Genomic DNA, 71,409 nt, shown 5'->3' with positions numbered 1-71,409 from the left:
CTAGGTCTAGGAGTATCAAAGTCATCCAATGGCCATAGAGGTTTGGGATACAAACCTAAGGCTAAGAAGGATGAAATTTCGTACCATAGGGTTCCATATAGCTATGGAACCAACCCTAGGTCTAGTGGTCAAGTCAAAAATACTAGGAAGGTCATTCCTAAGAGTATTTTTGCAACAAATGTGACTAAGACTTCTAAGAAGTCAAAGAAAGTCACAAAGAAGGTCACAAGGGAAGCAATCCCTAAGGTTGACCTAGAAAAAGTGACCAAGGCTTCTAAGAAGCCAAACAAGGTCACTAGGAAGGTATCTAGGGAAGTTATCCCTAGTGAGTACCTAGAGCATCCAAGGAGCACCAATAGGTTTTGGATTCCTAGGAGCATTTTCTCTACCCCATAGATGGGTTAGAGAGTGTCAACTCTAAGAAGAGGGGTAGTTAACCCAACTTTGAAGAAATTGACACTCAAGGAGCATTTTCAAGGTTATTATTAACCTTTAAAAATGAAATGGATTAATGAGGTACTCTCTGAAAGAGTAAAATGTGCCAAAATTTGAGAAGTATTGATTCCATTTTAAAATGGCACATATTGAGAAAATCATAAGAACTACTAAGTTGGGATTTTGGTATGTTCTTAGGAAATTAAAGGCAATTTAAGCCTTAATTTAAAAGTGCTACTCTTGTGGAAAAATGCAATATGCCAATCCTTGAGGAATAAGCTTAATTTCAATTGGCATAAATTAAACAAGAGAATTAGAAATGCCAATTTAGGTTTTGACATTTTCTTGAAGCATTTAGGGCAATCTAGGTTTCATTTTTAAGTTTAGCTAAGTTTTTAGGATACCTAGATAGGTAGTCTAGGTATAATTTATTTATGCTAACACTTGCCATGTTTTGTTTGTCCAATATATGCCATGACATCATATTTAGTTTTATATTTTACATTCATAACTTATTATGAAAAATACAAAAATATCATGTCATGTCATACATACATCATGTAGTTGTAGGAATCTTTCTTTTGAAAGCTATTTCATTTTGATGTATGTCATAACATTATCATGCATTATGTTTATTTCCTTAAAATTAAGGACAAATGACATTAGTTCAACAAGTGGCATTTGTTTAACAAGGGGAATAAACAAGTGGTATTTGTTCAACAATTGGTAATCAACAAGTGACATCCTAAGTGGATGTTCAATATCTAATTCAAAATGCCTAGATAGATATGCATGATCCCTAGATTAGGGCAAAACCAAACTTTACATCTCACAAAGACCTATAAGGTGACTTGTATGTGTTTTAGTACACATTAGATACAAGTGAGATGTTAGGATGATGAACAAAACTCAAGATGTTGATTAAGTGCATTCTTTTGAGTTTTAAGTTCATCAAAACACATAGTTATGTGTTTTCCCATCATTGGGAAAGCTAATGTACAAGTCATGTGCATTAAGCCCAAGGAATATGGTGGGATATTGGTTTTGAAAATGTTTTTAAAATAATTTTGGAAAACCCTGGTGAATGTTATCTTTTGAGAGTAATCACCATTGAATAGTTAGACACAAACTTGGAGAAAACACTAAAGTTTTTGCAAGGTTTCAAGTTTGTGTCAATCTTTGAAAATATGAACTATTTTCTTAGAAAACTATTTTTCCTTGATAGTATATACCCTAAATAATGTTTACACAAATTTTTACGATTTTTGGAATTTTGTAGATTTTTCTAGGGGCTTCTGAAATTCACAGAAAGTGAATTTCAGCAACTATCAGACCTCAATCGATCACCCGATCGATTGAAGGGTCTCAATCGATTGGGCGATCGATTGAGAGCAAGCTTCTCGCGAACAGAAGCTTCCTGGATCGATCCACCGATCGATCCAACCCTCCTGAATCGATCAGTGGATCGATTCAGCAAGGTTCAATCGATTGGAACCCAACTCCAATCGATCCAAGTTGCTGATTTTGGCTGGGAATGCCTGATTTCAGCATCTTTGAATCTATTTTAGTCTAGGTAACCATTCCAAACCCCTGAAAATACATTTGTATACATAAAAAGGGTATTTTCATGTGGAAAACAAGGATGGATTGGTTAAGGAAGGCTAAGTTGAAGTTTAGGTTGAGGTTTGTTTCAAATTTTGAATATTTGAACCTCAAAACTTCTAAAATTGAGTTTCCTAAAGTTTTAGGGATTCCAATTCATTGTTGGTGCAATGACAGAAGTTACCACCATGTCTTTAGGGGGAGGGACTCTTTAAAGACATGAAAACTATTTTTTTATGAACCTTGGAAGGTGGTTAACCTTCTTTTCAGAACATGCTCAAGGTTGAGCGTTTGAACTTTAATGGGGAGTGGATATCCTCATTGTTCAAGTGGTTTAAGTTAAAAAAGCTCACGGATGGGCATTTGACTACATTAATGGGAGAATGTAGGGTTAAGGATAATGAAGGGTATGGGACTTTCATTATCGTGTTGATCACAACGAGTGAAGTTGTGAACAACGATGAGCAACTCTTCAGGGGGAGAGTCTCAAAGGGGAGAGTCTCAAAAGGGAGAGTTTTCAACAAGTGAATTTGTTGATGTGTGCCCAAGGATGGAGCAGGTTGTTGATGTGTGCCAATAGGGGGAGAATGAAATGACTTATGAAAGGGGGTAAGTTAGGCTTTCATTATCTAAGAGGGTTGCCCTCTTAGGGGGAAAATGAAGAGCTTAACTTAAGTGTTCATTACGTAGTGGCATGAAGAAGGCTTAGGCTATGAGATTAGTCTAACTTACATGTGGTATTGTAAGTGGAAGTGTTGGTATTGTCAAACATCAAAAAGGGGGAGATTGTTGGTGCAACATCCCTCAGGTCAAGGTTGACCTGGTTGACCAAGCTTGAGTCTTGGTTTGGGTTTCGATGTTTAACAATACAAGGTTGATTGAAGAAGAGTCAAATAGGTCAAGGATGACCAGATACTTGACTGGGAAGTCCTAACTGGGATGTTAGGCAGAAGGAAAGACCTAGTGAGTGAAGCTAGGCAGTGAAAAAAATCCTAGTAAGTGAAGCTAGGTGAAAGTCCTGGTGAGTGAAGCCAGGCAGAAGAAAATCTTGGTGAGTGAAGCCAGGTGAAAATCCTAGTGAGTGAAGTTAGGTGAAAGTCCTGGTGAGTGAAGCCAGGTGAAAATCCTAGTGAGTGAAGCTAGGTGAAAGACCTGGTGAGTGAAGCTATGCAGAAGAGAACTCCTAGTGAGTGAAGCTAGGCAGATTGGAAGTTCTGGTGAGTGAAGCCAGGCACGGGGAAATCCAGATGGGTCAAGGTTGACCAGACATCTGGTGAAAGTCCAAGTAGGTCAAAGGATTGACTGGATACTTGGCACGGAGAGATCCAGATGGGTCAAGGTTAACCAGACATCTGGTGAAAGTCCAAGTAGGTCAAAGTAGTGACCGGATACTTGGCAAGATGAAAAAAAGTCTAAGTGGGTCTAAGAGGTTGACCGGACACTTGGTGAGGGAGTCCTAGCAGGTTAAGGGTGACCGGATGCTAGGCATGATGAACCAACAGGTCAAGTTTGACCAGATGTTGGTTTGGGAGGTTTGGGAGGTTTGGGACTTGGTTTTGGGCAAAAACCAGTAGCCGGATCGATCAACCGATCGATTGGCTGGAGCCAAATCGATCGGCCGATCGATTGGTGTGTCCCTGCGACAAGCCTTCGTCCCAATCGATCAGTGGATCGATTAGGAGGCAATCGCGAGCACACAGTAGCCTTCTGGATCAATCAGTGGATCGATCTAGAGGTCCCAATAGATTAGTGGATCGATTGGGAAGGTGTTGTATGTCGCGATAAGCCTTGGATCGATCCACCAATCGATCCAGGCGAATTTCCGAGAGCACAGAGGCGCTCTAGATCGATCAGTGGATCGATCCAAAGCCTCCCCGATCGATTGGGAGAAATCCAATCGATCGGGATCCGACCGTTGGCGTCGTATTTAGCTGCAGGCGCTCGATTCCTTCGGCAGAGACAATGAGAACTTCAACGATTCACTTCCGATCTTCACCAGCGAGTCCACAGCATCTCTTGAGGTTCAGATCGCCAGTTCTTGAAGGATCTTGGAGAGACATCCAAGTCAAGAGGCGAGAACACAAGAAGAAGTAAAAGCTAGGGTTAGGGGTTTCAGCTGTAAAACCTGTAAGATTTGTTGTATTTATTGTTCCCTTTGCTTTCTTCTTGTATTGAGAGATTGTATGGATTCTCCATCTTTGGTAGTTACCATAAAGGAGTGTTTATTAGTGGAGGGTGCGTGAGTAGGTGTGTATCATTGGACTAGTCACCTCTTGTGAGGTGGATACCAAGTAAACCATCCTTGTTAGCGTTGTGTATTTTTGTTTCTTGTATTTCCTCTGCATATCTTTGAAGAAACAAGCAACGACGAGCACCTAGCACGTGACGAGCTATTCACCCCCCCTCTAGCTACTTTTCGGTCCCAACAACATTATGACCTATCAAGTAAATGCTCTACATTGTACCAGTATACCTTTCAATTAGCTGCTACACGTTGTAGCAGCAAAATATCCACGCATAACTCGCCTCTACTCCACGTTGTAGAATGTTTGGGTCCTAGTTGCTTAAATAGCGTAACGTGTGAAGCGTTATTGTGTATTTTTTAATTATTTTTTTTTGCCATCTGCAGCATTAACGCGTTCATAAGTTTGAATGCGTTAATGCTACAGTAAATAAAAACACGCCACGTATCTTTGCAGAAGTAAAAAAAAGGTGCCACATCGGCGTTAATACTTAGGCATTAACGCCCGTTGCAACTGATCTAAAAATTTGTAATCGTAGCATAAATCTTTGAGGGTCTATTGAATGACCACTCATAGCAGGCATCGACCCTAGAATGACCACTCAGAGCAGACCCATCACCCATATGACTATACATAGCTGGCATAATTAATGACCCTTGCCTCGTTTTCTTCTAAGTAGCTTTGTCAGTCAGGTTTGTTTGGGCTCATGCCTGCACCTGATTTCTCTTTATAATTGAGGGTCGCAACGTTCATGAATGTGGCAAAGGGTAATGAGTAGCAGTTTCATCGGTTGCCCATATTTTCTCGGCACCACCTCCGTCAATCCATCCATGCCTTCCTATATAAAGCTGGAGGTGCATGAAGCTCCTAAATCAGAAAAGACAAAGCGGTCAACTAGCCTTCTACACTCTAGAGTACAGTTCCATATGTTAAATCCTATTTCCTTAATACAATCATCATCGTCTAGCTCTCATCAACATACGTGGATGATAGGCGAATGGTCATGCAAATTTCTCACTTCTGTCTTAAATCATGTGTGCGCAACAAAGTGCTTCTTCATCGCCCTGAGGAATCGTCATGGAGTACATTATTTGTAATTCTCTCCTCCTCGAACTTGGACCATCCGCGACCAAGTGACGTGAGGTGTATCAAGCTCCCATTTGGGCCAAGACAAAGCGGTCATGTATCATTCCACAGTCTAGATTATGGTTTCATACTCGTAAAATTAGTTCCTCATTCCAAACACCATCGTCAAGCCCTGATGCGTGTATATTGATGAGGTTTGGCTGCTGGAGTACATTAGGGAGAGGATGATGGTCTCGAATAAGTTTTCCCAGCCAGTCACAAAGGATGCGAGGCATGTGGAAAATAATACAATCACTTTACTAGTCACAACACTCTGTACGGTTGATGAAGGGTGTTTCCGAATGGAGATGAATCTGGATGATATTTGGCCTATGTGAATATGACGTTGCTGGTATGAGAGCAGTAGGTGTTGTTGGAGGTTTTAAACACTGGTCAATATATGACCACTGATGCAATGGAAATGTAAATGTATTAACATTATTAGCTCTTGTCTTTGTAATAATTCAATGTATGAGTGCTATACATTGTTATCCAAGTACTAAGTATCTACTACATTATGTAGTAGTTACTACAATATATTGTTAACCACATGAATTTTTTTTTAATTTTATTATTCTCATTTTGTGTCGTAAGTGTATCGTAGAAGCATGAACTGATATATTCAAGTGGACTAATGCATACTTGAACAAGCACGCGACCTCAGGAACTGACATCCACGCTGGAGAAGCTACGTTGTGGAAGACAGAAACACCATTGTAGGAACTTAATTACCCTTCCAATATTAACACCTCCGGGAGGAGTCGGTGATAATAATTTTAACTTACGTTAAGGTGTAGCAGTTACTGGTCTGTAACTAAATCAACACAGACCACGCCCGTCTGTATATTTATTGGAGGTGTCAAGGTTTGTAAAAATTTATTTCCAAACTAGATTTCTAAGATGTTAATTGTACGAAATAGTTTGTTCGACCGTTGGCTACTTCAAAGTGTAGCAGCTATTCTGCCGGAACTGCGACATAGTGTCACATCACCTCTTAACAAGCTACCAGAAGGTAGAAAGTGTAGCCGCTATCAGGTCCACGTTGTAGCAGCTATAACATTATAGCTGCTACACCAATATAGCAATGGATGGGGCCGGAGAAATGTAAATATACTTAAGGTGATGATATAGCAGTTACGGCTGACAAATAACTTATAACTTATTGTTGTAGCAGTTACGGTTGTAACAAGTTACAAGTACTGCAAACTAGCTGATGTCATTACTCTGATTTCTGTAAGGTATCTGGGAAAGGAGAAAAACATACTAATTGTTTCCTTGTATATATTATGTATTTATGTAGTAGATGCTACAAAGAGAATCTGAATCGATAGTAACCAATACACGAGTTGCATCTCCATATAGGTGGTAGCTGCTATAATGTCTAGAAACTAATTTGAATTAAATGCTAAAGAAATCAGTAGCTCACGGTCGGTGCCTTCTCCGAAAATGTGTAGCAGCTAATCTATAGAAACTGCTACTGAGTGTATCAGCTAATCTATAGAAACTGCTTCTCCCATCTTAAGTTCGACCGTCGGGACCGTCGCAGCTCCCCCCAACCTCACTGCGACATCTTGTTTCCGCCTTCGAATATTCGACTTTTGTAAGTTATTTTGACTCTTCACTTTGGGAATAGGGTTACGACGGTAAGGGTTCAGATGAAATATTTTCGCCTTTTAGATTATCGTACTTATATCTTCGATCATATAACCATTTCCGCAATATAATATTTTAACATAATTAGTCATCATCATTGATTGTAATTCATACCTACAATCGGTCCTAAATATGTCATCCTCTAGCAATGGCAGACACCTCTGAGGGTCCTCACCTATACAATCCCCAAGTGGGGGAAGATCGAAAACCACAGATTGGGATGGAATTTCCATCGTTGGAGGAGGCCTTCGCGTTCTATAATCAATATGCACGTGAATCCGGCTTTAGTGCAAGATTAGGCAACAGTAAGAAGAATAAGCGGACAAATGAAGTTGGATGGAAACAATTTGTATGCTTTAAAGAAGGGCATATAGATGAAAAACGAAAAAAAGTTGCTCAAGTTGACAATGTAAAGGAAAGAGCACGTGGGGAAGTAAGGACTGGATGTTGGGCAAAACTATCACTTGTTAAAGAACAGACCGGGGCAAATTGGATTGTCACTAAATTCTTGGAAAGTCATAATCATCCACTCTCAACACCTTCGAAGGTGCATTTGCTCCACTGAGATCGTCATGTTTCTGAAGCCAAGAAAGTTTTGACGCAGCAGTTTGCAGAAGCTAATATCCCAACTTGTCAACAAGTCCGTTTATTGGAGATAGATTCCAGAGGCCCTGAGTTTCTAGGTTGCACGGAACGGGATATTAGAAACTTTGAGAGAAAGTTAAGGGATGAACAAAAGGGAATTGACGCTGAAACACTGATTGAGTTTTTTGCGACTGAGAAATAGAAGAATTCCGCCTTTTTCTATGCTTATGAGATTGATTCAACAGGAAGATTCACTAGGTGTTTCTGGGTGGATCGTGTATCAAGGAGGGCATACAGTGTCTTTGGTGATGCTGTTCTATTTGATACAACCTATAACACCAACAAATATGGGTTGATTTTCGCACCCTTCATAGGAGTTAATCATCATCATCAGAGCATCGTATTCGGTTGTGCCTTTTTAAGTGATGAGAAAACTGAGTCGTTTGTTTGGTTGCTTACAAAGTTCATTGAAGCAATGCCTAAAGGTCCACCAACTGTGATTATCACCGATCAAGATCCAGCGTTGACGAAGGCCATTGGCCAGGTTTTACCTCAAACAGTGCATCGATATTGTTTGTGACATATACTCAATAAATTTCAAGATAAATTACCCCCCTTGACTTTTCGCAACTGCAATCAAACGATAAAGGATGTAATTGTTAACTCCTCATCCCCAGCCGAATTTGATAAGACATGGGAAGAAGTTATCAGGTGTTTGGGATTGGAGAACAATGATTGGTTAACATTGATGTATGAAATAAGATAAAGGTGGGTCCCATTATTTTTTAACCATGTTTTTTCTGCTGGAATGTCAAGCAGTCAGCGATCTAAAAGCTCACATTCATTTTTCAAGAAGTATGTATCACACAAGAACTCATTGATGGATTTTATCACACGTTTTAATAGAGCATTGCGACACCAACGACACAATGAGTTAGTTGCCGACCATATTGATATGGTCGAGCAACCTAAGATTAAGACAAACTGGCCTATGGAATATCAAATGGTCAGGGTGTACACTAAAAAAAAATGGTTGGACTTTCAAGGTGAAATGAGTGTGAGTCATGGTTATTATGTGCAACAAGCATCTATGGTTGGTGATTTAGTGGGTTACCATGTCATGAATTTTCAAAGTGGTTCATCTGCAAAGCCAAGGATCCTCACACATGACAAACTTGTATACTACATATCGTGTAGTTGTTGTAAATTTGAATTTGAGGGTATTCCATGTAGGCATATGTTAGCATTTTTTCGTATCAACCAAGTGTTTCTACTTCCTGATAAGTACATACTCATCCGATTGACAAGAAATGCCAAGGTGGGGGCAATCTATGACTTTAGTGCGCAAACTTCCATCGACACTCCAGATGCGAAATTGATAGCAAGACACTCTAGGTTATCCTATAAAGTTTCAGTAGTTATTGATTTTGCATCTTTAATTGATGAGGGGACAAACATGTTGGATGATCAATTCGATTGTATATACAGTAAACTTCAAGAGCTTAACATTAGCAGTAAAAATGACAACCAAAGTCAAAGAAACCAATGCATCGATGGGGGGCCCTCTATTGTTGACCCTTCTTTGGTCAGGGCAAAGGGGTGTGGAAAACGATTGAAATCGTCAAAAGAGACAACAACCTCAAAAGCGAGGCTATGTCGTGGATTCGGTCACCGAGGTGTCTCACACGACAAGCGCAATTGTCCTTTACTGCAGCAGAGGTATGCGTCCATTAGTTATCGCCTTAGATCATACATATTTAGCTGCGCATATCAATTTATATCATCCAAAAACAATATAGTAAATAACTATACGATTTCCAGATCAAATGCTACAGAGAAGGATAATACCAACGACGATGAATCATATGAAGAAGATTTGACATCTATAGCTGGTACAATCATGTTTTTGTGTACCTATATGACTCAATCTGGACGCATATTTATCTTATAATTTTTGCACTAATCTTGTAGGGTCTAACACCTTGCCCTTTCCGTTCTGAGGATAGGTACTACCACTCTCTAGTCTCTAAGTTGAAGAGAGTAATACAGGCGATCCTAGAGGTATTGAACATTGTGCAAAATATATCTGAACATGCCCTCGAAATGTAAATGTTTTGACATTACTTTCTCAGGTAATTATATTAGTGAAATGTATGGGTGCTATAACGTGTTATCCTCGTACTAAGTAGCTACTACATTTTGTAGCGGCAACTACCATATATTACTCTATTTGTAAACACCGGATTAAGTTATTGTTGCACATATCACTGATCCATCATTTCCACATAACGCATATTAGTTGCTACACTATATGGAAATTAGTGAGGATTAGCTGATATACGATGTAGAATCTAATTCGGTGACGTGACGTGATCTGCTAAGGCCACACCGGTCACACGTATTAATACCAAATATATTTATACTCATTAAGAGTTGCTACACGAGGTAGCATGCTGCTACAACGTCTGACAGTTTTACTAGCGGTAAGCACTACACACATACATCCAATAGATTATAATTTACTGAAACATGGAAGTTACTTACAAACTTTTTAAAGGTAAATAAAACAATAACAAAGAAATACAAATTTGGGTAAATGCAACAAGTTGTGGAAGCTACATGTATATGTAAATGCTACAATGTGTGGCAGTTATTAGTCATAGTAGCTGCTACAACGCTTTGCAAACCAAAGCAAAGCCGATGCAGCATCACATATCACTTTTTTCAGCGCCTTTAAGCAATATGATATACAACTACAAACAGGTGTAGCAAGTTATTAGTCTAGGAAGCTGCTACACCGTGTAGCAGCAAACCTAAACACATGGCCCTGCAGAAGCATACAAAATTTTAAAAAAAATTAAATCAAATGTATATACATGTTCCAATCATCCTGTAGCAGGAAAGGCGCTGAAAGAGCTAAAAGTCATGAATCAAAAATAATTTTTCAATCAAGTTGATATACACAATATGAAAACTATGGCTAAAGAGTAGTGTTAATCTATGCTAGAAAATAGAGGGGGTAGAAATCTGACTAACCAAGTTAGCTGCTACAAGGTGTAGCAGATTCACACAGATTTAACTGCTACACGTTGTAGCAGCTTCGTGTCCATGAGCTGCAACACCTTGTAGCTGCAAATCAAAGTCCACCGGATAGCAGGCGTTGGTGTAGCCGACCTTTCACTTTCCCGGCAGGGGCCCAAGTGGTCAGCTGGACGACCTTCGACGAAGACGAGGGAGACGGAGGGAGCGAAGGAGAGAGAATTCCAATTAATCTGTAGCAGGAAAGGCGCTGAAGCAGTGAAATTTTTTTTAAAAAATAATTTTTGAATCGGGTTGATATAGATAATATGAAAACTATGGGTACCGAGTACGTTAATCTCTGCTAGAAAATGACAAGGTAGCTGCTACAAGGTGTGGCAGCTTCATGCACAGTTAACTGCTACACGTTGTAGCAGCTTCGTCCCCATGAAGCTGCTACACCTTGTAGCAGCAAATGAAAGTCCACAGGAGAGCAGACGGTTGTTGGAGCCGTCGACCATCCAGGTCGTAGCATAAGTCCTTCCGACCTTCTACCACGACCAATCCAAGTCATATCCTACAAGCACGGTTTCATCAGTCGTAGTAGTTGATGCAACGGTTAGAAATGGGAGCAAAGTCGCGGTGCATCTTTATCGATTTCACAAGGTAATAACGGTGTGGATTAAGAAATTAAATTGGAGTGAGGTGGTAGGATCTCACAGTAGACCTGCGATTGAAGACCCCGAAGCAACTTTCCGGCCGGGAGCGCGAGGGACGAGTTTGGACGGAGGGATCGAGGGAAGGGGGGGGGGAGCGGCGAGCCAGACCAAAAATATTGAACTTTCCGGGGAAGCGTCAGGTCGCCCGGAGGACGGACGCCGGAGGGGACCGGGAGCGAGGGAGAGAGAGCAGCGAGGGAGAGCAGCGAGGGAGATTTTATTTTTGATAATAAGCGCCGCCGAAATTTTGAACAAAGGCGAGAAAGGGAGAGAGTAACTTCCATGGATTATTTTATTTGTAGTGAAACCGAACTGGCAGTGCCAAGTCTGCACATCGCTCATGGTCACGCACAAAGCGTCGCCCAGCATAATATTTCTCTCTCTCTCTCTCTCTATATATATATATATATATTTGGTGAACGACCATCTTAGGCGCAAAAAAAAAAAACCGATTTATTTATAAAAAAATTTCGGTTATATATATATATATATATATATATATATATATATATATATAACAAAGCGCACGGACACCAACATGCATTAATTCTATTTATGATAAATTCGTCAAAAACCAAAATCATTTTGTACCTCAATATTTAGGATGATAAATGAATATGAACCGATAAAAATTTATTTATATTCATTTCATATATATATATATATATATATATATATATATATATATATATATATATATATATATATAAATATATATATATATATATATATATATATATATATATATTGACTGATCTGTTAAAATGTTAATGCTTAGGTGACAGGTATACCTATCAATTTCATATGAACTCTGTCTAATCTGATGAGAAAAACCCTGATCGGTCTCTGGACCGATCAGGGAATATCCTGATCGGTCTGTAGACCGATCAGGAGATTCCCTGATCGGTCACCAGACCGATCAGGACGTATGTCCGCAGCGCTCCGCACGGACTTTGTCCGCAGCATATCATTTCTCTATATATATATATATATATATATATATATATATATACTCGCGAAAAACAAACATTGATTTATTTATTTTAAAAAAATTGTTGGATTAATAAAATAAATCAAAATAATATATTAGATGTACATAGGGTATACGGGATAATAAAACATTATATATACTAGTAGTCATGGTTACCCATCGCGTGTAAGGAGAGATTTGAGAAAAGAAGAATTGACTCTCTACTTTTGTTTAGTGGAGTATGATTTTAATATTTTAATAATTTTATACATCTCTAGTGGTACTTGCAAAATATTGAAGTGGAGCAACTTCTCCACTAAAGCTATGCTTGTAACGGACTCTCTTTTATAAAAAAATTAATTTAATTTATTATATCAACAAACACTATATTTAATCTTAGTCGAAAGATCGCCTATACATTGGGTAAGTTAGGATGCGTCATACTCATGCAATAGTACAATGCGTGAGCTCAAGAATCCCAACAGCAAGCTATTATAACGAACCCACCCTTATAAAAAAATTAATTTAATATCATACTTAATTTTAGCCAAAAAATCGAGAAAAGTATACTTTCTAATATCGTCGGCTCAAGGTATTTATAGAAACTTCTCTGCTCACAGAGTTGTCAATTTTAAGATGTGAAATTAAAGAGAATTCTAGATTTCTAATTGATCTCTAATCTCAATAATAGAACTATAGATCCCTGATTGATTAATAAGAAAAATTCTCAATAATACGTCACAATTAAGTCTTGAACTCTTACTGATTAATTAATGAGAAAATTTTTCAATAATATATCACAGCTGAGTCTTGAATTCTAGAATCCTAATTGATGACGGTATAAAAATTACTAATAAACCTTAAAATTACTTTCGATGTGAAAACAAAGGATTTAACATAAATTTCATTTCAGATTTTATCAAAATTAGTTAATAAAGTATGTAAACTCTTAATAAAATAGTAAAATATATATACACACACAAGTGCTTTTAACCTGGGCGACAGCGATGAGCGCCTCTCATAGCCGCCGAAACGGCAATTTTTTTATTATTTATTTTTAAGCTTCTGATTATGCTAATAAATTTTTATCTTTAGGGTTTAAGAGTTATATTATAGTATTAAATATAAAAAATTTTAGGTGTGCATGAGATGTGCAGGCTATCCAAATTATGTATATATATATATAGCAAATTGATATCCTAGGCGTCTAATTCGAACAATCGTCAGAGCTTGGGCCGCTCGGACATGGTCCAAAAGCCCTGTGTACTATGAGAGTCGTCTAGAGCTGAGTATTCAGTCAAAATCGAACCGAATATACTGAAAATCGAATAAATCAATTTTTTTTTATATTAACTGAACTGATCGAATTTCCCTAAAAAAGTGAACCAATCGAATTGATAAAATATCGGGTTTTGACCTAATTAATCAAAATTTTAAAACTTTGTTCGGTTTTAATAAAAGAAATGAGATTTTATTTAATTATATATATATATATATATATATATATATATATATATATAACTTAAAATTTTGATATATCATATTTATGTACCTAAATATATCTATTTTATCAGAATATTAAAAAAAATTTGTACAGTGGAAAAAATATTAAATTTTCAATATACCATACTTACCATAAGTAAATATAAAAATTTTATTGGTATATTTAAAATATAAGATTTATATTTGGGTACGATATATCGGTATATCGTTTAGAACCATCCCTACATTGCATGCGGATGTGACGTAGCGAATAATTATCTCGTTAATTCGTATATGAATATCAAAAACGATTGTTAAATACGTTGATTTGTACATAATATTAAAAATGATTTTTGATTTAAAAAATAATACCACAAAATAAAAAATAATGTCCCGATTGGAAATAACATTAATAAAAAAAATTACTCCAATACTCGAAAAAAGTTGAAGAAAACATAGTCTACGTTTTTTTTTTTTTCAAAATGTTTGACTTTGAAAGGTGAAAAAAAAATCTCAACAAGTAAAAAAAACCAAAAAACAAACAAAAACCAAAAAAAACAAAGAGACATCATTGCAATAATCTGTGTCGGAGAAAATTATGCATTTCGGAATGCATTCATAAAAGTACAATTCACTGACTAACGGTTGTTATCATGATATTTGAAGTTCGAATTTCGATAAAATCGAAATAAATATCTTCTTCATGTATTAGTCATTATTCCAAAGATTAGTAGTCGTCCATGATTTACCTCTTCCATATTGATCCTGAGATGAATTGACGGAGATATTGAGGACGAACATATTCAATTTTTTATCATCGTAAAAGCACAACACGCGTGGTGGACATCGAACGCAGTCCACGCTCGCGCGTGAATATGCGCAAGCTGGCACGTCCGTGAATGTCAAGGTGAAATTGCGACGTGCGAAGGAGACACACGCTTGTCGGCAGACAGAATTGTTAGTTGGAGTCGTACAATATGTTTGTTCTTATTTAAAAGACAATAAATGATTAATGATTAATATGCATCACAAATTTGGCTGCGTTTGGTAGGGGGTAATTACATTACAAGGCTGATTAATTTGTTTGATTTCATTTTTAACTTGTAATGTAATGTAATCTGGATTACAAAATGTAATGAAGTTTTGTAATCTGGATTACAAAATAAACACATTGTAATCCGATTATATTACAAGGTTATCGTTTAACAAAAATTTAAATGTCAAATATACCCCTAATCTGTCGCCCGCTGCCGCCCACCGCCGTCGCCACCATCCTACCGCCGCCGCCACCCGCCCACCGCCGGCGGCGGTCGACGACCGGCCTGCGGTGGCCGGTGACCAGCGACCGGCCGGCGGCAGGCGGCGGCCGTGCGACCGGTCGGCGATCGGCCGGCGACTGGCGGCGGCGGCGGCGGCCGGCGAACGGCGACCGGCGGCTGCGGCGGCCGACGACCGACGGCGGCGGCATCGGCCGACGACCGACGGCGGCGGCGGCGACCGCAAACTCCGACAGAGAAGTAGCGTCCACCGGTAAAGGTCGTAGGATATTTTTGTCATTTTATAATAATACGAATTACATTCCTTATAAAAAATAATGGACACCAAGCAAAAGAATGTAATCACCCTTGTAATCAAAGATTACATACATTACATTACCAAACGTAGTAATGTAATCAGGATTACATTACATTACAAATTTGATTACATTACAAGCTCAATTACAATACACCCAACTAAACGTAGCCAAAATGTTGCGAGGAACGAGGACGTATCATGCTTACGAGTTACGAAAGCTGTCACGTCTATATATATATATATATATATATTTGTTATACTACGGACTTTATCCTGCGGATTGTTACGGACCAACTGCCATGTCATATTATTTTATTTTTTTTAATTAAATATTTTCTCTTTCTTAATTTTTTTCTTCTTCTTCCCGCTGTAACGAAGCCCGTACCTCGTCGCCGCTGGCCACCCGCCTGTTCACCGGCCGCTCGACCACTGCCTCCTGACGCACCGGAATCCGGCTGCGATCCCAACGGATTCCGGTCGCGATCGCGTCTGGAATCCGGCGCAATCGCGTCCGGAATCCGGCGCAATCGCGTCCGGAATCCGGCGCAATCGTGGTCGGACTCTGGACGCAATCGCAATTGGATGCTCGTGAGTGGACGCGATCGTTCCATATTCCGGCGAGATCGCGGCCGGATTCCAGTCGCGATCGCGTCCTGAATCTGGCGCGATCGCGGCCGAATTCTGGACGCGATCGCGACTGGACGCGATGGCGCTAGATTCCGCCCATGATCGCGCCGGAATCCGGCCGCGATCTCGCCGGAATCTGGCACGATCGTGTCCAATCGCGAGCGTCCAGTCGCGATATTGTCCGGAGTCCAGTCGCGATATCCCCGACGGGTTCACCCTTGGGCTATAGTGTGGGTGGGTCCAGGCGGCCGGAGGCCACCGGCGGTGGGCAGATGGCCGGCGGCAGGGCGGGTGGCGGGCACGCGACGAGGTATGGTGAACTGCTTCTCGGCGAAATGAGAACGAACGAAGCAGAAGAAAAAAAAACAAAGAAGAAAGAGAAAAATTTTTATAAAAAAATAATAAAACAATGACATGACATTTAGTCCGTAGCAATCCGTAAATAATGATCCGTAGCATAATATATATATATATATATATATATATATATATATATATATATATATATATATATATAGGATTGATATGCTGCGCGCCTGCACAATGCGCGACTGTGCGCGCGCAGCATATCAATCGGCGTTTTTTTATTAGTTTTTAAATTAAAAAATAATTAAAAAATTTCACATTTCCTTATATAAATTTCTAATACCTTAATATATTCCCTTAACATATTACAATACTCAATAAATGCTTAAATTAATTTTATTTTAATTTTTTTTTTAAACCAAACACTATAACCTAATTGGGAAGCCTAAACCCCAGAGGTAAAATCTAAAAAAAAAATAGCTTTAACACTATAACCAAAGCCTGAACCCTAGAAATAAACTCTTAAAAAAATATTTTATTTTTTAATTTTTTTTTAATTCATAAATTAAAAAAAATGAAAACAGTTGTTATCCTGCGCGGCGCGCACAGTCGCGCACTGTGGCGTCGCGCAGGATAACAAATCCTTTTATATATATATATATATATATAACCGGACATTTAGATATAATCCGGATATATATTTATTCGGATTGCTTTTTACAGGGAAAAACGAAAAATTTTTAAAATACGATATTCGCTTTCTTTCTATGGTATTCTTCGATTCTTCAATTAGTATCAGAACGAGGTCATTCTTCATCAGACTAATTGTTAAAAAAAACATGAGCCAGAGTCATAATCCAAGATCGAATCATGTAGGTGAAACCTTAAATAAAGTAGAGGAGACTTTGAGCATGTGAAGAGTAACTCGACACTTGAGGGATCATGTGATCCTTTGTTTAAGGAGAAATTGTTGGAATTGTAAGGTTATAAATATAGTTCCATATTTAAAATATATGGGAAAGATCACATGTTTATAAGAAAAAGATATATCCATTACCATGAAACCTGATCCGGCGGTAAGAATGGAGGGCTGGCCCAACGGATAATGGTCCGAGCGGAGCTATAGATAACCCATCCATGGGCTTGGGTTTCTGACGCCAAGGCAGGAGGATCTAAGGGCCGAGCAGGAGTCCGCTCGGCCAAGATAAGGGCGAGGGTATAAAGGTAGTCGAGCGGCCTATGCGCTTGTCTCGAGATATGTGATGTCAGAGAAGGCACGTCTGATGATAAGGCCATACACGAGATTGCACGATGGAAGATCCCGCCGTCACATTAGGGAGAGGTGGATACAGTAGCAGTATGGTCTCATATATGCTCTTCTGACAGGCCCATACTTGGGTATGGTCTAAAGCAGATGACTACTTCGATTGACGTGCCTGGGCTCTTTCGATAGTTCTATATAAGGCCTCCATTTCTTCACCGGAGGTACGCGCGTCTGGATCTCTGAAGCCACTTCTTTGCTATTTCCTCGCCTGACTTGAGCGTCGGAGGGCCGTCGCCGGGACACCCCCTCGGCTCGGTTCTGTTGCAGGTTCGCCGGAGCACTCAAGGATCCAGCAGGGAGCGCCACGTCCCCAGCGTCCGTTGACTCCTAGTTCAGACAGGATCAATTTGGCGCCGTCTGTGGGAACGCTCCTACATCTGAGCAGAGACAATGGACGAGGCTGGAAGGATACACAATGTGGCACTCTCACAAGAAGAGTTGGACGCTCTGGTCGAGATGAGGGCCGCCAAACTTGTGGAGCAGAAACAGAAAGAGGCAGCCGAACGACGCTGAAGGAAGGGACGGGCGCCACACCGTTCCATTTGGTGTATGGCGGTGAGGCAGTCATTCCGGTGGAAGTCGGAGTCGAGTCTACCCGGGTCCAATTGTACGATGAAGGCAACGCCGATCGGAGAAACATGGAGTTGGATCTGGTAGACGAGGAGCGAGCTAAGGCATCCGTTCGACTGATGGCATACCGTCAGCGGATGAAGCAAAACTACAACTGGCGCGTAATTCCCAGATCGTTCCAAGTCGGCGATCTTGTCTGGAAGAAAGTCAAGCCGGTCGGAGATGTCGGCAAGCTTGAAGCTCCATGGGCAGGCCCTTTCAAAATCATCGAAAAGCTCCGCTCGGGCGCGTATTATTTGGAAGACGAGGACGGACGGCAGCTAGATAGGCCTTGGAGCGCGAACCACCTCCAGCCTTATCGGGCGGGGTGAAAGGTGTATCACTGTAAATCACCGTGTATTTTATTTTTCGACTAAATACTTGAAATGCAGAGATGAAGAGTCGAAAGAGCGAATATAAGGCATTATCATCGAGGCCCGAAGACCCCAGGCCGTTCGGCCGGGCTGCGTATAACAAGCAGCGTTCGTTATTGCCTGGAGCAAAGGCCTGAGCCGCTCGGCTGGAGGTAAATGGGTCGAGCCAAGCGCTCAAGGATCGAAAACCCGGTACCTTCTGGACGGAGGTAAATTATCCGAGCCAAAATGCTCGACGCAGCAGACCCTGAGCCGTTCGGCCAGGAGTACGTTCTCCGAGCTGGGTGAAAGGGGCATATGGGTTATCCAAGCCGAGCGCCCGAATAGCGAAGGCCCCCCAGCCGATTATATTCGCAAGCAAATGACCCGTGTTGTTCGGACGGGCACAAAGACTGTCCAAGCGCGAGATAAGTTATGAAGGCCAAGGTCGCTTGACCTGGTAAGGAGTTAGCCTCGAAAGCCGACGAGCACCGTCGTTAAAAATCGAGAGCCGCGCCGACCGGCTATAAATAACCGCGCCGACGAGCACCGTCGTTAAAGATCGAGAGCCGCGCCGACCGGCTATAAATAACCGCGCCGACGAGCACCGTCGTTAAAGATCGAGTGCCGCGCCGACCGGCTATAAATAACCGCGCCGACGAGCACCGTCGTTAAAGATCGAGAGCCGCGCCGACCGGCTATAAATAACCGCGCCGACGAGCACCGTCGTTAAAAATCGAGAGACGAGCCGGCGTCTATAAATAATCCGAGCGGAAAGCCGACGAGCACCGTCGTTAAAAATCGAGAGACGAGCTTGCCTATAAATAATCCGAGCGGAAAGCCGCCGAGCACCGACGTTAAAAATCGAGACGAGCCGTCTATAAATAATCCGAGCGGAAAGCCGACTAGCACCGCCGTTAAAAATCGAGAGACGAGCCGCCTATAAATAATCGAGCGGAAAGCCGACGAGCACCGCCGTTAAAAATCGAGAGACGAGCCGGCCTATAAATAATCCGAAGCGGAAAGCCGACGAGCACCGCCGTTAAAAATCGAGACGAGCCGGCGTCTATATAAATCTCCGCGCCGACGAGCACCGCGTTAAAGATCGAGAGCCGCGCCGATAAATCTCCAAGCATACCGACGAGCACCGCCGTTAAAAATCGAGACGAGCCGCGCTATAAATAATCCGAAGGAAAGCCGACGAGCACCGCTGCTAAAATCGAGACGAGCCGCGCCTATAAATAATCCGAAGCGGAAAGCCGACGAGCACCGCCGTTAAAAATCGAGACGAGCCGGCCTATAAATAATCCGAAGGAAAGCCGACGAGCACCGCTGCGTTAAAATCGAGAGACGAAAGCGCCTATAAATAATCCGAAGGAAAGCCGCCGAGCACCGACGTTAAAATCGAGACGAGCCGGCGCCTATAAATAATCTGAAGCGGAAAGCCGACGAGCACCGTCGTTAAAAATCGAGAGACGAGCCGGCGTCTATAAATAATCCGAGCGGAAAGCCGACGAGCACCGTCGTTAAAAATCGAGAGACGAGCCGGCGTCTATAAATAATCCGAGCGGAAAGCCGACGAGCACCGTCGTTAAAGATCGAGAGCCGCGCCGACCGGCTATAATAATACCGAGCGGAAGCACGAAGATCGAGTAAGAAACCGCGGAACTACAAATATTAAAACACGAGCCCGGAGGGTCCTCGATACTCGGCGTAAATTCACGCAAGCAGCACCGTCGTTAAAAATCGAGAGCCGCGCCGATCGGCTATAAATATACCAACCGGAAGAACGGATATTGGAGTAAGAAACTGCGGAAACTATAAATATTAAAGCATTCAGGCCCGAAGGGGGGTTGGTCCTTCGACACTCGACGTCTGTTGACTCCACGCAAGCAGGATACGTGCAGAGCGAGTAGGTCTGCTCACCCGCACTTTATGCAATGAGCCAAGCCGATCGGACGCGTGAGGGAGAAAGCTTAAGAGCACGACTGGCGAAAATTTTACAAGCATTAATGTTAAGCAAACAGAAGAATATTATGGACAATGAGTAAGAAGACAGGAAAAAGGACATCGTTTCATTTGAAGAAAAATTATGCCGAACGGCACGTACAAAAATTTCACATCCGCCGAGCGGAGGAAGTACAAAAAGTGCTTGAATAACCCACATCACTCCGGATCCTCAAAATTAAAAAAGATGTCCGGGATGTCGTCGATCATGGCCGCCAGTTCGGGAGGGGGAATGCTCAGGTCAGCAGGAAGATGCCCCCCCTTCTTGAAGTACGCCGTGGTGACCTTGACCGCCTCGAGGAAGGTTGAGGAGACATTGCCACCAAACTTTTCGCCAAATCGCTCTGAGCGGATGTATTCTTGGCGCGCTGCGGCTAGGCGACTCGGCTCTTGGAGGGCCTTCAAGTTAAGGAATCTTGGAGGGCCTTCAAGTTTGCTTCAGCCTTTGTGCATTCAGCTGAACGGACCTCCCGTTCGGCGTTCAGCTGGGCCTCCAGATCCTTAGATCGCTGATTTAGCGCGTGGACATCTACTTTCATTCTGTCCAGGTCAGCGATCGCCTGCCTCTTCCGGCTACCGGCGCGCTTCACCTCTTTGTCACGCTTCTTCACCAAGTCCTCTAGCCGAGCTACCTCAACAGCCAGGTCGGCAGCCTTCTTCTGTTCGGCCTCAAGAGCTTGTTTCTCCCGCTCGGCCGAGGGACCTTCCGACACTTGGAGTTTTTCCAGAAGGCCCTCCAACTCGGCTAGCCGACGGCTAGTGGCAATTTGTTCAGCCCAGCGTAAGGGAAATAATAATGTCGGGAATCAAACAATAGCATGACACGGGAATGAAGATGGGTTTACCTGAGTGGCCTGTTGCATATTGTTATCGCCGAGCTGCTTGGGCGTCATAAGGGCCACCTGAATCCGGGCGTCCTCGAAGAGCTTGGCGAGCGGACCAGTCAGGGTTATTTCGTGAACGGGGCTCGATGGCCGATCGGCAGACAGCAAATATTCCTCCGATGGGAATCGGAGAGTAGTCTTGATAGTAGGGTGGCCGGACGGCGCTTCTTCAGTCGCGGTCGCCTGATGCGAGGACTCCCCTATGGTGGAAGTTTCGCCCAACCGACGTAAGCGGCGGCGAGGTCTAGGAGGAGAGCCAGAAGACTGTGCGGCAGGCGAAGCCATAGGGGTCCCGATCCGTGACGGCGTGCGGTCGGGCGAAGTTACGCCGATCGGCGCCTGTGGTTCCCCCTCTTGGGCTGAGTGAAGGCGGGGGTCTCTTCGACGTTTCCGCCGAACCTCCAAAGGCGGATCTCCAACCTGGGGAACGCCCAGCTCGGCGGGAGCCGAGGAAACAGGATCGATTTCCGCCTCAACCGCCGCCACCTGCCGGGCGGCTAGGGATTAAACCCCGCTCGGCGAGCTCCTTTTTGGTGGCCGCTTCAATTTCTACAGACTTCAATTTCAAGTGAGCGGTAGCCTTGGATCGCCACATGACGTCAGCTGCAGTGAAAGAAATTAAAATCAGTTAGACAAAAAAGACTAAGAGAGTAAAGAGTCCTTACTCATGCGGAAGGGGAGATTCGCCCGAACGGGAGATAATCCGAAAATATATAGCACCCCCTTCAAGAGCAACTGGTCGATCTTGTACCGCTGGCCGGACAACCAGTTCGCCGCATGAAGATAGGCTGGATTACTTCTGAACTTGCCAAGCTCCGGCTGGGTCGGCACGGCGGTCTGCCATTGGGTGCGGAAGGCTGGCCGATCGGGAAGTCGGATGAAGAAGAAAAACTCCTTCCAGTGTTTGTTGGAGGTCGGCATGTTATCAAAAAATTTAAAGCCTATTCTACTTCTCGGATTGTTTGGGGTAGAAGAAGAAATGGAATATCTTAGGGTCAAGAGGAATACTGTGCAACCTAAAGAGGACGACCATCCCGCTCAGCAACCTAAAGGAATTCGGCACAAGCTGGCCGAGCGGGATGCGGAAGTAATTACAAACCTCCAGAATAAATGGATGGGTAGGAAATCTAAGGCCACCCTGGAATTGGTCTAAAAAGAAACAAATGGAGCCGATCGGCGGGTCATGTGGACGGTCGGACGGGCCGGCTATAATTATTTCGTGGTCATCAGGAAGCCCGTATGTCCGAACAAGGCGCTGGGCATGCTCCTCATCGAATCGGCTCTCCATGGTCAGGTACCAGGGGCCCGAAATGTTAACAGCGGGTTCGGAGGAACTCGCCATCTCAGAAAAAAATCAAAGGAAGGGAAACGAAAGGAGCGAAATGCGCAGGGAAAACCTATTAAGTGAAGGCAGAGGACTCACTGGGAAGGAAACGGGTGGAAAGAATCACCGATGAGGTGATCTCCGCCTAAAAACCAGACACTAGATCGCCGGAGACCGCAGCAACAGAACGAAGCAGAAGGCAACGCGCGAGCGAATATACGGCCAAAAAAGGGGACGGAGGCTTTATACGGCCGAGGCCGGTCAGCCTCCGCCGTCCGATCCAGGTCACGAGAAACAAGGACGCCATCGGGTCGTCCATTTCAAACGAGTGCGTCCCATCGTAAGTGACGCCGCCGCCACACAAGGGTCGACACGTGGCGCCCTGTCACCGAGTGCAATTAATGCGCCCATACCGCGCATGCTCCGACTTAATGAAAAGGATTTGCGTGATTTTCGAGAAGATCTAGACAAGCAAACACCCATGTTGAGCGACAAGACAACCGGAATGAAGAGCCGAACGACTGAATTTGGATGAAGGGCTGAACGGCCCCACGGATACTATAAGCAACGGAAAGGCGACGACCACCCGCTCGGACACATAGTCCAGTCAGTCGGACTCACTGCCTCCTTCGACTAGACTTGAAGGGAAGGCAAGTGATCCGGCGGTAAGAATGGAGGGCTGGCCCAACGGATAATGGTCCGAGCGGAGCTATAGATAACCCATCCATGGGCTTGGGTTTCTGACGCCAAGGCAGGAGGATCTAAGGGCCGAGCAGGAGTCCGCTCGGCTGGGACCTAAGGGCCGAGCGGGTGGTCCGCTCGGCCAAGATAAGGGCGAGGGTATAAAGGTAGTCGAGCGGCCTATGCGCTTGTCTCGAGATATGTGATGTCAGAGAAGGCACGTCTGATGATAAGGCCATACACGAGATTGCACGATGGAAGATCCCGCCGTCACATCAGGGAGAGGTGGATACAGTAGCAGTATGGTCTCATATATGCTCTTCTGACAGGCCCATACTTGGGTATGGTCTAAAGCAGATGACTGCTTCGATTGACGTGCCTGGGCTCTTTCGATAGTTCTATATAAGGCCTCCATTTCTTCACCGGAGGTACGCGCGTCTGGATCTCTGAAGCCACTTCTTTGCTATTTCCTCGCCTGACTTGAGCGTCGGAGGGCCGTCGCCGGGACACCCCCTCGGCTCGGTTCTGTTGCAGGTTCGCCGGAGCACTCAAGGATCCAGCAGGGAGCGCCACGTCCCCAGCGTCCGTTGACTCCTAGTTCAGACAGGATCAAAACCTTTTGGGTAGAGCTCAAGAGCAAAATCATGAGAACATAGGCTCAAAGTGGATAATATCGTGTCATTGTGGAGATATCTAAATTTTTTTTGATCCTACCATGAAGACTCTGATACCATTTGTTGTACCCAAAGGATGCCCACATATTTCCACAATGACATGATATTGCCCACTTTGGGCTTAAACTCTCATGACTTTGCTCTTGGGCTCTATCCACCCTAATGCTAATAGAGATATCTTACATCCTTTTAAACCCATGATTTTTACCAAATCTTTCCAATGTGAGAATTTGATTGAACCCCAACAATCCTCCCCTCAAACGAAAGACCACAATTACTCTCATGGTCCGAGCCTCCCCGCGTGCATTTAGTCATCCTGACCTGCTCCGACCTCTTTGCAAGCATCCGGTCACACTGACCTACTCACCTCAAGTATCCGATCACTTTGACTTGCTCCAAGTTTCCCCGTAAACATCCAATCATGCTTGAGCCTCCCTTATATATATATATATATATATATATATATATATATATATATATATATATATATATATATATGTTATCCTACGAACCTTTTTCGACGGAACCATACGGACAAACTCACGTGGCATATCTTTTTCATTATTTCTTATCGCGTCATCCTATTTTTCCTTATTTTATTTTCCTCTCGTCGCTGCCGAAGCCTCGCGAACCTCCTTGTTGCCGCCATAGCAGTCTCTCACTGCGCCTGCTCTCTCTCTCACCGCGATCCTCCTCGCCGCCACAGCAGTCTCTCGCCGAAGCCTCGCGATCCTCATCGCCGCGCATGCTCTCTCTCTGGCCGAAACCTCGCGATCCTCCTCACTGTGCCTGCTCTCTCTCTCGCCGCAGCGGATCAAAATTGTGCCCTAGCTCGCCACGAACACGACAGGCTCGTGCGCCTGCTGAGCCGCCCTCTCTCGATGTAAGGTCTCCCAATCGTTAGTTAAGGAATTTGAATAAGGTAAAATGAAATTGATAAATCAATATCTCATGAGCGACAATAAAGGAAATCGTCCACCAAATTTTCTTAGGAAATTTAAACGAACTGGTACGACATCATGAAACTCTAAATAAAGGGATTAAATGGGAGTACCCTAGGTTAGGGATTCATTGCCCTAGGTATTAAAACCTAGGTATAAAAGCCTAGTTCAACCATTTCCCCCGCACCCAGCTACTGTGCCAAAAAAAAAAAATCACCGCCTCACCTCTTCAATCACTCACTGGACTCGATCGAACGGGTCACCAAGTTCAGAACCATGTTCCAACATTTCCCCATCTCGGCGACTTCACGGGAGCATCGTGGTCGGGGAGTCCAGCGAAGACCACTGACCACTACGACTAGGGGAAGGGTTTCGTCACGAGAGACGCAGAAGGGAAGACAAGTATATCTAATTGTGTTGACACGGGATCCCTAAGGTATAGGAGATGAGCTCCGGTGGTTTGTAAGGATCGTGACGCAAATTATACGATGATGTTTTGGTTTTAGCCGAGGTTTCAGCGTTTCTCTTTGATTTGATGATGGTTTTTAAGGCTATTTCTTGTAAACGTGATTGTCGTGAGGTTTCATCCGGATGATGGCTTTAATTGGAATGTTGCGTGCTTTTATCATGATGTGGGTTTGGCTTCCAATGCGAATGTGCTTCATACCGAGAGATGTTGCGTTGATTTGTTTCCGTTGATTGGGTGTCTTTACAGTGGTGTACAGTTTCCAATCGAGCTTTCATTGAATTCTTGCTTGTTATTTTTCTGGTTTCTAGATTTTCGCCTGTGAATTCTGTTATTGTTGGGGTTCGTTTGCCGTGGATTGTTTGGTTTTGGGAGTTCTCGGTTGTCGATTGGTTATGGGAAGGTTCGGTTTTGTTTTCCTCCGGGTAGTGGAAGCTGTGAATATTCTTGCAGGAAACCTATTTGTTAGAATGTCCAAGTGAGAGATTAAGTGAATAGTGTGGGGTTTTCTATGGAGTTCGATTTTGGATTGGTTCTGTGAGATCTCTAAGTCGATTTAGAGCTTGATTTGTTTCCTTCTGTGATGTATGGCGTCTTTGGTTTTCTTCAAACAGTTGGGGATTCGGGTTATTTTTAATTCAAAGTAATCTTGTTCTGGTTCCTTGAAAGTGGTTAAACTACTTCGGTAGATGACTTAGGTGGTGGCAGAAACTTCGGTTGATGTTTTGGAAAGTTGATCTAAATTCTATCTACTGTTGAGGTGTCGTAGATTTAATGATTTCTTCCTTAAGTTCATAGTTTTGCATTATTTATGCTATGGCCAGCATGTTAAGATTAGAAAATGTTTTAACATGTGGCAAGTAGAAAGCTTTTCTATAAATATTCGTTAGATAAGCATGACTGTGATAAGAATAGAGTCCATTTTCCTTTTCTACTCATGAATGACTGCAAAGAATGATATTGTTTACTATTTATGTGTAATTGTAAAGAATGATACCATTCATGTATGACTGCAACAAATGATAAGGATAGTTAAGTTTATTTACTGTAGCTAATAGAATGAGTATGAGCATATGTGGTAGTAGTACGGGATGGGTGACCCGGGATGAGCTCCGGGGAGAGCTCATCCAAACTTGACTGATAAATTATATATGGTAGCTTCGGCTATATGACTGACTGCATGATCTCTAAGAGGTACCTCTAGGTTCATGGGACTGTTGACTGACACTAATTGTGGTTACCGGATATGTGACATATTCACTCTAGTAGCTATGTAGTGTCACTGGTACATGCTTATCATTTTCTTATATTGTATTTAGGATATGAACTGTTTCTCTATTTGACTTTTAGTTGCTATCTCTCTTACTTTAAGGATGTCTTGTTCTACATAATGGATTGTACGTGCTGTGCTGTAGACTCATGATGCCTACATTACAGGTGAGGATGTGTCTCCGGATACGACGGATGACCTACGGACGGAATAGATGAGGAGGCGTGATGGACGCATGGTACTGTCCGTTGTCCGGGAGTGCGAGAGATTTTTGTTTCTTTATCATTCGGGTGAGGAATGTTAAGGAGTAATTGTTTTTATCGATAAACATTTGTTGATACAGTCATGTCTATTGGTTATGTTAGTTTCTTGATAGTACTGCCATATGATCATTCCATTAGTAGTTGATGAGAGAGATTTAAAAAAAATCTGGGGATGTTTCAGTTGGAATCATAGCACACTCCTAAGGGACATCATGCGCCAGCCATCTCGTCAGGAACTCGACTACTTCATCCAACAAGTTTGTAAGATTTACGTTATTATAGTTCTTCATTTAATATGATAGCTAGTACTGCTATGATTGATATACTGATATGTACTTATGGGACACACATGAGATTAAAATGGAATTATACAGGTTATGGCTGGTCGAAGGAACAATGGTGATATAGGTGGTCAGAACAACCAGTTTCTAGAGGGACTTACTGCACTTCTACGGGAGAAGAATCGTATCCATGGGAAACAGATTCAACATCTATTGCAGGCTAGGGAACAGGAGAGCACACCTAGACGTCCTACACCTAGTGCGCACCCGGTCCACAAGCAATTTCGGGAGCTAGGACCGACGGAGTTTAAAGGCACCACAGATCCGATCGTTGTAGAAGGATGGATTCGATCTCTAGAGATGATTTACGACTTCATACAACTCACGGATACAGATAAGGTCAGGTGTGTGATATTTATGTTGCAAGATGATGCACGGGTATGGTGGGAAGGTGCACGGTTGACAGTGGATTTGTCTACGTTGACATGGGCTGATTTCAAGGAGGTATTCTACGGGAAATACTTCACCGCTGACAATAGAACTCGGTTGGCAAGGGAATTCTTAGAACTTCGCCAGGGAGATCTGACGGTGGAAGAGTATGTCAGAAGGTTCGAGAGGGGACGCTACTTCGTACCCATGATTGCCAGCCAACCAGTTGAGGAGTTGAAGCACTTCACTGAAGGATTGAGAGCTGCCATTCGCCATGACGTCAGACTAAGCCGGGTCACCACATTCAAGGAGGAAGTTGACCAGGCACTGATGTCTGAAAGAGACAGGAACGACATGGTCAAGGAAGCCCATAACAAGAGATTGAGTTATCAGGGAAGGGATCAACAAGAGCCGGGCAAGAAGAAGTCAGTTTCTAGCCAGTATCAGGGCAAGCAACCACCTAGACAGACACAACCACGTCCTCAGTTTCAAAAATCACAACCAGCTGAAGGTACTGCTTCCAAGGTTGAGAACAAAGTCCGGTGCCCCAAGTGCGAGAAGATACATGTTGGACAATGTCTAACGGGTACTGATGTTTGCTATATGTGCAAGAAGCCAGGGCATTTTGCAAGGGACTGTCCTCAGCTCAAGGAGCCAATCAAAGGAAGGGTATTTGCCATGACCCAAGAGCAGGTGGATTTAGACACAGCTATTATCACAGGTATGATTTTTGTTGCCAGTATACCAGCTTATGCATTAATAGACTCTGGTGTCACTCATTCATTTATATCTGCGATTTATATTGAAAAATTGGGCATTACACTCTGGGATATAATATTTCTTTGCCTTCTGGGGAGGAATTATATAGTAACAGGGTGGTAAGAAACTGTCCAATAAAGATGCAAAACCATATGGTGAGTGCAGAACTTATTGTGCTGGAAATGGTGGAATTTGATGTAATCCTCGGAATGGATTGGCTGACCCAGTACGAGGCAGTCATCGATTGCAAACAACGGACCATTAGGTTAAAGCTACCTACCGAGGAATTCTTCATTTTTCATGCAGTCCCAAGATCGACCCTTCCTCACATGATTTCAATGTGTAAAGCTCGACGAATGCTAAACAAGGGGTGTGAGGGCCTCTTAGTCAATATCACGGTTAAATCAGAGACCCAACGACCAAGATTGGAGGCAGTGGAGGTAGAGATTTTCCGGAAGTGTTTCCAGAGGATGTTGCAGGGCTACCCCCGATTTGGGAGGTGGAGTTCGGAATAGAACTAGTACAAGGAACGACACCGATGTCAAAAGCACCATACCGATTGACGCCTATTGAAATGAAAGAATTGAAGGAGCAGTTGCAAGAATTGCTGGGTAAAGGATTCATTCGACCGAGCGTGTCCCCATGAGGAGCACCGGTGTTGTTTGTACGCAAGAAAGATGGGACTATGAGTCAATGCATCGATTACCGAGAATTAAATCGAGTTACAAACAAGAACAAGTATCCATTGCCCAGGATCGATGACTTGTTTGATCAGCTACAAGGGGTAACAGTGTTTTCGAAAATCAACTTGAGATTAGGATATCATCAGATGAAGGTGAAGGAGCAGGATGTGCACAAAACAGCATTCAGAACCCGATACGGGCACTATGAATTTCTGGTTATGCCATTCGGACTTACTAATGCCCCGGCATCATTTATGGACTTGATGAATCAGGTTTTTCACTCCTACCTGGACCAGTTTGTTATCATCTTCATTGATGATATACTAATCTACTCCCGAAGTCACCAAGAGCATTATCTGCATTTGACAACAGTGTGGCAGACGTTGAAAGATCATCGGTTGTACGTAAAATTTAGCAAGTGTGATTTTTGGTTGAATCAGATACCCTTTCTAGGGCACATTGTCTTAGGGAAAGGGATAAAAGTGGATCCAGCCAAGGTTGAGGCAATCCAGAATTGGGATACACCAAGGAATGTTACTGAGATTCGGAGTTTCTTGGGGTTGGCAGGCTATTATCGAAGGTTTATTCAGAACTTCTCCAGGATTGCTCTGCCTTTGACCTCGCTGACTAAGAAGGGGGTAAGATATGAGTGGACAAATTAGTGCAAGGAAAGTTTTGAGGAGTTGAAGGAAAGATTTACGACGTCACCAGTGCTTGCGATACCGGATGGTTCTGGACGATTTGTGGTATACACGGACACCTCTAAAACTAGATTAGGGGTTGTGCTGATGCAAAATGGGAAGATCATTGCATATGACCCACGTCAGTTGAAGATGCATGAGCAGAATTATCCCACACATGATCTGGAACTAGCGGCAGTTATTTTCGCTTTGAAGATTTGGAGGCACTGTCTTTACGGGGAACGATGTGAGATTTTTACAGACCACAAGAGTTTGAAATATTTCTTCACACAGAAGGAGCTAAATATGAGACAAAGACGGTGGCTGGAACTAGTGAAGGACTATGATTGCAACATCGACTACCATCCGGGTAAAGCCAATGTGGTAGCTGATGCATTGAGTCGCAAATCTGCAATGTTGTTGCAACTAACCACACAACAGTAGTTGATAACGGAATTTCGATGGTTGAGTTTAGAGGTAATAGCACCAAAAGAACAGCTTAGACTGTCAGCATTGACCATAAAATCAAATCTACTGGATCAAATTAGGAAAGGGCAGATGATGGATCAATAGTTAACTGAATGGAAGCAGAGGGATGAAGAAGAGGGACAGACTATTTACACGACAGTGGATGGAATTGTGCGTTATAAAGACCGAATCTGGGTGCCTAAGATGGGGTCACTATGAGAGGATCTCATGAATGAAGCACATACTACCCCCTACTCTGTGCATCCTGGAAGCACCAAAATGTACAGGGATATGCAATTACTATACTGGTGGCCAGGTATGAAGAAAGACATAATCAAAGTAGTACATGAATGTCTTACATGTCAGTAGGTAAAGACCGAACATCAGAGGCCAGCAGGACTACTAGAACCACTTCTGATACCCATCTGGAAGTGGGAAGAGGTCTCCATGGATTTTGTAGTGGGACTACCAACCTCACCTAGGGGGTCAAACGCAGTGTGGGTTATCATGGACCGATTGACAAAGTCGGCGCACTTCTTACCAGTAAAGACCACATTCACAATGACACAATATGCCGAATTGTATATACGGGAGATAGTGCGGCTACATGGAATTCCGGTCCAAATTGTGTCAGATAGAGACCCAAAATTCACCTCCGAGTTTTGGTAAAGTCTGCATCGTGGAATGGGTACCAGGATCACTTTTAGTACCGCATTTCATCCCCTGACGGATGGCCAGTCTGAACGAGTGATTCAGATTTTGGAGGACCTACTACGAGCATGTGTAATGGATTTCAAGGGAAATTGGGAGTCAAAGCTGCCTCTGATAGAGTTCACTTATAATAACAGTTATCAGGCCATAATAGGTATGACTTCATATGAAGCATTGTATGGAAGAAAGTGCAGAACATCGTTGCATTGGGATGAGGTCGGAGAGAGGGCAGTTCTGGGCTCAGACATTGTAACCCAAACAGTGGAACTGGTGGAGAAAATTCAGAACAGAATGCAGACAGCGCAAAGCCAGCAAAAGAGTTATGCTGATCAGCGACAAAGAGATTTGTAATTTTTAGTAGGGGATCACGTGTTCCTTAAAGTGTCACTAATGGAAGGGGTATGAGGTTCGGAAAGAAAGGGAAGCTCAGTCCAAGATATGTTGGGCCTTTTGAGATTCTAGACAGGGTTGGAACTCGAGCGTATCGGGTTGCTCTACCACCAAATCTCTCCGGGGTACACAATGTGTTTCATGTATCAATGCTTAGGCGATACATTGCTAATCCATCTCATGTGATCAGTCATGAGTCCATGCAGTGGGCGCCAGATCTGACCTATGAGGAACGGTCAAAACAGATCCTTAATCGCCATGTCCAAAAACTGAGGAACAAGGAGATCAAGATTCAAGATGGTGACGATCCTATGGGAAAATCAGCAGATGGAGGAGGCCACCTGGGAAACTGAACAAGATATGCACAACTGATACCCTGAAATATTTGGTAAGTCAAATTTCGAGGACTAAATTATTTTTTTTAGGGGGGGGGGGGGAGAATTGTATGGTCTCCCAATCGTTAGTTAAGGAATTTGAATAAGGTAAAATGAAATTGATAAATCAAGATCTCATGAGCGACAATAAAGGAAATCACTCACTAAATTTTCTTAGGAAATTTAAACGAACTGGTACGACATCATGAAAATACTAAATAAAGGGATTAAATGGAAGTACCCTAGGTTAGGGATTAATTGCCCTAGGTATTAAAACCTAGGTATAAAAGCCTAGCTCAACCATTTCCCCCGTACCCAGCTACTGTGCCAAAAAAAAAATCGCCGCCTAACCTCTTCAATCACTCACTGGACTCGATCGAACGGGTCACCAAGTTCAGAACCCTATTCCAGCATTTCCCCATCTTGACGACTTCACGGGAGCATCATAGGCGAGGAGTCCAGCGAAGACCATCGGCGGCTACGACTAGGGGAAGGGTTTCTTCAAGAGAGACGCAGAAGGGAAGGCAAGTATATCTAATTGTGTTGACACGGGATCCCTAAGGTATAGGAGATGAGCTCCAGTGGTTTGTAAGGATCGTGACGCAAATTATACGGTGATGTTTTGGTTTTAGCCGAGGTTTCAGCGTTTCTCTTTGATTCGATGATGGTTTTTGAGGTTATTTCTTGTAAACGTGATTGTCGTGAGGTTTCATCCGGATGATGGCTTTAATCGGAATGTTGCGTGCTTTTATCGTGATGCGGGTTTGGCTTCCATTGCGAATGTGCTTCATACTGAGAGATGTTGCGTTGATTTGTTTCCATGGATTGGGTGTCTTTATAGTGGTGTACGGTTTCCAATCGAGCTTTCATTGAATTCTTGCTTGTTATTTTTCTGGTTTCTAGATTTTCGCCTGTAAATTCTGTTATTGTTGGGGTTCGTTTGCCGTGGATTGTTTGGTTTTGGGAGTTCTCGATTGTCGATTGGTTATGGGAAGGTTCGGTTTTGTTTTCCTCCGGGTACTGGAAGCTGTGAGTTTTCTTGCAGGAAACCTATTTGTTAGAATGTCCGAGTGAGATATTAAGTGAAGAGTGTGGGGTTTTCTATGGAGTTCGATTTTGGATTGGTTTTGTGAGATCTCTAAGTCGATTTAGAGCTTGATTTGTTTCCTTCTGTGATGTATGACGTCTTTGGTTTTCTTCAAACAGTTGGGGATTCGGGTTGTTGGTAATTCAAAGTAATCTTGTTCTGGTTCCTTGAAAGTGGTTAAACTACTTCGGTAGATGGCTTAGGTGGTGGCAGAAACTTCGGTTGATGTTTTGGAAAGTTGGTCTAAATTCTATCTACTGTTGAGGTGTGGTAGATTTAATGATTTCTTCCTTAAGTTCATAGTTCTGCATTATTTATGCTATGGCCCAGCATGTTAAGATTAGAAAATGATTTAACATTTGGCAAGTAGAAAACTCTTCTATAAATATTCGTTAGATAAGCATGATTGTGGTAAGAATAGAGTCCATTTTCCTTTACTACTCATGAATGACTGCAAAGAATGATACTGTTTACTGTTTATGTGTAACTGCAAAGAACGATACCATTCATGTATGACTGCAACAAATGATAAGGATAGTTAAGTTTATTTACTGTAGCTAATAGAATGAGTATGAGCATATGTGGTAGCAGTACGGGATGGGTGACCCGGGATGAGCTCCGGGGAGGGCCCATCCAAACTTGACTGATAAAGTATATATGGTAGCTTCGGCTATATGACCGACTGCATGATCTCTATGAGGTACCTCTAGGTTCATGGGACTGTTGACTGACACTAATTGTGGTTACCGGATATGTGACATATTCACTCTAGTAGATATGTAGTGTCACTTGTACATGCTTATCATTTTCTTATATTGTATTTAGGATACGAACTGTTTCTCTATTTGACTTTTAGTTGCTATCTCTCTTACTTTAAGGATGTCTTATTCTACATAATGGATTGTACTTGCTGGGTTGTAGACTCATGATGCCTACATTACAGGTGAGGATGTGTCTCTGGATACGACGAATGACCTACGAACGGAGTAGACGAGGATGCGGGATGGACGCATGGTACTGTCCGTTGTACGGGAGTGCAAGAGATTTTCGTTTCTTTATCATTCAGGTGAGGAATGTTGAGGAGTAATTATTTTTATGGATAAACATTTGTTGATACAGTCATGTCTATTGGTTATGTTAGTTTCTTGATAGTACTGTCATATGATTATTCCATTAGTAGTTGATGAGAGAGATTTAAAAAAAAAATCTGGGGATGTTTCACTCGACAACAAGCTAACAGTGGCGCCGTCGAAGCTAGGGTTCGCAGATGAGCCTTGCCCTTTCCTGTTGGAGTTTTTATGAGCAATCAGAATATTGACATTAATTTTGAGATTTTCTTTGCTGTTAGGTTTTCCCTGCTGCGCCCTCAAATATTTGTGTTGAAGGTCTCCCTCACCACGCTGCGCCAAGTTGTTTCCTACACTTGTTAGCTTGCTCAGCGGAAATACAAAACAAACAAGCTAAACTAAAGGCAAGAATAAGAAAGAATGCAAACCGCTAACAAGCTCGTTTACGTGATTCGGAGATAACTTGCTCCTACTCCACGGCTGTCCGTAAGGTGGACGATCCCTCAATCCGTCGGTGGATTAATCCCCAGAAACTCTGGCTAGCACAATTCTCCTTGTCGGTGGAGAAATCTCGCCACTACTCGATCAAGAGCACTTGGATTGCTAGAGCACTAGTTGACTACTAATTAGAGGTTACCCACCACTAATTTCGTCAAGTATAACCAAACTCCCAAGCTTTGGTTATATAGGCCGCGGGTTGAAAACCCCGCCTATCAGTCGATTGCCAAAACTTGCAGTCGACTGCCCTCTGTGGAAATTCGACCGTTACATCACAACGGCTCGATACCAGTCGACTGCTAAAACTAGCAGTCGACTGGTGCAGTCGACTGCTAAAACATGCAGTCGACTGATCCACTCTAACCGAACGAACAGAATCATTCTGTTCGCACCCAGTCGACTGCTAAAACATGCAGTCGACTGCTACAGTACTGCTATAGTAAAGCCCTAAAACATGGATTTTACTCCGAGTACAATCTCTCGTGCACTCGTATCCTCACCCTTATGACTCACTTGATGCTTCTTTGCAGCCTTGACCTCTTGCCTTTAAGCCTACTTCCTTTGGCTCTCGTCCCTCGGATGCATTCAAGCCTGCGGCTCGTCCCCAATGTCATCCTTCGCGTATGCTTCGAAGTCTCTTCCCTCGGCCCTTGTCCTCGTTGCCTTGTCCACGGTCCCTCGGATGCTCCATCCTTCATCATACCCGAAGCCATCAACCTGAGTCACATGTGTATCCTGCATACCTGCACACTCACATACACATATCAAATACAAGGGTGAACCTAATTTAAACCCTTTGCCCAAACACCAAAACATATAGTCGTACGGACCATTGGGATTGCTCCAACACCAAGTTCCTTCTCATTTGATGCACACACATCTTTTTTTCCTTCCCAATATGTTATAATGAAGATTGATTGAAACAGAGACTCATGCTTGCTAACTTGTATCTACTACATTGTTGCATTTAAATCTACTAGTACACGGATATATATTCTAATAACATTGAGATTTTTTTTTTTCATGCTCTTTGTTGATATCTTTAGGCATAAGCTATGTGCTAAGTAAAATGGTTTCCTGAAATTTGATTAATGTAAGCATATTATTTTAAAAATTCTTGATTGAAGTACAACTAAGGGGCCAACCATAAAGATATTTGTAAAACATTTCCTTCTATATCATGGTCCACTAAGTTATTGTTATTACTATTTGATTTGGTCATCATTTTTCTAGAAGTATGATAGTAGTACTGATTAGATATTTTTGATTGAAGCAGCTAAAAATTTGACAAATTATTAAATATTAGAAATTGAAATTGAAATAAGTTGTATTTTTTATCAAATAGTTCAATACTTGTAATTTTGAGTTTAAATTGAAATAAGATGTAGTTTTTATATATTTATCTATTTATCTATTCTCAAATATAATGTGACATTCCCAGAAATAGAAGAAAATAGAGTTGATAATCAGGAATATATTCCCCAAGTTGCAGATGATCGAAAACCAAAAATTGAGATGAAATTCTCATCACTAGAGGAGACATATTTGTTCTATAACCAATATGCACGAGAAGCCGGATTTAGTTCACGGATAAACACAAGCAAGAAAAATAAGATGACAAATGAAGTGATGTGGAAACAAATTGTATGCTTTAAAGAAGGATATACAAATCTAATACGGAATGCTAAACATACAAAATCTGATCAACTGATAAGGGAAAGAGCACGTGGCACAATTAGAACGGGTTGTAAATCAAATATTGTATTTGTCAAGAAATAGACAGGACCTAGTTGGGTTGTAAGTAACTTCATAAAAACACATAATCATCCACTCTCAACTCCATCAAAGGTGCATTTGCTACGCTCACATCGTAATATTTCGGCAGCCAAGAGAACATTGACTAAACAGTTTTCAGAGGCCAATGTACCAACTTGTCAACAAATGAGATTATTAGAGATAGAGTATGGAGGGCCTGAGGGGGTAGGTTGTACAGAAAGAGATATTAGAAATTTTGAAAAAAAACTAAGAGATGAACAAAAGGGTATTGATGCCGAAACATTGATTGAGTTATTTACATCTGAGCAAGAGAAGAATTCAGCTTTTTTTCTTTGATTATAAGACTGATTCAGATAACAAATTTAGTAAGTGTTTTTGGGTTGATCATGTATCAAGGAGGGTATACAGTGTATTTGGTGATATCGTTGTATTTGATACGACATATAACACCAATAAATATGGCCTAATTTTGACATCATTTGTAGGAGTTAATCATCATCATCAGACAATTATTTTTGGTTGCGGGTTTCTTAGTGATGAGAAAACTGAGTCTTTTGTTTGGTTACTTAAGAAGTTCATAGAAGCTATGCCTAAAGGTCCGCCAAATGTTATCATCATTGATCAAGATCCTGCTATGACGAAATCCATTGCACAAGTTTTCTCTCAAACAGTGCATCGATATTGTTTGTGGCACGTACTGAATAAATTCCCAGATAAATTACACTCTTTGACTTTTCAAAATCACTATTAAAGCATAAAGAATGTTATTGTAAATTCTACAACACCTGATGATTTTGAGAAGTCATGGGGAGAGGTTATCAAGTGTGCTAACTTGGAGAAAAATGATTGGGTGTCATCGATGTATAAATTGCGACACAAGTGGGTGCCATTATATTTTAGACATATATTTTGTGCTGGAATGTCAAGTAGTCAGAGATCTGAAAGCTCACATTCATTTTTTAAGAGGTATATTTCAAATAAGAATTCATTGATGGATTTTATCACCCGTTTTAATAGAGCACTGAGACACCAAAGACATAATGAGTTAATTGCGGATCATATTGATATGAATGAGCATCCCAAGATTAAGATAAACTAGCCAATGGAAACTCAAATGGTTAAGTTGTACACAAAAAAGAAATAACTGGAGTTTCAAAGTGAAGTGGGTGAGAGTCATGGTTATTATGTGCAATAAGCATTTGCAGGAGTTGACTCAGTGGTTTACCATGTGATGAAATTTCAAAGTTGTTCTTCCTCCAAACCAAAGGTTCTCACCCATGACAAACAGAGGGATTATATATCGTGTAGTTGTACGAAATTTGAGTTTGAGGGCATTCCATGCAGGCATTGTTAGCATTTTTTTGTATCAATCAAGTGTTTTATTTGCCTAATACGTATATACTCAAACGATGGACACAAGATGCAAAGGTTTGATAAATCTTATTTTTGGGGGAGCAAAAAGATCCAGATCCAGAAAGGTTTTTGATGTCGAGACACTCGAGATTATCCTATAAAGCTTCATTATTAATTGATAGTGCATCTTTAACTGATGAGGGGACAAACTTCTTAGATGAATAATTTGATTGTATCTACAACAAAATTCAAGAGATGAACATTATTAAACCATGTGGTGATGGAAGTAAAAGGAAGAAATCCATAGATGAGGGCCTTGGTATTATTGATCCTTCTTCAGTAAGAACTAAGGGATGCGGGAAGAGATTGAAATCATCAAAGGAGAAGTCAATCTCAAAGTCCAGGATATGTTGTGGATGTGGATATCGAGGTGTGTCACATGACAAGCGCAACTGCCCAATTTTACAACAAAGGTATGTGTGTCAATTAATTTTGCATTTTTATTATAATTTTACTTGCAAACTCAAATTCTTTTTATTTTATTACATTTTAAAATTATGACGATGTGTTGATTGTTAGATCAACTAAAGATAATCATCATAACAACATTGATGACACAAATGAAACAAATTTGACATCTATCGCTGGTACTATCAAATTTTATTTTTTTAAATCATAGTGGTTCATTGAGAAAATGAAGTTAATAATTATATTTTTTTTGTTGCAGATTCTAACAACATGCACTAGGATATTTATAATCAGAAGTGAGTGCCAGCACAAGTTCTAGCTATCATTTTCCTTCTTTAGTGACAAATAGGCTGATACTTGACTCTTGATTTATTCAGGAAATGCTTTAAATATTTTTTGCCTTCTAATTTTGTAATCCTTTTAGAAGTATTTGTATCGCAGTAAACATCATAGAAGTTATTCTAATCACAATTTTTCTGAACCATTTTATCTGAATCATATATCATATATCACATTCCCTTCGTTAGCACAATTGGGAAGTACATTTCATCTTACTTTTATTGAGCTAGTTTAGTAATGTAAATATAATTTCTAACTTGCTGTTTGTCAACCTTTGCCATCCAAAGTCTTTTTTATAGTGAAATATTGGAATTGTGGACCATTTATTATAGCTTTATATTAATCATTTGCAAAATGTCCTTTTAGGTTGGTGTTGCGGAACTTGAAGTTGCAGTTGAGAAAATAGCACTCACTTCTGACTTTTTTATTTGGTGTCCCTTTTGGAACTTTTTCATAGTGGTGTGTTTGAAGTTAATTGCTCGAGGATGTAAAAGTTCAGAGTATCATAGTTCCGGGTTGACCCGACCCATTTATTGATCACTTAAGCTGGTGCGGCCCACTGGGGCGGGCCAGACGACTGCACAGTTGACATTTGGATCACACAAATCCCAGAATTGGTTTCTCAGTCGCCGACATTTTCTTATTCGCTGGAGAGTGGTCTTCGTCGAAGCTTGCTGGCGGAGATAGGCCGATCTAATTTTCCCGACCAGGACGATCTGTGCTCTGGGTCTCGCACAGCGAATTGATGCGACGATCGAATGCACGGGCATTGACAGTCGACCCGATCGACCTCCCGCACAATGAGCATACTCAAGCCCCATCAGCTCCGTCGCCCTTCGCCTCGCGCACATTCTCCTTCCTGTACCCCTCGCGCTTCAAGCATCTTCGCCGTGCCGAAGGTGGCGCCTGCCTCAGCGCATCCCTGCCCGGATCCATTCTCGCCGCCGAGCTCTTCTGCCTCTCCATCGCCTGAATAAGCCTACTATTATGCTTGGATTAGATGATGGAAAAGTAGACTGCCGTTAACTTGAACTAAAGAATTTCATTGAAATGCAAACTATCAACATTGCTGTGTTTGCATGAAAATATGAATCTTTTCATAGAGATTAGCGTTCTGTATCTTGATCTACATTCATTTCATCGTGCTGATTTTGTTGTGGTACCAGAAATTGTTGTCGGAAATAGGGGAAACTAAATCACAATGATTCATTTCTTGGAATCTCTTGTTCATTGACTTTATTTAATCGTTGAAATCAGAATGGCATTGTTTAGTTACAACTTTTCTTTATGATAATCTTATGACTTGAATTTTATTGCGTATTTTTGCCTTAATTTTGTGATAATCTTCATATAATTGCTCTTCACTTCTTCAACAATGAAATCCATACCACTGTTTTGTCTTTTATTTTTCACATAGTAGCATCATTATTTACCATATTCAATTTTTGTATATAAGACAAATGCAAACCATGGTGGTAAAAGGTGAATACCTTCGCCCCCAACACCCCCGTCAACGCGTCTTAGAGTTAATATGAAGCAGATAAATCATGGACTGCTACTAGCCTTTTGAATAATGATTAACACATGAGAGAGACATTTATCTTAATTTTACCGAAATTCAAACTCCAAATCTTATGATAATAACATCTCATATGTTAATCATTAGACTATCATGAAAAGACTAACATAAATACAAACCATGTACTTGGAGTTGGAGTAGAATGTTGATGGATAAAGGACAGTAAATGAACTCTTTGCATGCATGTACAAATACTAATATATATTCAAGATGATTGTTTATTTAAGTAAGATGGTAACTTGGATAACTGAGAAACAAATCCTTACAGACAACAAAATCATCCTCAGATCTTCCTCTAGTTTCTTTTGCATGCATCTGGCCTTCTGTTAATTGTTGATTACAGCAGGATCATTGTTCTTCCATCCTGATATGATAGAACAATCTATAAGAGCATCAGCAACGATCGTGGATGGGATCAGATCCTTTTTGTACTCTTCGCTCAGTCATTGTGTTTGGGTCAAACGGTGATGGCCCAGCAGTTGAATCCTCCCTTGCATTGAGTTTCTCAGAGGACATACTAGTGTTTCTGAGGTAACGTGCCCTATCAATCTTTTTTGTGTTCTTCCTTCCATCTGAGGACCAGCTCTACGTTCCTGATGTCATACACCTTCTCTGGTATGCAGGCTAAAAGTAGCATGTGAAGCCTTTGTGAGCTAAAGTCCATTGATGCCTCGGAAATAGGAGATAAGAGACACTTCTTTGGTTGGAACTAAAGCCAGGTTCTATCCTTCATGTGCTGCATTCATGTAGGTATGGTCCTCTCCCATATAAGATATAAACGGATTTTGGACTAAAGAAAAAAAAATAAAAGCACAAGGGCCACAAAACAAGTAGATGATTCAGATTCACCTCAATGTTTGCTACCTAATCGTTTTAGAAGGTTATTGTGTTCAAAGGATGTCCATATATTTTTATAAGGGCATGATATATTAATTATTTTAGACCTAGGTTCTCATGACTTTGCTTTTAGACTTTTTCTAAAAGGTTTCATGCCAATGGAGATATCCTACATTCTTTTAAATCTAAGATCTTTACCAAATCTTTCTAATATGAGATTTTTATTGAAGTCCAACAATCTTCCTCCCAAACAAAGGACCACAATTACTCTCATGGTCTGAGACTCGCTCCGGGCCTACCCCCAACTTCGTACGAGGCCATTTCACATGGTATCTGGTTTGAATCATGACTCTGATACCATTTGTTATACCCAAAGGATGTCCATATATCTCTATAATGACATGATATTGTCCACTTTGGACCTAGACCCTCATGGCTTTGCTCTTGGGTTCTTTCCAAAAGACCTCATGCCAATGGAGATATCCTATATCCTTTAAAACCCATAATCTTTATCAAATCTTTCCAATATGAGACTTTTATTGAACCTCAACAATTCTCCCCTCAAACGAAGGACCACAATTACTCTCATTATCTGGGCCTCTCCGCGAGTATCTGGTCACCCTGACCTCCCCGCGAGCATTAGGTGACCTTTGACCTGCTTTGGGCATTCCTGCGAGTATCCGTCCACTCTTGACTCGCTCCGGGTCTCCAACGACAATCACAAGAATCATGTAATGTGTACTTCATAAGTCACATTAATTTGCTGACTGACAGTATCTCGACCCTTAACTATTCTCCTTTTGTATATCTTTGTCTTGTTGCTCCGCATGATCTCTTTCTCTTTTTCTTTTCTTTCGCTTTAGAGTTTGAGAGGTGTTGCTCCCTCTCTGCGCAACAATTAGTATCTGAGCATTAGATCACCTTTGACCTGCTTCGGGTCTCCCTGCGAGCATTCGGTTACCCTGACCTGCTCCACGTCTCCTAACAAGCATCCGGTCACTCTTGACTTGATCCAGACTTCCCCGCAAGCATCTAGTCACTTTGACCTACTCCGGGTCTCCCTACAAGTATCTGGTCAATCTGACCTACCCCGGACTCACCCCCAACTTCGTTCAAGGCCACCCCACATGATATCTGGTTTCGACCATGACTCTGATACCAATTGTTGTGCCCAAAAAATATCCACATATTTCTATAATAGTATGATATTATCCATTTTGATTATATATCCTCATGAATTTGCTCTTGGACTTTCTCTAAAAAGTCTCATGTCAATATAGATATCCTATATCCTCATAAATTCATAATTTTTATCAAAAAATTTTTTAATGTGGGGGGTTTATTGAACCCAACATAACTGTTGTCAGGCATGTATAAAGACGGTTTCAATTTACTCACTGCTAAGTGTGTCTTTCAACTGGTTCCCTAGTCCCCTATCAATTCCTCCCTTACCAAGCAATCACTAAAGAAAGTCTCTCTTTACCTTTTCTCTGATCATCTTGAGCTTTATAAATTCCCGTCAAAAGCATTGCTTCAAAAACAATACCACTTAGCGTTTTGTGCTAAATTAATTTTCTTTTACCGTTTCTGTGTGATTCCTGCACTACGCCTCACTGTTTTTGCCCCTTTAATTTTCTAGGCTCCAAACCTCGTGTTATATATATAAAACTTCTGTACTAAAGCAAAAGAGCAACAGTGGAAGTGGCTACTTTCCCGGCTCACAATGCAAATTACAAAGAAATATACTGCTTCATGCAACTTATAAATTTATGAGCCATTATGCAGAAATTCTTAATACATCGTGTAGCTGATGTAAATTAAATAGGAATATGATTTTCACTTTGAATTAAAGCGAAGTAGGAGAGAATAGTAAAGTGGGTTATACTTTACCAGATGATTTCTCTTGTTTTCAGTTGCAAATGTACAATATTTTGAACAAGTTTGATATTCAACACATTAATAGATTGTTTATATTCGTTCCTTTCATGTACAACGTTAGATGAATGAGAGAACATTAATTTTATTTGAAAAGTTATATTATGTCTATAGTTATGATACTAGTTGTGTTATTATTATTTTTTTAAATAATTATTGAATCCAGTTTTAACTAAATTATAACTAATACAAGTTTCATTCATGCAAAGTTTGCCCACTTATCTTATTCTGCTGAACTTCTGTTGCTCTCAATCTTCTTCTCCAGGACATAGAACTGGAGCTCATCCATCAGTTTTAGAAAATGATAAATACAAAATATTTATTTAAAAGTTTAATTATGGCTCCAACGCAAAATATAAAAAATATAAAAAAATATATTATAAATAAGTCAGACAGATGGGATGTTGTATATTAGGTATAAAGTATTTGGGGAGCAATAATAACATTGAATTATTAATTTACAATTGTAGGTCTATTTATAATTGAATAAGAAATAAATATTTTGTAAATCAATTTTTGATTTTATTAGAATTAACTTACATATATAAATAATTTTTTAATTTAAAAATAGAGAAAATGGTTTAAAACTTCCTAATAACAAACTACTCTTCCTTCTCAGTTTTCACAAAAAGTTGGGTAATTTTGCATGCACTCCCCATTGATAAACAAAACTTTGCATGCAGTCCCCACCCATTAAAATCTTTGTTTTCACTCCCCAGTTAAGCATCTTTACCAAATTGCCCATGATATTTTTAGGTACAAAAAGTCTAAAAATCAGTATAAATCCTCTTAAATTGAGTATATTAACTTAGAATCTAGTATATTTTCTATCAAATTGAGTACGATTCTAAACCCTAAACCCTAAACCCTAACCCTAAACCCTAAACCCTAACCCTAAACCCTAAAGCCTAAAGCCTAAACCCTAAAAAATAAGAGGAACAATTTTGATAGAAAATATACTCGATTTTTAATATAAAGTACTGACTTTAAGAAGAATTATACTCATTTTTGGACTTTTTGTACTCAATTTTGAAAATTTTGTACTAAAAAATCTGAGGGGCAATTTAGGTATCAATATTTGCATGAGGGAGTTGAAACAAGTAATACTTTGCATGCAGGGAGTGGAAACAAAGTTTTTTGGACATGGGGATTGCATGCAAAGTTAACATTATGATTGAAGATTTTTCTCTAATTTACTCCAAAAAGTTTGTTTCCGCTCTTTATATGTAAATTTTTCTTTACTTCAACTTCTTGATACACATCAATTTATTTAATTACCTTATTTTTTATAGATAAGAAAAGATTATAAGAAAGTATAATTCTTCCTAAGTTTATTATATTTATATTAAAATTTAATATATTTTTTATTAAATTGAGTATTTACGGGATAAAATCAGGTTCAGCGGATCGGGCGCAATCTGAAATAACCCGAACCGAAGAGGGGAACGACGCCGTCGGCAACAGGCAACGCCATGTCGCCATTCATCTTTTGATCGTTCTCAGTTTCCTTTCCCAACTCGGCTGATGCAAATATAGATATATTTGGGATTCCCTGTCTCAACAAATTTCACTGCTTCTCGTCTGCTATCCACGCCGATAATCAAGGTGCGACCCTTGTTCCCCGATCTCATGCCCTACGCAGATTTGAGTTTTGGGATTATGGACTGTTCTTATATCGTTGTCTCAAATTTCTTCAGCTCAATGATTCTTTTGAAGGAAAAAAAAAGAGAATCTCTTTGATTTGCTTATTGATTTGATCTCTAGCTTAGAATTTTTTTATTGATTGTTTTCAAATAGTTTTTGTTGTTGTTGTTGTTGTTGTTGTTGAATAACCATGCTCGCGTTTCCGATCCAGGGTTAATTTCCTAAGAGATTTTGGTCTGCGGGATCCAATATTCCGGTAGATCGAAATTTGTAGGTGGTAGATGGGATTCTCCAGGAAAGTTCCAACCTTGGTGGATCTATGTACGCAGACTGCAATCGCTAACATTAGGTACATCGGCGATGTTGGAGAGGTGGATTTGCATCTATTAAAGGATATCTTGACTCACTGCAACATCGATCAATTGACCCACATTGAAAATTCGACAAAAGTAAGCAAATTTGTTTTAGAGGGTTTGTCCATTTTGGCTTCTGCTATCCATTCTCAGATTTACTGTGACATTAGGGAAGAGACCTCAGTCCTGTAACAGATGATTCGTGGAAAAGATTTTATGAGCTACAATTTGGAGTGGAGAGTGCAAATACCGTGATCAAGAGGATGAAGCAGAAGAAGATGGTATTTAAATGGAGACTTCTCTATCAGGTTATGTGCCATTTCCTTAGGATTTGTTTATGTTATATTTTGAGTTATTTTCTCTTGTAGTTGGAAAAAATAGAGATGATCATTAATAAAAAACCCACATTCTGCCATATAAAATCTTTAAAAAAAAATTGAGATGTCATAAAACAGTAGTAGCTTAACATTAAGTAAGATGTCACTCATGCTTTCTTCTATTGCTTGCTTGCAGGCAAAGTTGAAGGAGAGAGAAGAAGCTCAAAATAAAGTAGCAGAGAAACTTAAGCAGAGATATGCAGAAACTCAAGCAAGTGAGTCATCATCCACCCTTATATTTAAAAGTTGGTTCTCATTAGCTGATATGGTATCATATGAATTGGGCTAACAAAAAGAGGTAGCCCATCGCGGCCCCTAAAAAAATCATTCATGAAATATTCTAACATCCTTATTATATGGCTTGATCATATCACATATCATATTTCTCAATTGAATTATCGAAAGTTGTCCAAATGAAAATTTATAGTTATGTCGATTATGGTTTTCCATCAGATCACTTTGTCAGGGTGATAATCACTCTTCAAATGTTTTTGGTAAGTTTAATTGCTTATCTCTGATTTTCTCTTGTATTCTTTTTATATACTAGGATTTGATAGAAATGATCTTGTTGATGCCCATACCATGAGAAAGTTGAATCAACCACATTTTATGTTTCTCCATCATCTAGCTTTAACCATTCACAATTTTTTTCTTTGTATTCAATGTTTATGAAAAACTTATTCAATGCTCATGAAATAACTTCCAAAACAGCACATGTACATTTTTACCAATATACCCGTGTTGAGGTTGATTTTCTCTCTCCCAACTTCAGATCACTTGCCTACAAGGTTACCATTCTGTTAAATTACACATTCCAGGACATCCAGATACTTTGATAGATGTCATCCATTCTCTTGGATGGGTTCTCTTCTTTCCAACTCAGGGTCACTAATCTATTTTACCAATGTAGCATTGTGTTCGCTTACACTTAAAGAATCATTCAAATGATTTTCAAAGCTGATGACAGTACTATTCTGTCTCTTGTAGAACTCGTATTTCAAGCTTTTGTTGCTAGTACTTTTGAACTGGTATAGATGTATTATTTGTATAATGATTCCATAACAAGCAGAGAATTAATACTTCATCCGCCTGCTTGTTTTTGCCTAAAGGTCAGTTTTGCAATGTATTTGTTAGGGAGTATGATCTGTTTCTATCTTCATAAAATTGTTCTACCAATTATGCATGAAGTTCGTAGCTACACTTAGTTCATTTTTGTCAATGTTTTTGACATTGAAATTATTTGTAATCTATGTAGAGAAACAAAGTCGCCAAATCCAAATTTGCTCTAAAATTCCTCCTTCAAGTAATAAAAGGAGTTATTGGGGAGGTAAACTATTATTCCTATACTAATGTAAATTGAGCAGACAAAGCAGACAACTGAAACTCCATATTTGTTCTGGTTGTCTGTCGTAAAGGATAAATTTGTAGCCATTATGCGTTAACACGATATGTGTGCTTGTAGAAAGTGGACCTGGCATTAACTTGTCGAATGTGAAGGGGAATTTGATGAAAAAGGCAAAATTAGAGTATCTTCATAGGTAGATTTGAATATTTTGCTTTCAGAATCAAGCTTTGATTTTTTTAATGAAATTTGATTATGTGAGCTTTGTTTGTGTTCCTCAGCCATGAGCTAAAAGTACATGCTCAGATGAAGAGAGATGCTTTGCAGCGAAACAGCTTTGCACATCAAAAGTGGATTACCAATGTTCATTAGAGCGATTACATATATTTTCTTTAGATAATAACCAATGTTTATTTCATATCTGTCTTCTGTTCTTCTAATCAACTCGTTTCTTGTTTTGCAGCACGGTCCATTCTGGAAAGAAGAATTATCAACAATGTAATTCTGCTTCGAGCTCCAGAAATGTAAAACCTGCCACAAGAAGATAAGTTTTCCTTAGGGTGGCCGCTGAAAAGGAAAACCAGATTGGGTTTCTGTTTCTCAAATATTTCCTACAGTTATATAGCAGTTCCTCTCTCAATTATCTTGAAAACCTATGCCGAGAATCATTTTTCTCAAATTTGGGTTTATGTATCAAAATTGTATTATACATCAGTGTTGCTATAATAATTGCCTTTCAATACCTCCGTGGGAGGTCCAGTTTTAGCATTATGTTGGAAAACATTTTCAGGTGCTCGTATAAGGACTTGCCTCTACCTTATTTGAGATTTCAGTTTGGTATCTCTAGGCTCAATCATTCATATTGGGAGAGCAAAATTAGTAAAGTTGCTGCAAATTCAAAACCTTGGCAAATGTAGTTCCCATCACTTGGGACGTTCTTACTTTGGTTTTCCTCCAGTAGCTATCTATCTTCTTGCTCCCACATTGGGTCATTTGTAAACTTGTTGGGGTTGGGTGTAATCTCTTTTGACAAAACATAAATTGATTCAATAGGTTTTAGCATCTTTCTGGGCTTGCATGCCTATTGTAGTTAACTGTCGTCCCCTATCACTTGTTAAATTTGTTATTACTTGTGCTTTAGAGGGTGCTTCAAACACTACTCTGAAGACGTGTTTGTTTCTTTTGATGCTAAGAAAATCCATATTTTATTATGCATTGCGATCAATAATACCGAATGTGAATCTAAAGTGTATTCTTTTGTGGAAAGGATGGATGCTGATTCAACATGCATTTTGAGTATTTTTGCAGGAAGTGAAGCATCCGAAGAATCCATTCAGCATGTCTTCTGAATCTCTTCGTATCCTGCATATTTGTGTGTAAGCTGGTCAACACCGTTCGATTGTCTTCAGTTTCTTCTTCTATAACAAAGCATGATTTGAAAGTAACATAGCTTTTATTTGTAGCAAAAGTTTTACACCAAAGTTTCCAAGCACTCTAGAAATGAGTCCAATTATTGAAGACATTTTACTGCTAAATTCATGATAAACTTGAACTTATGCTTAGATAGCAAAGATAGCAAGTTCTGATGGACTCATGAGTCACATATGGATTCATGCATAGACATCAGGATTAGCGAGCAAGTATCCTTCGACAGCTTTGAGGACTCCAATGGATCCATCTCTAATGGGTTTTAACTCTTCCTCACTAAGATCCTTGTCCCCGAGTGTTTCATACTCCATCTTGATCTTTGCAATGCAACTATCAGCACCCGAAGGCACAAACACTGACTCATAATCAAGTGACTTGAGTAGCACGCCAATGAGACCTCCTTCGGTGGCTGTGTTTTTGAAAGTGTAAGTTGCCTCATCCAACACTACTATTTTGTTCTTGTTGAAGCTTCCCAGTGGCATATTAGAAGCTGCATTTTGCCAATGAAACAAAAGAACATATACATATAATCAGCATGTAGAATCTTGTAGAGCCTTTGATTTACTTAAAATGTATGAATATACCTGGAGCAAAGTAGAAAACATTGACGGCTCCAACTCCCTCTCCAATACGCTCAGCTTTCGAGAAAAAATCAGGCAAGAGCTTAGGGTACAAGATGTGGGGTTCGCACACTGCTCCTTTCCAAAGCCTTGCAGCAGAGACATTGAGGGTGACCTCGTCGGTGCAGGAACCAGACACCATTTTGTTGCCGAGGATGCAGACTAGAAAGTAAGTGACTAGAAGAGGTCGAACTACCAGTGGATGAAGAAGCAGGGGAAAAGGACAGTCTTTATATAGATCTTGAAGGTACGGTGCCGGGTCAATTTGGGCGTCTACGTGACACGTTCAAACTTCGGCATCTGGATTTATCTTCATGTGCGACATGATAAGTCAATTATTGCCTGGAGATGGATTTGTTTCGTCTGTACACTTGTTTGTTTCTCCCATTATTTCAAAGTATTCCGCACTAGCCAGACTTACCTTTCAACAGTATGTTGACTCGAGGATGGTTCCAAAACGATGGAATTTATGCAACTGTTAAGTATGAATCATGAATGTGGTGTGGCTGAGGGAGAAAATTAAGCGTTTGGTCGTTCAACGTTTGCTTGCTGGGGAAAATAAAATTTAAGTAATTTCTTTGGTTCGAGAATAAAGAATTTATGGAGCTTGACTGTTGGAGACTTGTAATTCGAGAAGATTCAGAAAAAAGAGTGACGCGTTAGAGAAAAATCTCTAGAACGTTACGTTTGCTTATAGAATATCTAACTAGGCGAAGAATCGGTTTTGGCTCTGGAAAAAAAATTGAAAGAGAATTCATAGCAAGGAATGAAATAAATAGTTAATAAAATATCACCATAAATTCCTTAATATTTGATTTGTAAATATATTTGCAAAATATTTCATTTGGGCGATTAGATCAAATTAATTAGTTTATCTGACTTATTTAAGTGGTTTGATTTGGGCTAGTCTGCTCGAGTTATCACCCGATGCACTCATCCCATCCAAATGTCTCATCTTGTTTGGTTCACTTGGTAGCAAAGGTGGAATCCGCTATCCCAGCGGCCTCCTATGGTCGACCCCAAGACCATATGTGAGGAGATAAATCAGAAAGCTGTAGTTGGTCAGTATAGAGAAGGATTTTTTTTCTTTGGCTTTGCCCAGATTCAAACCCTTACCCTATGATAGCAACTCTGCTCCGCACTAGTCAACTCAACCTTACTCGGGGCTTCTATGGTTGACTTGGCTCTCCTGATGATTGTATCAATATATTTTAGTCATAATTTTATAATTTTGACTGAATTAAATTATATAGCGTCCCAGTTGAAGATATTTGTTGGAGAATGTAGATACTTTTACCATCGATCTAAAGAATCATTGTTTGTTTCAGCAAGTAAGCTGTTATCTATAATGATACGGCGGTAAAGGGGGGCCCATTCGGCACGGGTCAACTGTCAGGGTAGAGATTAAAGTCAAGGTGGTTAATACCAAGGTGTCAAAAGGCTCGCTTATGATGGCAGAGCGGAGGTTGATCACAATGGCCGATCGGGTCAGTTAGTACCCGATTGGTAGGAGACATGTCCGAGCATACTACCCGTCTAGCTCAAGAAAATATTGTAAGGTCGCCAGACGCTTAGTGCGGAGCAGCGGGACGCTAAGGAGATCGAGGAGCTTGTTTGATCGGGAGGGACAAGCTATTACACCGAGTCACCGAAAGGAAGAGCGAATGAGGTCGACAGAGCGAGGGAGTCTAAGCCAAGCGGTTATCCCGCTCGGCCAAGTAATGGGGCCACTGTCATACCTCTGAATATCCTTTTGGGAGATAGTGCCACTGACACGAGGTATGGTCAACAGGTGGATCGTACGGCGGAAGTTTCTACTGTCTTGTCAGGGATATGCATGTCCTGTTAAGGTATAGTGTCAGAGGCACTTTCCTAACAGATCCTTTCATATGACACATTGGAGAATGTGTCCATGCCTCGAGTAGTTTGCACATCTCCCACCAGGGCTCTATATCAAGGGGTAAATACACTGGCGGAGGTACGCGTTATTCACTGTTTGCGCTTGTGTTACTGTTGCTCCGCTTTCCTCTATATTTCCGGTGACTGACTTGAGAGTCGGAGGGCCAACGTCAGGGACCCCTTCCCTAGCTCGGCATTGACGTTGCTTGTTTTACAAAGCGGGACGCGATCTACATCCAGTCAACACAACAACCATATTCCCAACTTTCCACCTTTCCATTTTCGGACAAGATCATTTTGGCACCGTCTGTAGGAACATAGCCGACATCCGAAACGTGAAGATAGAGGATACTGGACAACTCACCACAGTGACTCTGACACAAGAGGAGCTCGACATACTGATACAAGCCCGAGCGGCAAAAATGGTGGAGCAACAACAATAACAGGAGATGGTCGAGAGCCAAGTGCATGAGCCCGCGACATCAACCGTGGGTCTTCAGGCTGGACACAGAGACCGAGCAGATCACATATCCGCTCGAGGATAGAACAAGAAGCCGACCGACACATATGAGGAAGCGCCCAATGCGTCGATTCGCTTCCATCGAGCGTTGTTCAGGACTTCATCAGAGGAACGGGGCCGAGCAAACAAGGACAGGGGGTCTTCCTCAGATGACGCGCCCGTTCGGGACGCACGGAAAGGTTAGGCACCAAGGGACGACGATTCACCCGAGTGGATCAATCAATAATTTTTACAGAGGATTTTGGATGACCCGCTGCTAAGGTACTACACCCCGTTGACGATTGGAGAATACAACGGAACTACCGATCCGGACGACCACTTGGCTAAGTTTGACAATGAGGCCACGCATCATCAGTACACCGACAGGGTGAAATGTCGAGTCTTCCTCACCACCCTTTCCGGATCAGCGTAATGATGGTTTAAGCGATTGCCGAGAAGATCTATTCATAGTTTCAAGGACTTCCGAGTGACATTCTTGCACCACTTCACCAATAGCCGCCGCCACCAGAAGATGAGCATCAATTTGTTCTCATTGAAGCAAGGGACCAGGGAAGCATTAAGGCTTATATCCAGCGCTTCAACTAGGTAGCCATGGATAACCCATCAGTCTCCACAGAAGTATTGGTGAACGCCTTCTCTCAGGGGCTCATTGGAGGGAAGTTCTTCCGGTCACTTATCCGAAAGCCGCCAAGGGACTTCGACCATCTGCTCAGGAGGGCCACAAAATATATAAATGTGGAAGAAACCCAAGAGGCCAAAAGAAAGGAGGCGCCTGTTGAGCCCACAGGAGTGCCCGAGTGGCAACCATCGAGTAGCTATCAACCTCCCAGGGGCCTCGATCGGCGGAGCACAGCCACACCACGAGCCCATGATGCATGTCGTGCAGCATGTGGCAGTCGATCACCCAAAAGCTGCAAAAGGCAAGGCATGAACTGTTGGTGCAGCGGGGCCGACAAGAGAGGAGGGGTGAATTGCCCGTAAAAATAAGAAGTACCCTCCTCGTACTTTCAACTCAAAAAATAGCAACAATAATAAAAGAAATAATAGAAATAAACAGTAAGAGAAAAGACCTAGACTTTTGACTTGGTTACATCCTAGGTGGTTGTTAATCCAAGGCGATTGGAAAGCGCACTAGAAAAGTCTCATTCTTTGAAGGCGAAGAAGCATTTTATACACTAGAAGCTCAAACAGTTGCTAGGAAGTTGATACAAGAGTTGAAACGAATAATTCCTAGCTCTAGGGGTCTTTATATAGCTCCTGGAAAGTCTATCTCGAGTCTTGAGGGCGCCTCTAATGAGGTTGAGGGTGTCTCCAGCTAAGGCATCAGATAAAACTTTATCCAAACTTGAAATAATCAAGTAGACTGGGTCGAGGGCGCCCTCAATGGCCTTGAAGGCGCCCTGGACAATGTGGAGGGCGCCCTCAAGGCAATGAGGGCGCCCTCACGCCTGTATGCAGTGCAAGCGCCTTCAACACTTCGTTGAAGGCACCTCCAGCTTGCTTTTCTAGCTCCTTTTGCTCCTTTTCTTCTTCCGAAGCTCTAATCGCTTGGGTGATTGCGGCTAATCGAAATAGGGCTCACCTGAACTCAATTTCTGGCCTTCTCCTCGAGCAGGCTTCCGTCCCAGCTTCTCGTCCCTCAAACGTCGCGCACATTCTTCTCGTCCACTAGTGTACACTTTTGCATCTCTTTCGTCCTTCAGACGTACCAAGCCCATTAACCCCCTTTCCGTGACGTCCTTCTCGCTAGCTGCGTCTTCCGCTCGACTTCCTGTGCTCCTAAGATCTTGCACACTTAGACACAGGGATAAAAAAACAAACAGGACCTAACCTAACTTGGTTGATCACATCAAAATAAGCACGGGGTCCAACATGAACGCCACTATTCTGCTCCTTCTATTAGTCGACCGGCGACGCACAACACATGCAACTACTATGATCTAACTCTGATTGCAAGCAGACTGGCTCCTTGAGGATATGATCGTCGGTTACCATCACCCGATTGGCATCATAGATGCCGGTCAACCGGTCGGAGGGAGGAAGAGAGAGGGGCGTCTGAGCGGCGCCATCATCAGCCCCAATGGAGGAATAACATGAGTCCCGCCTGAGCTTTTGTTGAGTGGAAGAGCCCAGTGGACATGGTCCCTCGGCTTGGGAGGAAGAAAATAGGAGAAACCCCGCTCAGGGAGAAATTGGAATGATCGCTGGTGGGCCGACCGACAGTGATTCCAACCTAGCGAGGAAGTCGCACTCTCGGCAACTAGAGATCCACGCTATTGGGTGCAGCAAGGAGAAGGCCGAAGGACCTGAGATCAGCTTCGGCCCGTGAGACTTAGAGGGAGTGGAAATCCCTTACGACGACGCTTTGATCATCCGAGCGGTAATCGCTAATTATACTATTCACCAAATCTTGGTTGATACAAGAAGCTCGGTGAATATTATATTCAAGAAGACGTTTAACCAGCTGTAAATCAACTGGAGTGAGCTACAGATAATAACGAACCCACTCTATAGATTCACAGGCAACGGAGTATTGCTGATCGGCCAGACACGAATGGCCATTTCGTTCGATGATGAGTTGCTCAAAAGGACCAGGACCAAGAACTTTATTGTGGTGGATGCGTCGTCCACTTATAACATCATATTAGGCGGACCGGCCCCCAACGAGTTTCGAGCGGTGGTGTCCACATTCTACCATAAGATCAAGTTTTCGGTGGACAACAAGGCGGGTGAGGTCAAAGGCGACCAATTGGCCGATGCTATGTCAAGATGGTCAAATCCAAAGCAAGGGCCGCTCGGAAGAACCCGCGCTTTGAGGTGAATGTTATAATGGTAGAATCTCCTACCTTGGCCTATAAAGAAATGGAGGAGGTTCAGATCCACCCAAGCTGGTCAGAGGCAACTACGTTTGTCGTCGTTAACCTATAAAGCGAGAAGAAGGCAAAGCTGGTCGCCTACCTTAGGCAAAACCATGACGTGTTCGCTTAGTCGATGCATGAGCTCCCGGGCATCTCGCCGAGCATGGCTCAGCACAAGCTTCATGTCCGATCAGACGCTAGGCCTGTGAAGAAGAAGAAGAGGGACTTCAGCATGGAGCAATACCAGATCATCCGGGAGGAGATAGAAAAATTACTAGAGGCTAGCCACATCTGTGAAGTCCAATCCCGAGCTGGCTGGCTAATGTTGTGCTAGTCTCCAAGCTGGGCAACAAGTGGCGGGCCTGCATCGACTTCCTTAATTTGAATGAGGTGTGCCTGAAGGATTTCTATTTGCTGCCTAGGATAGATTAGATGGTGGATTCTACGGTGGGCTGCGAGCTGATCTGCATGCTTGACGCGTACTAAGGATACCACCAAGTGCCACTCGCCTGAGAGGATCAAGAGAATGTTAGCTTCATAATGGTTGACGGAACCTATTGCTACAATGTCATGCCATTCGGATTGAAGAACGCCGACGCCACCTACCAGAGGTTGATGAAAAAGGTGTTCCGATGGCAGATCGGTCTCAACATGGAGGTATATGTCGACGACATATTAATAAAATCTCTCAGAGCTGTTGACCTTGTGCAGATGTCGAGGAAACTTGTCGAACCTTGAGGGCTTATGGAATAAAGATGAACCCAAACAAGTGTCTGTTCGGCGCAAAGAGTGGCCGCTTCCTCGCATACATCATCACTGAATGGGGCATCGATGCGAATTTAAGCAAGGTGAAGGTGCTACAGGATATGGCCCCGCCCCACAACTTGAAGGAGGCCCAATGAATGACCGGACGGATCACCGTGCTATCAAGGTTCATCTCCCAGTCATCCAACCAAAGTCATCCGTTCTTTAAGGTGTTACGCCGAGCAACCAAATTTTAATGGGACACGGAGTGTGACAAGGCGCTAGAAGAGCTCAAAGAGTACCTTAACTCCTTGCCTGTATTGGCCGAGCATTGACGAGCCACTCTAGATTTACTTGTCGTCCACCGAATATGCGGTTGGCTTGACATTGGTAACGCAGAACGACCATGACCAATAGCCTATGTATTTTTTGAGTCATATATTAAAAGATCCAAAGTCCCACTACACCTGTCTCAAAAAATTGGCATACGCTCTAGTGCTAGCCGCTCGGAGACTCCGACCATACTTCCTCGCACATCCGATCATCGTGATGACCAATAGCACTTTGGGAAGGGTCCTTCTTAACCCAGAGGCATCCGAACGACTGATTAAGTGGACAACCGAGCTGAGCGAATTCAACATACAATATCAATCCTGTAACAACCCAAATTTCCTCATCCCAAGTCCTAATAGTAATTAAAAATAGTTAGAAATACTTTTAGAAATATTCTAGAGATTTTTAGAGTATTTTTATGTAATTTTTGGAGTTCGTTTGGTATTTTTACCAAAAGAAACAAGTTGTAAAAAATAAAGAAATTAAGTCGAGGTTCGAACCGGAGACCTCCAGTTAAGCAAAGCCTTAAGTTGTCTCGGCTGACCAGGATCCCAGCAGGGCGGTGCTGATAAAATAGATAGCGAAATTAGTTTAAGCATTAATAGGAAACATAAAATAATTAGGAATAAAAGGGTTTCGGCTGAGGTTCGAACCCGCAACCTCCGACCCGGTCCGCGACTTAAGCGGAGCGCGATAACCAAGTGCCCAAGCAGACGGTGCTGATTAAAGGAAGAATGAAATTTATTTAAGTAGTAGTTAATAACAGAAAATAATTAAGTATAAAAGAGATGCGGCCGAGATTCGAACTCGCGACCTCTGACCCGGTCAGAGATTTAGGCGAAGCGCGGTAGCCAAGCGTTCACCAGGTGTTTTATGAACAAATTAATAACGAATTGATCTTAAGCCATAACAGAAATACTAAGTTATAAAAAGGGATAAGTTGATGTTCTGTTTTTCCCGTGACCTAAACCATCCTCTCCTCTCCTCTCGCTCGCGACGGCGGTGCTCGGGTGGGAAACAAAGCCGGAGCTAGGGCATCGTTTCCGGCGGCCGGCCAAGGACCAAATCGGAGGGCTTCCTCCACCATCGTGATCACCTTGGCGAGGAGAACAAGTAGATGCGAAGAAGTTGCCGAGAGCTTGAGTTTTGCCGAAGCCCTAGGAGCCTCCTTCTTCGGTTGTAAGTCTAAGAACAAGAGTAAGTTGCTTCTCACCTGCGGTAGGAGTAGTTTCGGATCTTGTTCTCCTTGAATTCGAAGTATGTTGTAAGATTTTTAGTCTTGAGATTTATGCCGTGGATTTCAAAGGAAGAAAGTAGTTAGATTAAGCATGTAGGTTTGTGTTTTGTAGATTTCTGCAGAATAGTTATGATTGGGTTTGGTTTTCCTTGCCGTGGTGTTGAGCATGAAGTATGGTTATATTCGGGTTGTGACCTTGCTGTACAATTGTGTTTGTGACCTTGCTGTACAATTGTGTTTGTGACCTTGCTGTGCAAATTGGATTGGTGCTAGGAAAAGGGGCATGAACAATTCCGTTGAAGCTTGCAGTACAGATTTGGGTTCGTGCCATGCATTGGGTGTGAATAAGCTTAATTTGGGTGTTCTGTTGAATTTTAGTGCAGTTTAGATCTCCTTGTAGTGCAGAATTTTAGTGCAGTATAGATCTCCTTATAGTGCAGAATTTTAGTGCAGTTTCTTTAAGTAACTCGTGCTTTAGCATTAGTGCAGATTTTTGTTAAGCTTTAGTGCAGATTTCTGTTAAGCTTTAGTGCAGATTTTTGGTGGAACTTGTAGTGCAGATTTTTGATAGAATTTATAGTGCAGATTTTTTGTAGAACTTATAGTACAGAATTTTGGTGGAACTTATAATGCAGTTTTTTTAAAAAAAAGAATTATAGTGCAGTTTGGTTAAGTATTATAGTGCAGAATTTATGTTTGCATAGTATGCAGAAATTGTATAGCATAGAATGCAGAATCTTGATTAGTATAGTATGCAGATTTAGTTTTCAGTTGTGATTTTGGCTTAGTATTCCAGTTTAGATCATGTTGTAACATGCTTAAAGATCTCTATTGCTCTATAAAAGTATAAGCTTTACATAGGTATCAAGCTTTAACAGATTTTTAGTGTGGTTACAGATTTTGATTTGTTTAGCATTGCAGATTTTGAATTGTTTAGCATTGTAGTTTTGATGGTTTAGCATTGGAAGATCCAATTAGATCTGTAGTAGCTTAATTAGATTTGCAGATTTTTGATTGTTCAACATTACATATTTGAGTCTCTTTATTCTAGCATACGGTTTGATTTCTTTTGTTACCGTACCAAGCTTGAACTCTATTATGATTAGTATTGCAGTTTTTGTTAAGTATCATAGTGCAGATCTTGTTAAGTATTACAGTATTTTGAGTTTAAGAGAAGTATAAGAAAGATAAAGAAAAGAAAGAAAAAGGCCAAGGCCTTAAGTAGATCTCAAAGTCAAGACTTTAGGGATTTTGGCATACAAGGTATTTGTTAAAATGCCGAAGCATTATATATTAGAAGTAATAAAAGATAACAAGTATTTTACTTTTTTTTAAGAGGCTAGTACCCGACTTCCGAGGTTGTCATTAAACAAATCCAGGTAACCAATTCCGAGGTCTTGGCCCTGGTAAAACCGAGGTCTTTACCCTCGTAGGGCTGGTGGGTCGCTACCCCTGTTGCTATTAGGGAGCGCGCTTTGGTACTAAGCCTGGGCCCAAGAAAGAAGTTTATTATTATTTTGAAGTATTAAAGTATAAGTTTTTAAACAAAAGAAATAAGCTTCACATAAGTTTAAAATTCAGCAAGTTTAGTTTTCTTATATACTGACATGTTGTTTAGATTTGCTTACATGTTTAGTATTTCAGTATACTATGTTTCTTTTGCTATTAGATGAGCATTCAGTTTCTAGATTTCTTTCAGCTTACATACATACTCGAGTTTTGTGAGTTAGATAACGCTTACTAAGTAATTTTGCTTATAGATGCATTTTCCTCTTACTGCAGATAAAGGAAAGGAAAAGCTATAGCAAAGGAAGACGACAAGGAGGTGCGGACGGATGTGTGATGCTTGGACTATAGAAGCCTTGGGAATTAGCTTAAAGTTTATTAAGATTTTGTAATGAAGATTTTATGTTTTAGAACACTTCCTTTTATTTGTTATGAACATTAGTTTCATTATTTGAGTGGTATGATTGTTGCACGCATGATCAGATTTATATATATATTGTTTAGCATGTTCAGATTGATGTATAGATTTAGTTGTGAACATAAGTCTGAGTAGTATGTATAGACGAGTCATTTAGTCTTCCGCTGTCAGTTAATTGCATGTTTGAGTGTTTAGAGAGTTTTAAGTATAGATATTTTCATGTGAACAACATTAGTTAAGATAAGTTAATAGTCCAGTAGTGCTCCACCCTCGCAGACTAGTAGTGAGGAGGGTGGGGTGTTACAAATCCCGAACGGCGATGAAGACCCATGCCTTAGCTGATTTTGTCACTAAGGTCCAGAACACCGAGTCAGAGACAACTTGGAAGATATATGTGGATGGTTCGTCCACTAGGTAAGGTAGTGGGATCGACATCTTATTAATTTCATCGTGAGAAGACAGGATGTAGCTGTCCGTTTGGCTAGATTATCGGGCTACAAATAATGAAGATGAATATGAGCCCTGATTGTCGGCTTGTAGACAACTTGATATGTCAGAGCTGCAAAAGTTTTCATCCACTCAGACTCTCAGTTGGCTACTTAGAAGCTATTAAAGATGTTCGAAATAAGCACCTCCCGACTCATATTATATATAGAAGCTTTTGAGAAGTTGAAAGCCAATTTTCAAGAGGTGGTTATCCAAAAGATTCCCCCAATCGGAAAATCAGGCTATAGACGAATTGGCTAAGTTAGCCAGCTCATTGTCGCCAATCGTGATACAACAGCTAATCGAGCAAGTCTCATTGGTGATGCACATCGACAGAATGGAAGAAATAACTTTCCCGAGCGACTGGAGGACAGCCCTGATAGAGTTCCTCCAATCAGGCGACACACCAGTCGATCAGGAAGAAGCCAGCTTGTTGAGAAAGAGGGGATGATGGTTCACACTGATCGGGGATCAGCTGTATAGAAGAGACTTTTCAAGGCCCCTGCTTAAATGTGTTGGACCTGAGGACGTGGAATACATCCTTCAGGAAGTGCACCAGAGCTCTTACAGAAGTCATCCGGGTGGTTGAGCGCTAGCCCGAAAGATCCTCCTTGCCGAATATGTCTAGCCCACGCTTCAAGATGATGCCGCTCAGACAGTAGCTACTTGTCTATCATGCCCAAAATATCACAATATCGCGTACCAACTGACCAAGGAGATGAAGACATCCACAGTGTCTTGTCTGTTTGACCAATGGGGCATGGACATCGTTGGATCGTTTCCACTGGTGACCACTCAGTGAAGATTCCTACTCATCGTAGTGGATTACTTTTCAAAATGGGTGGACGCTGAGCCACTAGCAAAGATAACTGAATAGATGGTCCTCAAGTTTATTTGGTAGAACATCTTGTGCATGTTCGCCATCCCCCATCGACTCATCGCGGACAATTGAAGGCAATTTACCGGTCAGAGGCTCAGGGAGTGGTGTGAGGGCTATGATATTCAACAAGCCTTCACCTTAGTGGCCTACACCTAGAGCAATGGCCAGGTGGAAGTCACCAACCGAGAGATCCTCAGAGGTTTACCAGCTTGGCTCTACTATGCAGGAGGCAGCTGGGTCAATGAGCTCCCCAGTATCCTATGGGCCTTTCGCACAACTCCAAAAGAGGCGACTGGCGTAACACCATTCCAACTGATATATGGTCGTGAAGTGGTGGTCCCCGTGGAGGTCGAAGTAGAATCTAACTGGGTGTAACTCTAAGACATGGGAACGCCGAGCGGAGACTCATGGAACTCGACTTGGTAGACGAGGCGCGAGATAAGGCTACCATCTGACTATGGCATACCGGTAGCGGATGAAGTAAAACTACAATCGAAGGGTGATTCTGACGTCCTTACAGGTTGGCGATCTGGTGTGGAAAAGTATAAAGTCGGTCGGTGACGTCACCAAGCTGGAGTGGGCCAGTTCCTACAAAGTCATTTAGAAGCTCCGATCGAGAGCCTACTACCTATAGGACGAGAACGTAAGAGAGCTCGATCGGCCTTGGAGTGCGAACCATCTCTAACCCTATAGGATGGTTGAGAGGCGCGTGAACAAATCCAGATGTATTTGTATAAGTGCATGTCTTGTGGATGCAGTAAGACAAATGAATAAAAATCCTAAGTGTTCCAGACTCTTGTGCCGATCAGCCAAGTTAAAAGTCGAGCGACGACTATAAACCCTTGTCTACACAAATCAACAGTTGAGCGGCAACTATAAACCCTAGTCTTCACTAATAGTCGAGCGACGACTATAAATCCTAGTCTTCACTAACAATCGAGTGGTGACTTTTAATTCCGGTCTTCGTCAACAGTCGAGCAACGACTATAAACTCTAGTCTTTACCAACAGTCGAGCGGCGACTTTAAACCCCGTTCTTCGTCAATAGTCGAGCGATGACTATAAATCCTAGTCTTTACCAATTGTCGAGTGGCGACTTTAAACCCCGGTCTTCGTCAACAGTCGAGCTGTGACTTTAAATCTCGGTCTTTGTCAACAGTCGAGTGGTGACTTTAAACCCTGGTCTTCGTCAATAGTTGAGCAGTGACTTTAAAATCTGCTTTTCGTCAATAGTTGAGCGACGACTTTAAACCCAAGTCTGTGTCTTCAACAGTTGAGCGACGGCTATAAACCTGAGTCTACAATGAATAACGGCTGATCGGCCGCTCTAAAACCAAGTCTACGACAAGTGAAGTTGATCAACGAATGCATAAGCTGAGAATAAGGCTGACACAAAAACGTACTGCTCCTAAAAGCAACAATTTTTCGCTAAAATAAGGTTGTTCAGCAGCGTTGAAGTGATCGCTCGGACACCCAAGCAACCAATTACATTGACGATCGGGAGGGCACGGAACTGTACTTAGAAATTTTTCGCAAAACGATAAGTTGTTCGTAGTCCTATTTGAGTCGAACGATGAATCATGAACGAAAAAGTGCAACAACTAACAAAGCGAAGAATCGTCGAGCGGCGATGCATGATGAAATAAAGAATCAAATAAACAAAAATACGTCCGAACGGGCGATCATGCGTTACAACTTAGAAAATTTTTACAAGTTTGCAAGAGGAAGTACAAAGGGAGTTGAGCTTCGCAGGGGGCGGGTTCACTCAAGGTAATCCAGCACATCATCGGGTGGCGACTCGATCACATTGTCCCAACTGATGACTTTGTTGGACAATGAGATTGGGATATAGTGGTCGCCCTTCAACTGGTCGAGAGTCCCATCAATGGTGAGGTTGAAGAGGCGGAGTGCCCAGTAGGTGAGCCGATCGTTGAAAGGGTCCGAGCGGAGGTAGTCTCGCTTCAGAATCTTGAACTGGCTAAACTCTACGCCTTGATAAACTTCCAAGGTTGTTCGGGATGCCTCCAATTCCATCTTCAACAAAGGCCAGCTCCGCATCCTTTGTGACGATCTGGGTCTCCACTGTAGATTGCTCTGTCGATCGACCCTCTCGCTCGGCACTCAGAGCGGCCTCATCCTCCTTCAAGCTCTGAGCTAGGATTCGAGCCTCTTTATTCTTGATCTCCAAGTCCCAAATGGCTCAGAATTTCATAGCATTGGCCGAATTGACCTTCGACTTGAAGGTGGTCGCCTACTTGTTGAGCCTCACCAGTTGCGAAGCCTGCTAGGTGCTCTTGCTCCTCTCTGGCTCTAGCAGCTCAAAGCTCTTTTGTAGATCAGCCTTCAGTTGGGCCATCTCGGAAGTCACCTGCTCTAAGCAGCCTGAGAAACCGCTGACGGACCGCTCGGAGTGCGCAGCTGCTGGACTTCATGTTCCAAAAATGCAAGCCTCTGGGCACATGACTAGACTCTCGACCTAGTATTGAAATAAGAGGAAAATTCTAAGGGTCGAGCGGATAAAAATAAGTAAATCCAAAGGTGACATGCATATCCAAGTAGACATCTGAGTATGGCTGCTCGCGAGCTCCCCTAGAGAGAGATGATTGTCGCACGAGCTCGGGCATCGACCCATATTTGTGCGAGCGACTCTTGTATCCGTATATGGTGCTCAGGGGTGCAAGATGTAACGTCGTCTGGACTACGCCACTTATCAATTGGCAAATGGATAATTGCCATTATTTATCTCTAACCGCTCGGACCAGAGGGTTCCGAGGTCGCTCTACCCGTAGATTGGGGCGTTAGGGCTGATCGGATGCGGGACACTTGGGCCATCGATAAGGATTGAGGCGACATGAAGGTGACCGGTGGTGCACAAATTGTCCCTAACTACAGCCCGGACAACGACAGGGTCTGGTCGGATGACAATGAGGTGTGGAGCACTATGACTCCTTGCTTGGGAAGAGCAGAAGTGGATGTCTCAGCCCGCTCGGAGGATGGTCGTGAGCTGGCTTGGCCTAGAGTCTGCAGGGTGGAAGTGGCAGAGCGGGAGGTCGCTTCCGCGCGACGCCTCTTGCGTCGTACCAGAGGTTCACCGGAAGTGGCCAACTCCGAAGCCACCGTGATCGACAACATCGAGGGTCGTTCGAGAGGAAGGTTCACTGTAGTGGCCGCTACACTAGCAGCCGTCTGGCTAGCTCCCCTTCGCTAGCTGACACATGTGCTCCTTTAGCCTCGACGAGCAGATCTCATGTGGGTTAATCGGCTATAAGCCTCGACTCTCTAGTTCGGCTACAGCCGCAGCATTGATTTCTGAGTCTACAAGCTTGCTCTTGCCAGCCAGACATGCCCTCAATATGATGCGAGCTGCAAAAAAGAAAGCAAAATCAGTTAGATTCAAAGATGAAGAGAAGAAAGAGTATACCTAGGTTGGAAGGTAGCCGTGTGCGGATCGGGCTTAAGCTAAACACGTAAAAGACACCCTCCAACAACAACCGGTGAATGTGGTATTTCTGACCGGCCAAACTGGAAGCTACTTGGAGATAGTCCAATCGGCTTTTGCACTTCCTGAGCGATGGGGGACTCATCACTTCCATTTGCCAGTTGATCGGGAAGTCTGGCCGCTCGGGAAAATGAAGAAAGAAGTAGTGGTCCCTCCAATGCTTATTGGAGGACGACATTTTATCAAAAAAGACTAAGCCCACTCGGGCTTGGAACAAGAAGGTCTCTGGCTTGGACAATTTAGGATAATAAAAATAATGAAAGAGCCAAGGAGTCGAGGGAATACATGCAGGCGGAACAAAACTATGACCCTGCATAGCAATTTAAAGGAGTTTGGCACTAATTGATTAAGGAAAATATGAAATATTTACAAAAAGTGGAAAAGAAGGGATGAACTGGGAACCAAAGGTTGGCGATAAATTGATCCTTAAAAAAATACAAAAAAAATCCGGTGGTGGTTCATGTGGTCGGTCGTAAGCAGATGGAATAGCAACTTGGTAATCAAACGAGAAGTGGTAGGCGGATTTCATCTTTTCAATGTCGTCCCTGTCGAACTTGGACTCGGTCGAAATATACCAAAGTCCAGAGACGGGCACAAGGGGTTGCGAAGAATTGGCCATCAAAAATAAAGGATTCAAGATGGAGCAACAAACATATTCAGATAAGGAAAAAGCGAAGAAACTTATAGAAAACACTCACCAGAGAAGAAGAAGAGATGAAGCGTCGCAGAGAAGGCTCGAAGACGAAAGTGCAAGGAATGAAGACGACGACGACGTGAAGTAAGGTTTATAAACCTCGTAGTCGATCGCCCTGAGCCGTCCCCTCTAGGGTTGTGAAAAACCAGGAGAAGATTCGGCTGCCTATCACATCACCAGCGGATATCTGCCTGTCACGTCAAACGTGCGGTGGCAGAAAGTGGGACACGTGGCATTCAGTTACCGGAAGACATTAATGAGGCTCAATTAAAAGGTTTGGCCGCGTACTTGGCCATAATGATCAGAGATTTACATTGTATTCAAGAAATTTGGATGACGTCAGCTAGTAAGAAAGGGCGCTCATCCGAGGGAACGTAAGAAAAGGAGAAAATTCGATAAGTGTTGTCGCCCATCGTCCCGATCAGCACAGAGAGTGGATTATCATATAGCCGAGCGACCGATGCACCATCTGCCTTAGGAGGTATGATCTGAGCGGCAGCTACAAACCCAGCCTGGCGAAATAAAGCCGAACGGTGTAGACATGGAAGTCACCGAAGATGCTACTTGTCCAGTCAGTCGGATCTGCAACCTCCTTCGACTAGACTTGAAGGGAATGTTTGTGATACGGTGATAAAGAGGGGCCTGCCCGGCATGGATCAACTGCCAGGGTGGAGGTCAAAATCAAGGTGGTCAATTCCAAGGTGTCAAAGGCTCGCTTACGGTGGACGAGCAGAGGTCGATCACAACGGCCGGTTGGGGTAGTCAGTGTCCGATCTGTAGGAGACATATCTGAGTGGACCACCTGTCTAGCTCAGGAAAATACGGTAAGGTGGCTAGACGCTCAGTGCGGAGTAGCGGGACACTAAGGAGACCGAAAAGCTTATCGGATCAGGAGGGACAAGCTATTACATCTAGTCACTGGAAGGAAGAGCGGATGATGCAGACAGAGCAGGGGAGTCCTGGCCTAACAACGAGACCACTGTCATACCTCTGGATATCTTTTTGTGAGATAGTGCGGCTGACACGAGGCATGTTAATAGACAGATCGTACGACAGAATCTTCTACTGTCTTGTCAGGGATAGGCATACCTTGTTAAGGTATGGTGTCAAAGGCACTTTTTTGACAGGTCCTTTCATATGACACATTTGAGAACGTGCCCCGCCTTGAGTAGCATGCACGTCGCCCACTAGGGCTTTATATAAAGGGAGAGTCCATATACCGGCGGAAGTATGTGTTATTCAAAATGTCTGTGCTTGTGTTACTGTTGCTCCGCTTTCCTCTACATTTCCGGTGATTGACTTGAGCGTCAGAGGGCCAACATCGAGGACCCCTTCTCTGGCTCGATACTGAAGTTATTTGTTTTGCAGAGCGAGATGCGGTCTACATCCAGTCAACATTATAGTCATATCTTCAACTTTCCACCTTTTCACTTTCGGACATGATCATATAACATGCAGTATTGGAGCTCAAAGCATGAATCAGCTTGTCCTGAAATTTTAGTTTATAATGTTTTTTCTTCTTATTTATTTTTACAGAATTCAGTCATCTGAAAATTATTCAACTCAGTGAAGCCAGTTGCCACTATTTTGTAAGAAATGGCTTGGCTCGTTGTGTTTAAGATTCACCGAGGCAAACATATCGAGAGTAGCTATCATTTCAGTATCTGATTTAATAGACAGAATTCTTCTTCTATTTCAGTTATCATTTCAGTATCATTTCGGATGTTCATCCTTTTTTTTCCTCAAAAGAAAACAGAGCAAGTGACAAAAACAGCCAATAACATTTATTAATGCACTCTAGATAAATATATTCCATCCATTTATGGATCACATTTATTAAATAAGATTCAAAGTGGAACATAGTTGAAAAGGAAGTTGCTAAGGTTGGATGAGCGAGATGTGTATGAATTTAAGCGTAGACATCAGGATTGGCAAGTAGATATCCTTCGGTGGCCTTGAGCACTCCGATGGATCCATCTCTGGTGGCTTTTAGTTCCTGTTCAGTGAGATCTTTGTCCCCAATTGTTTCATACTCAAACTTGAGCTTGGCAACGCAACTATCAGCACCCGATGGAACGAAGACGGACTCATAGGTTTGTGATTTAACAAGCACGCCAAGGAGCCCTCCTTCGACGGATGAATTCTTAAAAGTGAATGTCGCTTCATCGAGCACTTCTATCTTGTTCTTGTTGAGGCTTCCCGGTGGCAGATTTGCGGCTGTAGAGTAAACAAAAGAATTCATTAGCATGTAAAATCTACCGTATCGATCGAGTGCAGCAAAAATCTTTAAAAGTCTTTAAATTTCATACCCGGAGCGAAGTAGAAGACGTTAATAGCTCCGACTCCCTCTCCAATACGCTCGGCTTTGGAAAAAAAGTCAGGCATGAGCTTGGGGTACAAGATATGGGGCTCCTCGATCGCTCCTTTCCAGAGCCTTGCGGCTGAGACATTGAGAGTGACCTCGTCTGTGCGGGAACCGGAAACCATTTCGTCGCAGAGGATATGAACTGAAAGGTTAGTGACGGGAGAGCTAAGATTAGCAGTAGTGGGTGAGGAAGAAGTGGAAGAACCGATTGTTTTATATAGATCTCGTAGGCACCGTGTGTTCTGCGGGTCAATTTGGGCGTCAACTTTAACCCTCTGTTTGAACAGGTGAGCGACAACGCATGGAAAGGTAGGGAAAGTAAACTATTTATATTATCTTTATTTTGTTTGAGACGGTTGTGTTTGGAAGGAAAGTGAGAGAAGGTGAATTTGGGAGACGGTTCTGTTTGGAAGGAAAGTGACACTGTGACAGAAGGTCAATTTGGGCGTCGACTTTAAAATGGAAGAAGAAAAGGTAGACAGCTCACATATTGAAATTTAAATTTATTCTCTTAAATATTTTAGATAGATTTGTTTCATTAGTAGATTTTTTTAGAAAGGAAAAAAGAAAAATCGAAATATCGTGAACGGTTCATTAATATTTATTTATTTATTTTAGTAAGATTTTGATTGAGAATAATTTCGTAAGAAAATTCCAGGCTAAATAAGTACCCTTAGTTATGAATTCTGAATTTTGAATTAGTGCCAAGGTTAATAGTGTTATTGAGATGGAGATCAAAGTCTGGATGAGTTTACTGAGATGGAGATCAAAGTCTGGATGAGTTAAATAGATTAGATTATCTAAGATAAAAGAGGTGGTCATTCGGTTCGAATAAATCGAGACGATTCCTTCAATGATACACCCGACTCCTCCAGTCGATCCACCCGATGCCAGGGGCTCAACTTCCCCGATTCATTACTTTGCTCAGTTAGCTCATCTCCCCTGATTTCTCCATTAGATCCATCCGACTCCAAGGGCTCAACTCCCCTAACTCACTGCTTCGCTCAGTCAGCTCATCTCCCCCGACACCCTGCTTAGCTCTCCCGATCTGACATGCCTCCGCTATTCCGCTCCTCCCTACCAATTCAACTCAATCCTCCTTGGGTAAGGCCTTTGGCTCAATTAATTATATGGGCTTGTTCTAACACCCAGATTGACACGGTACGTGAGATGACGCATGAGTGTCTAACAGAAAACCCCACAGATCACACGGCTCGTCAATGATCAAGGTCTTGTGTCACATATACAATTTTATGCAATTATATGTATACACTACAAATAGATAAATCTCCTAGAAATAAATAACCAACTCTAAAGTAATAGTTAGCCATGGTTACTACTCCATTCCCTTGGTAAGACTAGATTAAATTTCAGCCTAGCTTAACACATCCAAGAACTAAAATTCCCATTAGATCCTTAATCATCATTCAACCTTCCATTATTACCTAAAACAATGCAATCCTAAACATCCCAATAATCAATATAGGTTAAATCTATACATCCACTCACTACTAATAAATCTAAGCAAGAACAAAACCCTACAACCCATTAGAAAACCTAATTTAGCAACATACTAATGAGAATAACAGAGGTACCTCACTAGAAATCACTTACCTTGAGATTTGACAGCAATTCAGTATCTTACAGCCCTACAATCCATTGTCCGGAAGCTACAAAAGAACACCCACACACCAATTCTTCCAAGAATCAGTCCAGAACTCAATTGTACAGCAATGAATTGCTGAAACACTAACCAACAGGACAACACTTACCTCAATAGACCCCCACCTCTTCACCCGAGACCTTAATAGCAGCAAGAAATTAAGAGGGTAGTGATCGGCACAGGGGAAGTCCACCAGTATGCTGATCCGATGCCTCCCTCTAGTCCAGATCAGAAAGAACATCACAAAGGGGACTGATTAGGCAAGATCTTTGAATCTATATGATTCCAGACAAAGCTTACCTAGACTGGTCGCCCCCAGATGATGTCGCCCACTTCAATCCAGTTGGTGAGGAGATACAGATCACTCTCCAGTGAACAGATCGAGGAGGAGGAATGAGGAGGTCGATCGGATGGGGACTGTTGGTTAGTCCTAGGAAAACGTACTGGTTCTACTGTACAAAAATTTTATACAAGTGTCGAACCTTTCCTTAAATAACCTATTGTGTTCTTTAGAAGTTAAATTAGGAATCACAGATTGAACTTAATATCATTGATTCTAAATTTAACTTATCTGTTCTTAATGGTTTAAATTTGAATCGCAAGCAGAACTTAACACTATTGATTCAAATCCACCTATGTTATTAATTTCATTAAATATTAATTTCCAAAATTGGCTTCCAGGACTGCATGAAGAGGCACATGACCTTCTTGGATATGGGAGCAACCACCACCGCCTAGACAAAGCCTTTTAAGGAAAGCTATATTTAATTTCCTTAAATAACTCTAGGTTAACCAAAAAGAACAATCGAATCACAAATTTGAAAAAGAAGAAAACACAAACTCGGAAAACTAATTCGAAAAACTAGATCTAATTGCCTCTTGTATTTAGAATTCTTACAAAGAAAATAACTAGTATGATACGGAAGAAAATTACTAATTATATCTTCTCTTTGTAAGCTAATGACCTCGAGATCTTCTGCCGTATTCCTCGCCTCGTCTTGGACGTCGTGTTGGTGACGATCCTCCAAGATGAACACCACCCAAAAGCTTCCTTCCTCTTCTTCTAAAATTCGGCCACCACCACCAACAAGGAAAAGAGAGCAAAAGGGAAAAGATAAGGGAGAGGGCCGACCACACTAAGAGAGTCTCCAAGCAAGAGAATAAGAGTTGTGTCTCATGAGGCCTCCTCAACCCTTCTTTTATATTACTTGCCCAAGGCAAATAAGGAAAAAAATTTTACAAAAAATAAAATCATCCTTTAGTTTTCCCTTTTTCCTTTTTATTTTTCCTTTTCTTTCCTCTTGATTGAATCAATCACCAACATTAATTTTTGTGATGATTTTTTTATTTTAATTATGGCCGGCCCCTTGCTTGGGCACCAAGCAAGGTGGTCGGCCACCTCATAAGGGAAAAAGGAAAAATAAAATTTTTAATAAAATTTTATAACCCGTTATAAAATTTTACAAGCTCTCTCCTAATTTCCTAAAGTGGGAGTTAAAAAAGGAAAGTTTAAAAAATTAAAACCATGTTTTAAAATTTAAAACTTCTCTTATAAAATTTTCTTTTTTAACATGGTGATAGAAAATTTAAATTTTAAAACTTCTCTTCCTTTTTTTCCTTCAACCATGAAGATGGTTAAAAGAGGAAAGTTTTAAAACTTTTAAATTCTCTTTTAAAACATGTGACCTAATTCAAAAAAAGAAAGATTTTAAATTTAAAATCTCTCTTTTAAAACTTGTAGTTTTCTACAAAGAGAAAATTTTAAAAATTCAAAATGCCCCTCCTATTTGAATTAATCTTGGTCGGCCCCTACATGCTTGGTCACCAAGCAATAGGGCCGGCCCCTATAGAAGAGGATGTGGTCGGCCCTTGCTTGGTCACCAAGCATTGGGCCGGCCCCCTTCTTGGACACCAAGATGGGCCTTTCTTTGGATGAACTTGAGGCTTTAATGAGACTACGACAGGGACCTAGAGGAGAAATTGGTTTTGGCCTTTCGATGAGCTTGAGTATCCCGTGTTCGCCCGGAACACACAACTCAAGTTCATTGATAATAACTCATTCCACTAGAGAGTTATTACCGCACTACCGCACCAATCCCAAATTACATTATGGGCTCCTTATTGTGAGTGTGTTAGTCTCCCTGTGTTTAAGATAACGAATGCCCACTAATTAAGTAAGTTATTGACAACTCACTAAATTAATATCTATCTCCGAGAGTAGTACCACTCAACTTCATCGTCATGTCGGACTAAGTCCACCTGCAGGGTTTAACATGACAATCCTTATGAGTTCCTCTTGGGGACATTCTCAACCTAGATAACTAGGACACAGATTCCTTCTATAATCAACAATACACACTATAAATAGTATCATTTCCCAACTTATCGGGCCTATTGATTTATCGAGCTAAATTTCACCCTTTGATAAGTTAAAGAAATAAATACTAAATATATGTGCTTGTTATTATATTAAGATTAGGAGCACACATTTCCATAATAACTATGGTCTAGTTCTTTTATAAAGTCAGTACAAAAAGGACTTACCTAAAATGATCCTACTTAATGTAAGACCGATAGGTTCGATAGAGGGGGGGGTGAATATCGATTCGAAAATATAGAGTATTAGCGCAGCGGAAAAGTAAAGTAGACACAGTTATTTTTTACTTCGTTCGGAGCCTGTGACGACTCCTACTCGAAGGCCCGTGGTCCTTGACCACTTTCGTTGGGCAATCACTAGCAATTCGAATATAATTACAGAATGAATACAGGAAATGCTTAATGAAACAAAGTAATACCGACAAGAAAATTAACCAAAAACGAAGAAGCACTTTGTCGGAGCTTTGTTAGCGTCGCAGGAAAGTAGAGCAGTGGGACCAGCAGTCGAAAGTTCTCAGTTGATGATGTATTCTGAAGCTCCTGCCTGGGGCTTCTTTTATATGCTGTCCCGGGCGCCTGAATCCCTTCCGGGCGCCTGGAATGTGACGTAGCTGCACAAACCATGATGCTCCACGTGGCGACGACTCGGCTGGATGAAATTTGCCTTCCGGGCGCCCGGATCCCTTCCGGGCGCCCGGACCTCCGGGCGCTCGGATCCCCTCCGGGCGCCCGGATCCCCTCCGGGCGCCCGGACCCCTCTTCTCCAGAAAGTCCTTCTCCTGCAAGAAAAGGTTAGTCCGAGGCAAATGTACCCTGCAGCAAAAGAATGTTAGCACAGTTTTATAGATGAGCAAAGTATGACTTAGATTCCGTCTTTCCGAGACCGGAATCTAGTCACGATCTCGACTTAGATATCCGAAATGGATCTAAGCCGGATCGACGCCTAATGTTCCCTACCCGGGAACGCGTCCTCGCAGTCACTCCCCTCCAGTGACTTACCTCACTTACCTGCCAGACGTCCGGTCAGCCCAGCTCGACTTCTCGCCAAGCGTCCGGCCACCCCGTCGACCCGCTTCTCGCCAACTATCCGGTCAGCCCGTCGACCTAGTTGGACTTCTCGCCACTATCCGGCCACCACGACCTAGCCGGACTTTTCCGCACACTTGATAAAGGTGTCGACAACAACACACCTAACTTAACGATTTGTCATTCATCAAAACTGAGTTAGACCGTTAGTGCTAACCGCACCAACAATCTCCCTTTTTGATGGAATGACAACCTGGGTTAAGTTATAAAAAATATGCAAAAATAGGCATGA

The 71,409-nt window shown here is 41.9% G+C and overlaps 4 protein-coding genes across 14 annotated transcripts; 2 read left to right on the top strand and 2 right to left on the bottom strand.

Annotated features, from left to right (window-relative positions):
- The first annotated feature begins 25,304 nt into the window (after positions 1 to 25,304).
- Positions 25,305 to 39,774, top strand: LOC122046902. 10 transcript variants are annotated; one of them, XR_006130419.1, is made up of 8 exons: positions 25,305 to 25,573; positions 27,041 to 27,163; positions 27,318 to 27,393; positions 27,511 to 28,567; positions 33,942 to 34,064; positions 38,272 to 38,339; positions 38,420 to 38,456; positions 38,866 to 39,774. XR_006130419.1 is itself a non-coding variant. In XM_042607853.1 (5 exons), the coding sequence occupies exons 3-5, from the start codon at positions 27,349 to 27,351 to the stop codon at positions 33,986 to 33,988; spliced, it is 1,149 nt and encodes a 382-aa protein (XP_042463787.1). In that variant the 5' UTR covers positions 25,305 to 25,573; positions 27,041 to 27,163; positions 27,318 to 27,348; the 3' UTR covers positions 33,989 to 34,245. The 10 variants fall into 10 exon arrangements, 2 of the variants coding, with proteins under 2 accessions (XP_042463787.1, XP_042463814.1); XR_006130418.1 differs by lacking the exon at positions 38,272 to 38,339; XR_006130421.1 differs by lacking the exons at positions 38,272 to 38,339; positions 38,420 to 38,456.
- A 4,482-nt stretch (positions 39,775 to 44,256) lies between these two features.
- On the top strand, positions 44,257 to 47,325 carry LOC122046884 (transcription elongation factor B polypeptide 3-like). Of its 2 annotated transcripts, none has more exons than XM_042607821.1 (8): positions 44,257 to 44,455; positions 44,706 to 44,943; positions 45,018 to 45,155; positions 45,361 to 45,439; positions 46,480 to 46,551; positions 46,687 to 46,762; positions 46,848 to 46,916; positions 47,030 to 47,325. In XM_042607821.1, the coding sequence occupies exons 2-8, from the start codon at positions 44,776 to 44,778 to the stop codon at positions 47,112 to 47,114; spliced, it is 687 nt and encodes a 228-aa protein (XP_042463755.1). In that variant the 5' UTR covers positions 44,257 to 44,455; positions 44,706 to 44,775; the 3' UTR covers positions 47,115 to 47,325. The 2 variants fall into 2 exon arrangements, with proteins under 2 accessions (XP_042463755.1, XP_042463762.1); XM_042607828.1 differs by having other exon boundaries at positions 46,848 to 46,929.
- A 675-nt stretch (positions 47,326 to 48,000) lies between these two features.
- On the bottom strand, positions 48,001 to 48,909 carry LOC122046894 (pathogenesis-related protein STH-2-like). Its single transcript, XM_042607841.1, has 2 exons — positions 48,579 to 48,909; positions 48,001 to 48,484 (listed from the first exon to the last, which is right to left on the bottom strand). The coding sequence occupies exons 1-2, from the start codon at positions 48,754 to 48,756 to the stop codon at positions 48,177 to 48,179; spliced, it is 486 nt and encodes a 161-aa protein (XP_042463775.1). The 5' UTR covers positions 48,757 to 48,909; the 3' UTR covers positions 48,001 to 48,176.
- Positions 48,910 to 65,449: 16,540 nt separating this feature from the next.
- LOC122008782 (pathogenesis-related protein 1-like) lies at positions 65,450 to 66,255 on the bottom strand. The gene is made up of 2 exons (XM_042564999.1): positions 65,997 to 66,255; positions 65,450 to 65,904 (listed from the first exon to the last, which is right to left on the bottom strand). Exons 1-2 carry the CDS (start codon positions 66,172 to 66,174, stop codon positions 65,597 to 65,599), a joined length of 486 nt encoding a protein of 161 aa, XP_042420933.1. The 5' UTR covers positions 66,175 to 66,255; the 3' UTR covers positions 65,450 to 65,596.
- Positions 66,256 to 71,409: the final 5,154 nt, after the last annotated feature.

The sequence above is a fragment of the Zingiber officinale genome, chromosome 1B (assembly GCF_018446385.1).
Source record: "Zingiber officinale cultivar Zhangliang chromosome 1B, Zo_v1.1, whole genome shotgun sequence".
In the NCBI taxonomy this organism is placed as follows: domain Eukaryota; kingdom Viridiplantae; phylum Streptophyta; class Magnoliopsida; order Zingiberales; family Zingiberaceae; genus Zingiber; species Zingiber officinale.
This window is presented reverse-complemented; position numbering and strand designations above follow the sequence as displayed.

What these genes read in the sequence shown, in the direction of transcription:
- LOC122046894 (XM_042607841.1), bottom strand. Translation starts at nt 48,756, where the DNA reads ATGGTGTCTGGTTCCTGCACCGACGAGGTCACCCTCAATGTCTCTGCT. An exon ending in TGTTTTCTACTTTGCTCCAG is followed by an intron (nt 48,485 to 48,578) that starts GTATATTCATAC and finishes GGCAAAATGCAG; the next exon opens with CTTCTAATATGCCACTGGGA.
- LOC122046902 (XM_042607853.1), top strand. Translation starts at nt 27,349, where the DNA reads ATGCGCCAGCCATCTCGTCAGGAACTCGACTACTTCATCCAACAA. An exon ending in TCGACTACTTCATCCAACAA is followed by an intron (nt 27,394 to 27,510) that starts GTTTGTAAGATT and finishes GGAATTATACAG; the next exon opens with GTTATGGCTGGTCGAAGGAA. An exon ending in AGACACAGCTATTATCACAG is followed by an intron (nt 28,568 to 33,941) that starts GTATGATTTTTG and finishes CCTACATTACAG; the next exon opens with GTGAGGATGTGTCTCTGGAT.
- LOC122046884 (XM_042607821.1), top strand. Translation starts at nt 44,776, where the DNA reads ATGGGATTCTCCAGGAAAGTTCCAACCTTGGTGGATCTATGTACGCAG. An exon ending in ATATGCAGAAACTCAAGCAA is followed by an intron (nt 45,440 to 46,479) that starts GTGAGTCATCAT and finishes TAATCTATGTAG; the next exon opens with AGAAACAAAGTCGCCAAATC. An exon ending in TAAAAGGAGTTATTGGGGAG is followed by an intron (nt 46,552 to 46,686) that starts GTAAACTATTAT and finishes GTGTGCTTGTAG; the next exon opens with AAAGTGGACCTGGCATTAAC.
- LOC122008782 (XM_042564999.1), bottom strand. Translation starts at nt 66,174, where the DNA reads ATGGTTTCCGGTTCCCGCACAGACGAGGTCACTCTCAATGTCTCAGCC. An exon ending in CGTCTTCTACTTCGCTCCGG is followed by an intron (nt 65,905 to 65,996) that starts GTATGAAATTTA and finishes TTTACTCTACAG; the next exon opens with CCGCAAATCTGCCACCGGGA.